A 72,089-nucleotide genomic window follows, 5' to 3' on the forward strand; every position below is an offset into this window, starting at 1 on the left:
AGCCATTCAAAAGCATGGTAAAATAGAATGCAATAAAAAACAAATAACAGAAAAAGAAATAAAATAAAAGCACAAGGGTGCATGAGCACAGTACATAAGCAAAAGAGAAAGTGCATAAAAATATCCCAAGCATCTAGTCTATCCTAATCAGAGTCTAAATCAGAATCGGAATTGCACGAGCAAAAGATGTGACTATTGCTGAGCTTGAGAGGAAATTGGAGGATAGCTCCAAAATTGTTTTTAAATTCACCGAGGGTAAACGCAATTTTGAAAAACTACTTTATGCCCAAAGAAATTCTCTAAGTAAATAGGGTTTAGGATTTAATGGCATTGAAAACATTTGACGACCTAATCTTTACTTGGGACATTTCACACATGAATCAAAATCTTAAGTCCCACCTAAAGATCCTAAGTGTAGAATGAAATATTTCAAATGCAAACAAATTGGCCATATTCAATTTGACTGTCTACTTCGGAATAAGCATGCAAAAATTAGAAAAGTGTGGGTAGTTAAGGGTGATCCAGTTACTAACTCCCAACAAAATTTGGGAACAAGCATCAGTTACTTAGTTTATCTTACAGGTATGTTTAAGATCGTCCTACAAGATAGACTAAGTAACTGATGCTAGTCCCCAAATTTTGTTGGGTCCACAGGGGTTAGTAACTTGATCACCCTTAACTACCCACACTTTTCTAATTTTTGCATGCTTATTCCTGAGTGGACAATCAAATTGATTACGGCCAATTTGTTTGCATTTAAAATATTTCATTCTACACTTAGGATCTTTAGGTGGGACTTGAGATTTTGATTCACGTGTGAAATGTCCCAAGTAAAGATTAGGTTGTCTAACATTTTCAATATCATTAAATCCTAAACCCTATTTACATTGAGAATTTCTTTGGGCACCAAGTAGTTTTTCAAAATTACGTTTGACCTCGGTGAATTTAAAAACAATTTTGGAGTTATCCTCCAATTTCCTCTCAAGCTCAGCAATAGTCACATCTTTTTCTTTCAAAATCGAAGCATGAGAGGTTTTTGAAATTCCAAACAATTTTGACCAATTTTCTCATTTCCTTTTCAAATCATCATTTTCTTTGGTCATTTTATTCAATAGTTTAGATACACGAATATATTCAAATTGTAATTCTCTAAACATAGGCATGCAATCAGAATCATAATCATCAAACAAATAATATGAAAATAAAGAATGTTGACCCTATGAGTCCAATATTATTTTAATAATGACAAATCACTTGGTATTTGATCTGTGCATTGAGATTGTGAACAAGAACAATATTTAGCATGCACGGAAGGCTAGAAAGTCATGGAAGTCATGGAGATTAAAGTATATACATCTTGGCACAATCCATGGAACTAAAAGAGTAGAAGAATGAAGATGCAAGTGGAAAGTTCAAGATTGTCATGGGAATAAGTATTTAGAACTGAATGTATTTGCATATTTCATATGATTTAATTCGAAGCTCAAAATATACTCTAGACTGATCTTAGGACTCATGCATCTTATGAAAATCTTTTAGGGGTTCTTCATTGATTAAGAGACTCTATTTAAAACCCCGAAAAATATTTTATGAAGAAGGAAAGTAAGAAAGCAAAAATGATTTTTGAAAATAAAATAAAATATACTGAAGTTAGACTACCCAGACGACTGAGGATTACCCTCAGATGTCTGAAGATGCAACTTCAGATGACTGAAGTTTTACTTCATATGTCTAAAGAATTTCCTCAGAAGACTGAAGAATTAGTTCAATAGTCTGAAGAATTAATTGATGAAACACAGAACAGGCAGAACACCTTCAGATGTCTGAACCTAAAGTTCAGTCGTCTGAAGCAGAGACTTTAGAAGTCTGAACCTCAACTTCAGACGTCTGACCCTGTATCCAGTTCAATTTTTTCGAAGCTTTAAGGAACATCAAATGTTTGAACCTTAGACCTCAATCAACTGAACCTGCAGGAAGTTTAAAAATTTAATCTTTAGAGAGAGAACACGCGGGTTATACACTTGATCAATTTGATCCAACAATTAGGACTTATACTAAGGCCAAGTTTACCTATGTAATCAACCTCTAAACCCTAGTGCCCTAACTTTTGGAATAATATTGAGAAACTTGAACTTATTGCCATACGATTGCCTATAGTCCACAGATATTCATCAAGTTTAGGCAAATCATCTCAGCTATTCAAAGCACTTCCATTTACACATCTCAAAAGCAAGCTTTGGTGATTGAGGTTTGGTAAACAAGGGATTGGTTTGTGTTTTCAATATATAGAAATCTTGAAGATCTTTTGTTAGCTTTACCATGATCCCAAGAGGGGGGGTGAATTGGTATTTTTAAAATTTAGCCCCTAGGTATTTCTCCTAGCAGCAATATGTTCACAACCCTATGGTCAATCTAATGCGAATAATATAAATATATCAGAAATTAAATGAAGCAATTTAATTAATCGCTCAAACACCAGAAAGCAGTAAATAAAGGGTGACACACAGATATGTTATCGAGGTTCGGCCAACTACCTACGTCCCCGCCTTGGCTAACGAGCACAAGGATTATCACACTAACTTGCTTACTTGAACGAGTGGAGCGGCACCTATACAACCCAGGTCAAATTATCACAGGGCTGACCTCAACCTTTATCAATCTTTACCAGGCTGGATTACCGCCCCCTCAGGCCATGCCTAGAATCTCTCAAATATACAATCGAAAGGTACAATGTATGGGTGCTTTCACGTAAAGCAAATTTGTACCACAAATGCACACAATATCACTTACACCATAGATGATTTAATAATGTAAGCTCAGTGTGGTATAGATAGTTTAACTCTCAAAGATGCTTTCTATCAGTGTAGTGAGTACGTGAGAGTATCAATAATAATCTCTGTATTTCAAAATATTCAATCAAATGCGTTCACACAAAATATCAAACAAGCCTAAAGAATATCAATCAATAGAATGTCTCAATCACATGAATATGTATATGCTTGGTGTTAGCTTTACCGTGATCCCAAGAGGGGGGGTGAATTGGTATTTTTAAAATTTATCTCCTAGGTTTTCCTCCTAACAGCAGTATGTTCACAAGCCTATGGTCAATCTAGTGCAAATAATGTAAATATACTAGAAATTAAATAAAGCAGTTTAAACAATCATACAAGCACCAGAAAGCAGTAAAGAAAGGATGAGACGCAAATATGTTATCGAGGTTCGGCCAACTGCCTACGTCCCCGCCTTGGCTAACCAGCACAAGGATTATCACAATAACTTGCCCACTTAAACAAGTGGAGCGGCACCTATACAGACCAGGTCAAATTACCACAGCGCTAACCTCAACCTTTACCAATCCTTACCGGGCTGGATTACCGCCCCCTTAGGCCACGCCTGGAATCTCTCAGATATACAATCAAAAGGTACAATACCAGAGTGCTTTCACGTAAAGCAAATTTGTACCACAAATGCGCACAAACACATACACCACAGGTGATTTAATAATGTAAGCTCAGTGTGGTCTAAGTAGTTCAACTCTCAAACAATTTTTCTATCAGTGTAGTACGCACATGAGAGTGTCAATAATAATCTGTGTATTTCAGAGTATTCAATCAAACGTGTTCACACAGAGTATCAAACAAGCCTCAATAATATCAATCAATAGAATTGTCAATCCTCTGAATATATATATGCTTGGATTGCAAGATATAAGTAATCTTTGTGTTTTAGCAAATGATATAGATTTGAATGGATATTGCTACAAATATTAATATAACACACACAAATATCTTTTCACAAGAATATCAATATGAATACTACAAGATATTTGAACATGTTTGAAAAATAGTTTTGCAAGCCAAATGCAAATACAAACTTCCTAAGTTATTGCAATGAGAATGCAACACTTGGAAGTTTTTAACAAGTCTTCTTAGGATTGGCTTATTAGAAAAGCCTCCTAAGAATACTTAGGTTATGCTCTCGTTACAAAAATCGATTCAAGGCACTTCAAACAATGAGAGCAAACCCTTCTAGAATACACACTCAAAGCACTTACAAATGATTTTGAACTTTTAGAAAGAAGGCTAGAGTATTTGTAAGGAGGTATGAGCACTAGGAATCAAAAGAGTGTATTTTTGCTCTAGAGAGAAAATTCTTAATCCTTTTTGCTAATCCGTACTTAATCCACCAAATGAAAGAGTATATACAGACATACTGAAAATTTTGACCGCTGGGGACCTATTAAGGATTGTTAGAAAAGATTAATGACATATAAATCAATTTAACCCTATTTAAAATATTTAACCGCGGCAAAAAAATAGGAACGACCGGAGAGGTCCGGTCGACCAGGACTTAAATGGTTCGGTCGACTAGGGAACTTTTGAACTGAAAGGCTCGGTCGACCGGAGAGGGAGATTTCCCAAACTTCCAAGGTTCGGTCGAACGGGCCTTTTTGAACTGTATGGTTCGGTCAACCAAACCGATGGGAATTCTCCCGAGGACCCTCCGATCGACCAGGTAGTTGGAGTACAAAAGTGGTCGGTCGACCAGGAGGTCAAAATGTTGGCTCCCAGGTGGTTTGGTCGACCAAGGTCAAATGAACTATAGGGTCGCGGTCAACTGGGACCTTGGTCAATGATTGACCCAGGTATGGTTCGATCGACCAGGCCAGAAACGAACTGATTTTTCTGGTCGACCGAAAGTGCACCAAGTGTGCATTTCGGTCTCGTATTGAAGCAAAAAAGCCCTATTCAAGTGCCTAACAAACATATGTTAAAGTATGAGTGTCCTAGGGGCACTTGGGGTCCAATTTGAAGACACCAAAAAAGGCTGGTGTCGAAAGGAAATCCCTAAGGTCTTTCTATGGTTATTTTTGGTTTGTATCTGGTTTGAGCTTACAAAATAAATCATACATGTGATGTGTGTGCTTATTACAAACCGAATACCCTAATTACTATTACAGACAAATTTCATTAAAAATATTACAATTAAGAGCATGAGTTTGTCTTCAAGCTTTGAGCTTTCACGTGCCATTGATGGTATACTAATATGAACCTGCACATGAACTAGATATTTATTAAATACAATCGTATTTGTCATTATCAAAACCAGGGCGTGACCTATAAGGTCAACACTTGGATTGCAAGATATATGTAATCTTTGTATTTCAGCAAATGATATAGACTTGAATGGATATTGTCACAAAGATTAATATAACACACACAAATATCTTTTCACAAATATATAAATATGAATACCACAAGATATTTGAGTACTTTTGAAAATATTTTTGCAAGCCAAAACAAATACAACCTTCCTAAGTAATTGCAATGAGAATGCAACACTCGAAAGTTTAACAAGTCTTCTTAGGTTATGCTTTCGTTAGAAAAATCGATTCAAAACACTTCAAACAATGAGAGCAAACCTCTAAACAATATCACTCAATGCACTTACAAATGATACTGAAGGATAGAGAAGGTAAGTTTGAGTGGATTCTCTAAGAGTATGAGAAGTATGATGTATTTAGCTTAAGAGAGAATTTTTATGTGTATTTTCTAATCGATGCTTAATTCTCCCAAATGAAAGAGTATATATAAACACACCAAAATATTTGACCGTTGGGGACCTATTAGGGATTGTTAGAAAAGATTAATGACATTTAAAGCATTTTAACCCTGTTTAAAAATATTTAACCCGCGGTAAAAATTATGGCAACCCGCAAGGTCCGGTCGACCAGATCAGTTTCGGTCAACCAAGTCTCATATGGTTCGGTCGACTAGGAGAATATTGAACTAAGGGCTCGGTTGACCCGGAGAGGGTGATTTTCCAATTTTCCGAGGTTCAGTCAACTAGGCTGACTCACTCGAAAATTGAGCAGCTCGGAAGCTATCCCAAGTATAGGAGTTCTGTCGTGTAATATTAAGCCCAAGGGCTAGATCGTCTCCTCAGGGAATGTGCTTTAATCTCATATTTAATGTTCTTCCAATCAAAATTAAATTGCACTGAACTTGGTTCAGATTCGAGATTTCAAGGGTGGTTAATTCTACTTTTAACAAATTAAATAACACGTAATTTAAAACTCTAAACTAACATGCACTAAATAAAATAAACAAGAATAGAAACCCTACGTCTACTTAAGGAAACATTGAAACACATGTAAATTAAAGATGGTAACTTTGGACACGGAACTAAAAACACACTATAGAAACTCAATTAAATTCAAACACACATGAAAACACAAACGAAATCCTAATAATCAGCGATAATGAACACAATAAAAATATGAACTTTGATAATTAAAAATGCAATGAAACTAAATTAATTTAACAATCCTCAAAACTCAATTCTTTTCAATAAACTCCTATAGTAAGAATCATTGTTTATGACTAAGGCAATAACATTAAAAATAAGAAAGGGAAAGCATAACCTTTAACAAAAAAAATAAAAAATAAAATATCCAATTGTAATTTAAAAATAAAGAGAAAGAAAAGAGAAGAAAAGAAAAGATAAAAGAAGAGAAAGCAAAGAGAGAGAAAGAGAGAGAGAGAGAGAGAGAGAGAGAGAGAGAGAGAGAGACAGAAACAGAGGAGTTGCAGGCTGAGTTGCAAGGTGGAAACAGCAAATAGAGTCCTCGGGTGTTCTGCTCAAATTTCTGTTGGTGAAGCTACTGTGTGGTTGCCTCGGGTCCAGCTGGTAGGAGTCTTGGCCATGGGTTCTGCTCTGTTGGAGAAGTTGTTGCAAGCTGTTGGTATTGCTACTGGTATGGAGAGGTCTGCTGCGGTTGTGCTGGTGTTCTGCTGTGCCGTGAAGCTGCTGCGGCTGTAATTGGAGCAGAGGGCGGAGGAGGCTGCTGGAGTTAACCGGAGAGAGTTGCAGAGGATCTGGAGTGATGGTGCCAGAGGCTGAAGTATTGGGAAGAGGAAGGGCAAAGATATAGTAGAGAGTAGGGAAGAAGAAAGACAAACAGAAAATAGAGAGAGAGGATGGAAATAAGATCAATGTAAAGAGAAGAGAGAAGGGGAAGAAGAAGAGAAGAGAAGATAAGAGAAGAGAAAACAAGAAAAGAAGAAAGGATTCAGGGAAAGGTGTTGGTGCGCAGGGCACACCCAGAACAGGGGAAAAAAGAAAGAATAAATAGAGGAGGAAGCTTGCCCTAAGATCCATGTGAGAGACTTGACCCAACCCGAATTGTTTTTTTTTTTTTTTTTTCATTCTCTATTCATCACAAATCTGACTCTTCTAGAGCCTGTTTCTCGCAAAACTCAAAACACAAAAGTTGTAGATAATCCTTTCCTCTTTCTCTAGAAATTTGAATTGTCTTGATCGGCTCGAATGAAAATGTTATACATGAAATACGAACAGGTGTCGGTTTTGGTTTCCGAGATTTTTCCTGCAACAAAAAATTACCAAAACTTCATAAATAGTGCAATAAAGTTCAAGAATGATGATTTTGGCACTTTATTAAAATATTGGACAATTTTGGACATTTAATTAAAAATATAAACCGTAAAGCCCGGGTTAAGATGCCTAATTACGCAGTTTTGACGCATAATCATAGGCCAATTTGAACTGCCTAGTTCGGTCAACCAGACCGCTAGGAATTCTCTCAAGGACCCTCCAATCGACCAGGTAGTTGGAGAAAAAAAGTTCTTGATTAACCGGGAGGTTAAAATGTTGACTCCCAGGTGGTTCGATCGACCGAGGTCAAATGAACTGTAAAGGCTCAGTCGACCGGACAGTGGTCAATCATGTTGACCCGGACTAGTTTCGGTAGACCAGGAGAAAATGACCTGGGTGGGTCGGTCGACCGAAAGTACAATACTTGTTCATTTCTGTCCTTTTTCAAGCATACAATTAACCAAGTTAAATATTCAAACATATGTATGCATAAGTGAGTGTCCTAGGGTCTCTTGGGGTCCAATTTCAAGACATCGAAAAAGTTCAGTGTTGGTCGTCCGAAGGGAAAACCCTAAGGTCATGCTAAGGTCATTTTGCATTATGATTTGGTTTAAGCTTACAAGATAAACCATGCATGTGTTGTGTGTGCTTATTACAAACCAAATGTCCTAATTACTATTACAGACCAAATAGACCACTAAATATATTACAATTGAAAATACGAACTAGTCTTCAAGCTTTAAGCTTTTCACATGCCATTAATGTGTCTGCTAATATAAACATGCACATGAGCTAGATACTCATTAGATACAAGAGTATTAGTCATTATCAAAACTGGGCGTGACCTATAAGGTCAACATCTTTCATATCTTATACTCATACATCTATTACTCTTATTGAAAAAGAAAAATCGTTGTGCTGTTACATATAAATTTATTTGTGAAAGGATTTTCTAAACATTGAATATTTGGTGATCTTCAAGTTTTTATTTTCATTCAAAGACTCAATATTTTGGTTATTGCAAAATCTACTTGATTGAAAAGTCTAAAGGTTCTTAATATATGTGTGTGTGTGTGTGTGTGTGTGTGTGTATGAAATATAGGTGTGACAAGTAGCATTTAAATCTTTGCAATACTCAAAGTATTTTATTTATTCAAAGATTCAACTTCACAAATTATTTGATAGCAAGAACTTAGATCTTCATAATATTCAAGACCAATTTTTTAATAAGATCACATTCGGTATTCATGCATCTAGTAAGTTGAACTAAAACCCTAAGTTCTACAAAGTATTTACTTATATAATTATTTTGGGAGATTTGATCAAAGGGAAATTTTGTGAAGCATATCATTCATATAACGATTACATCGTTACATACATACTAAGCTTCAAGTTTTATTATATGGATATGTGTTAGGATTTCCATTGTACTCACTATCTTTGTTAGAAGCAATATTGAGTTGTTTTGTAGATTTGAAATTCTATATTGTAATCACGGTTCAGGTTGTGAAGCAGGTGAGGAGGAAGTTGTGCCTCTTGTAAGCAACGGATGCAAGGGAAGCTCCATCCCGATTAAAGGAGCAAGGATTTAGTGGAATTCTTGAGTGGGTTGCTCAAGGCGAGGACGTAGGCCAGATTAGTTGAACCTCATAAAAATTGTGTTTTCCTTCTCTCTCCTTTTACTCCTTTTAATTTCTGCAACGCATTTCATTACCTATCTCGCATGTGTGTACGTTGAATAACCCCACACACATTTGATAATTAGTTAGGTAAAATAAATTTTATTGAGATAATAATTTGAATCAATTTCAAACCCTTGCAATTAATTTGTTAAATATAGAAAAAGGGATTAAGTGCTATATAATGTTAAAGATTTTTAAAATGCCCATTTCACCCCCCTCTCCTGGGATTACACCTAAATTAACAAAGAACAAGAGGACAATACCTCATCACCATGTGCCATCAAGCACAGATTAGCAACCTATGAGTCACTAGAGTCTGATTCTAAGTCACTGCTGCTTTATTTATCCCTTGAAGTACTTGCTTTCCTAGCTTTCTTCTTTTTCTTAGCCTCCTTTTTCAATAGTGGGTAGTCCGGCTTGATGTGCCCAACTTTGTTGCAATTGTAACACGTGGGAGCATTTGATTTTTCTCTTCCTTTATTAGACTCTCCCTCCTTAGATGCAGACTCTCTATATCTTTTGTATGGTTTTCTATTCTTCCTAAAGAATTTGCTGAATTTTCTAGTTAGAATGGTCGTATCATCCTCAAAGTCAAGTTCGTTGCATTCACTAGATGTATTAGTGGAGGTTTTCAATGCAATCATATTTTTTGCCCTATTATGTTCATTGAGTATCTCATTTATGGCTAATTCATAGGTAATCAGGAAACCTATCAATTCATCTAGAGTCATGGCATTAAGGTCTCTACCCTCAGAAATGGTCATAGCCTTAGCTTCCCAAACAGGAGGCAAGCCTCTAAGGTTCTTCCTAATCATCTCATATATAGGATAGGTCTTACCTAATGCATGTAGTGAATTTATAATGTGTGTGAATCTAGTGTACATGCTCTAAATGGACTCACCTACATTCATCTTAAAGGTCTCATATTCATTAGTCAGCATATCTATCCTACTATCTTTCACATCCCTAGTACCTTCATATGTGACTTCTAACTTATCCCAGATTTCTTTTGTAGTAGCACATGCCATTACTCTATTAAACTCATTCACATCAAGACAAAAATACAGAATATTCATAGCAGTGGCATTCAAACTAACAGCTTTCATATCATCATCATTATATTCTTCCTCAGTTTTAGGAACTCTAGTTGTACCCTCTGTTTTCATAGGAACATAATTTTCCCTTAAAGAAGATCCTCCACACCTTCCAATCTGTATTTTTAAGGTAGACGTGCACCCTCTGTTTCAATAAGGTGTAATTAACACCACTGAAAACTGGAGGTCGCGTGGAAGATGGTCCCTCAGGGAAAGGGGTCATGGAGCTGTGAGTCATCTAAAATCTTTTGCAAAAAAACTAGTAGTCTATGCTACATGGCTTACAGCACTTGACTAGCGACAAGGCAAAATTTGCGTCAATCATTCCAAAGGATAGAGGGTATGTGATGTTCGGCAACAATGCAATGGGACGCATCATCGGCGTAGGTAAGGTTGGTGAGGATCCTTCCCTGGTTATTGATAATGTTCTATTAGTTTATGGGTTGAAGCATAACTTATTGAGCATAAGTCAATTGTGTGATAAAGGATATAAGGTATCATTTGAAAATGATAAATGCATAGTTGAAAGTAAATTAGATCATAAAGTGCTTTTTACTGCAGATCACCATGAAAATGTGGAATTAGAATAGCTTTACAAAGAGGGGGGTGAACTGGATTATTTAAACATTTTAACATCTTTTTAACTTTTTACTTGTTTTAATGCAACAACAAGAAAGTAAATTAATTGGCTTATGATCACAACCAAATCACACCACAAAGTACTAAAAAATTAAAAACTCAATCCAACCAACCAAAGTATGAAAATCAAACAATCATTCAAGAAATTGATGCTTTTTGGTAGCAGCCCTGTAGTTGTTTGCAAACCCTGCTATGAATGAAATTTTTATTGCGCTTCTCTTAATCAATATTTTCGAAAATTAATCAACGTACTCCCTTGTGGGTTTCTACAAACGGTTAATTACAACGTACTTTCTAAAATCAAGAGTCTTCTTTGAATATGGATTTTAAGCCCTGCAACCTACACTTAGCATACACAAGAATAGATGGTGTAGAAAATAAAGAGAGTAAGGATGAGAAGAACACCGAGATTTACGAGGTTCAGCTTATCCCCAGCCTACGTCCTTGCCTTTGGTCAATTCCACCAAAGGATTCCACTAAGTATGTTCCTTTCCAGGCAGAGCAAGCCTTTTACAATATTCCCTCTTTTTCAGGAAAAGAAACCTCTCCAAGCAATCAATCCCCACTTGGTACAATGATCCAAATAAGCATTGAACCATCAATAATACAATGAGAAGGCTACTATGATCAGAGTACAAAGAAACTCTCAAAACAGAGTAGAGTTGTACAAGTTAGAGCACAGATTATACTTCAATCAAATAATAATAAATAAAGTATGAAGCTCAAGTATAAAGATCACCAAAGGTTCGTTGATTGAGAAAACTTAGTGTAAGAACCGTGGTTTGATGATTCAGCAGTGATTTTAGAACTTTTCTCCCAGATGGAGTGTGAGCAATAGAAAGCTTTGAGAAATTGTATGCTTTAAATGCAAGAGTGTTGAGTAATTTTTTGAGTGATTGAATTCTTGGGATTAAAAGAGTATTTATAGGCATTCTAGGATTAGTTTCCTTGTTCCCCAAGTGACTTGGAGTGTCCTCCAAGTTATTACAAGGTTCATATTTGAAAAACCAATTTTTGAAAATTTTCCATTGGAGTTTAAAAAATCAAAACCCGTGGAGTTAGTTGGCCAACCAGACGACTGGGTAGTGTATTTCCATGGGGTCAGTCGACTGGACAGGCGGCTAACACCCTTCTTTCTTCCAAAAATTAAATCAGGAAATAGTCAGTCGGTTGGTGTGACAATTTAAAATGGGTCAGTCAGTTGGGCACTATCAGTCGGCTGGGTGGTTTCAGTGTATTGAGTCAGTCGACTAGACAGTTACTTTTGTTGTTGTTTATCTGTCGATCAGCTGACTAAACCCAAAGTATTTCTGGTCAGTCAGCTAACCAATCCTTTTTTCGATTTTTCAATTTTGGTTTTCAAATTTAATTTTGCTCTCTTGTTTTAGTTTTTCATAAAACATCTTTCGGGACTTTAAAATAGGTCTCTAAGTCCATGTATTTCCCCCAAAGAGCTTCCTATTTTCTAAATTATATTTGATACGAAGTACTTACAAATAGCTTTTCTAAATATGGCATTTGAGTACTAAATCTTCAAGTCTCTTGATGATCCTCTTGACTTCAAGCCCCTTTTGGTCTTTAAGCTTTTTTGTTTGTCTTTAAATACTTAGTGAAGCTTTCTATTGATTTGTCATTGAGTTCCAGCTTGCTTCCATGACAAATGTAAGTTTTGAGTTATGTATACCTTAAATAAAGTCACTCAACAACACATGTTAAACCATTTTCATTTGTTATCATCAAAACAAGATTGAAAAGTCTAGTTAGGCCAACAATCTTCCCCTTTTTGATAATGACAAATGAGAAGCAAAGATGGCGATTAAACAAACTCCCCCTTACTATATGCATTCTTTAACATGTGCTCAAAGTCATAAATATTCCATACTCAAAGTTATAAATATACCATATTCCATAAGTGTGCTCAAATTCATAAATATATCACATTCCATACATGTGCGTAAAGTCATAAATATATCATACCATCTAATACATACTTCCATCTTTGCTTTTCACAACCTCTCCCCCTTTGGACATCAATCAAAAACAAGGGGAAATAAACAAGCAAAGTGACCAAGCTAAGTGTTTTATCATACTACATGCCAAAATACAAGAAAAAAGTTTAAAATGTCTAATTTTTAAGAAAAACATTAGTTTTCATCTTCAATTGCATTCCCTTTTTCTTCAGAACCATGCTCCTCTTCTGTGTCTTCCTCATCATCATCGTCATCATTTTTGGAATTCCTCTTCATCACTTCCATCTTTGCTAGTAGGAGTGGAACTAATATCCATAGGATTAGTGGGATGAGAGGAACTAGCTAAGTGTTTCTCGATACGACCCAAACGGTAATCAAGGGAGGAATAATTAGCTTGAAGAGCTGAGAAGTTGGTTTGAAGGGATTGGATTCCTGTTCGCATGTTTTGGCTAAAGCTTGTGAATTGTTGGTAAAATGGATTAAACCATGCAGGAGGACCGATAAGAGGAGGAGGTGGACATGCTTGACCTCCGCTACCCTTAAGAATCCATCCATCATCATATTTTTCATACCCCATTAATTTTAGAGTTGTGGAATTGAAAATAGCATAGTAGGTACGTTTTAAAAAGAGATCAGAGGATGAGGATATTTGAAGTTTCGCAAAAAGCATATTTAGGATGCCTTCATAAGGAAGGGTAACTCGTCGTGCCTCTACATGTGATAGCATCCATTTTAGCATAAGGCTTGGCAGGTCTAGTTTCTTGCCCTTGAGCAAGCACCATAGGACGAAGCAATCGGCATATGAGATATAAGCATGAGATCCAGCTTGAGGGAGGATATTGTATGTAATGATTTTTTGCAAAATTTGAGCCTGAAGATTCAAATGCTCATATAGTGGAGGATTTTCAAAAGAAACGGGCTCATGATGTAATATCAAAGGAAGAAATTCTTCAAGAGTGAAGTCTTGTTCGAGAATCCAAGACGGGCCAAAGGTAAGACATTAAAAATCGCCATTTGGAATTTTAAAAATTTTGGCAATGGATTCGGGAGTGAAAGGGATATATTTTCCCATTACGTTGGTTGAAAGCCTGTGTCCCTTTCTACCAAGATTGGCATAGAAAATTTTGGCAAGATTTGGGAAGTGACCCTTAGCTTGAGAGAGTACAAAATTTTTCCATCCTAGGGCTTCGAATAACAAAATAATATACAGGAAATTAGATGTGAAGAAGGAAGTGTCAAGAACTTTACCTAGAAGTGATCCTGTCATGCTTAGATGATTGCGATAGAAAGTTTTGGCATGTGGAGTTACAAGCCATTGCTCAATGGCCGGATCTTCAGTGTATTGAGACAAGGTGAAAGGTATCTTACTTCCAACTGATTTGATCGTAGGCATTTTGAAGTTTCTCAATAAAAATGAAGGTGGTAGTGATGGATTTTGGAAATGGAAGATGGGATTTTGTGATTTTTGGAGGAGAAGGGGCTGAGGAAAGGAAGAGGATGAAGGCAAGGAAGAGTAAAAACCTTAGGTTAGTTGGCTGACAACTCGAATGACTCGTGTTTTTACAAACGAATTTAGGGTTTTCCCGTTAGTCAGTCGGTAGACTACAGGGTTAGTCAGCTGATTGCTCTTTGTTTCAGAGACCACAGCTCAGTCAGTCAGCTGAGTCTTGGGTCAGGCGACTGACTGCAATTCTGCTCTTTATTTCTATGTTTAGCTAGTCAGTTGGGCTTGTAGTCAGTCAGCTGACTATGCAATCTTTCTTAATTTGAATTTTTACTCAATTTCTCTGTTGTGTAATAAGCCAAGCTCTCTTCTAATATTTATAAATCTATCTTCTGAGAGGGGTTTAGTGAAGATATCGGCCTATTGATCATTTGTATTAATAAATTCGAGAGTTATGTCTTTTTTTTAATATGATCTCTAAGAAAATGATTTCTTATGTCAATATGTTTGGTTCTTGAGTGTGAAATAGGATTTTTGGATATGTTTATCACACTTGTGTTGTCACAATTAATTGGTATTGTTTTATATTCTAGGTTGAAGTCTTTTAATTGTTGTTTTATGTATAGTATTTGGGAACAACAACTCCCGGCCACTGCATATTCAGTCTCGGCGGTTGATAAGGCCACAGAGTTTTGTTTCATTGAGAACCAAGATACTAAAGATTGACCTAAGAAGTGACATGTGCCACTTGTACACTTTCTATCAATTTTACATCTGGCATAATCAACATCTGAATAGCTTATCATTTCAAAATCAGTATCCTTTGGATACCACAAGCCTAGATCAAGTGTGCCTATCAAGTACCTAAGTATTCGTTTAACTACTATTTGATGTGATTCCTTAAGTGCTAATTGAAATCCAACACACATGCATACACTAAACATGATAGCGGGCCTACTGGCAGTTAAATATATTAAACTACCTATCATTCCTCGATAATGTTTAGTGTCTACTTATTTTCCCTTTTCATCTCTATCAAGGCTTGTTGAGGTACTCATAGGGGTTCCTATGGGTTTACTTTGTTCCATATCAAACTTTTTAAGTATATCTTTAATATATTTCTTTGCATACTAGTCTCTGTTTTTGATTTGCTAACCTAGAGATGACATCTAATAGGGAGATAGAAACCTAGGTCTTGTAGCCTTCTCAAGATGTGAAGACTGAACAACCCCTAGAAATAGACCTAGTTCATGGACCACTGTTCGAGCTTAATTCCCATTGGTGGTATGAAGATAATGAAAAAAGTGTTATGATTATCCTACAAAAAGATAGAAAATGAAGCATGAGCAGAAGAAATAATACGACAAATAGAAATGCACATGAAATGAAATGTTAATGCCTGCTCCGCACAAATACCATAAAAAGTCAAGGACGCGACACATGTTCTCCACATATGAAGATTCTTCAACCGTTTAATACCTCAAATGTATTCACACCAAGTTTGTGAATAGTTGATCTAGGGTGGTCTTAGTTGGATATGGCGAGTAGGTGAGAAGATGCTAGGGTGAAGGACCCGACACCTCATAGATAGGCTAGATCCTTTTCAGACTAGTCCACTCCATAAACTTAACATTTTTTCATTGCAATATATGGGATGTTTGATCACGACACTCCTACTCACATATGACGAGTGAAACCATTCTATTGAATCAGGTGTAATCCCAAGAGGGGGGTGAATTGCGTATTTAAAAAAATCTTTGACACTTATTTACCACTTAAACCCTTCTTATATATTTACCAATAAATTCTTGTTACTCAATTACATAAGTGTAAGACTATCCAACCTATGCATGCAATATACACAATTTAAATACAGTGCTGAAAATAAAGAGTAAAGGGAAGAGAGAAGACAAACACAGTTTTACGAGATTCAGCCGACTTGGCCTACATTCTCGCCTTGAGCAACCACTCAAGGATTCACTAAATCTTAGCTCCTTAAATTGGGATGGAGCTTCCCTTACAATCCGCTGCTTACAAGAGGCATAGCTCCCTCCTATTCCGCTGCTTACAAGAGATACAGCTCTCTCCTCACACACCGGTTCACACATCGAACCGTGTATACAATAGAATCTAAAAAAAAAAACTCAAAATAATGCTTCTAACAAAAGCTTGTGAGTAAAATTCAATTTCCTAATACATTAAAATATGATGTAACTTGAAGCTCATGAATGTATGAAAATGATACAATCGTTTTATGTATGATAAACTTCAACAACCAAATCCCTATTTAACCAAAACTCCCAATTAAAGATATATTAAATATGTTTTGGAGTTTACTAGGGTTCCTGATTCACTTTGCAAAAATGCACAAGTATATTTGAAGTGAACTTTTTAACAAAAACTTTGTCTTGAATATTCAATCAATCAAAATCACAAAATTTTATTTCAAGTATTCAATCACAAACCGAGTATATTATTTTTCATAAAATATCCCTCATAAAAATGTATAGTTATAAGTACCAAGAATATTTAATCAAGAGTTAATATAACTAAAATATAGTTCCTTTAGATAATGCACACTTGAATCAAACCTTTCAGTCAATCACACTATTTAAATTAAGTAATGATCTTGTTTAGAATAACTATGTATATGTATAGATACTTTCAAGATCAACCTTTTAATCAAAATAGGTTTTTCAATAATAAGCTCAATGAATGATATATATGTATATTTGTATACTCTTGAATCAAAAATCAATTAACCAAGTTAATTAAGCTCTCTCAAGTAATGATCTTTTCAAAAATCAACGTTTATACGATTATACCATCAAAACTTTTCTAATGATAATCAAGATCACGTAATGAGATGAGATGAGAATTTATTAAGAATAAAAACTTGAAAGATCAAACCTCAATACTAGATTGAAGTATAGTTGAGTAAACAAGTTCCCTTTGAGAATCTGAGTTGATTTTCCCAAGCTCGAAGATTAGATATTGAAGTGTAGGCAATCGTATAACAATAGGAGCAAATTTTCAATGTTCTTTCAACAAGGTGTGTTCTTCTCTTTCTTGTGTGTCTAACCTCTGTTCTAGGGTTTATATATTCAGTATAAATAGTGTCTTACCCTTAGGATTGATCTCAGCTGTTGGATCAATGAAATAGCTCACGAGTCCTTTTAATAAAATTCTGATTTTTAAACTTTCCCATGACTTCAGGCAACCAAAGTGGGGTTCAGGCTCCTGAAGTGGCAAGTTCAAGCGCCTGAGGTCCTCATTTCAGGAGACCGAAGTGCCTCTGCCAGGTTTTGCGTTTCCCATTAATTCTTTAGGCTACCGAACTTAATCTTCAGGCAACCGAAAAAATTCTTCAGGCCACTGAAGTTGAGTTCAGACTACTGAAGTGCCCTTTTTCTCATTTTTTCCTTTACTAACTTAAAAATCTTCTTTGCTTTCTTTCTTGGCTCTTTTATAAAAATTTTTTCCAAGATTTTAACAATATTTCTAAGTCCATGAATGTCCCCTATAGATATATAGATATATATATATATATATATATATATATATATATATATATATATGAAATGCATGAATCCTAAAATTTTTCTAAGTTATGTTGAGCCTCAAATTAAATCATATGACAATGTAGGTACATGAGTTCTAAATACCCATTTCCAAGATGTTCTTGAACTTTTCCGCTTGCATCTTGATTCTCATACTCTTTGAGTTCCATGGATCTTGCCAAGATTTGTTAACTTTACTTGAAGGCTTCCATGACTCGTTATCCTTTCGTGCATACTTAATATAGTTCCTATAGTTCCTGTTCACAAACTCCATGCATAGATCAAAAAACCAAGTGATTTGTCATTATCAAAAACAGATTGGACTCGTAGAGTCAACAATCTCCCCCTTTTTTATAATGACAAATGCACGAGAAAAAATGTATAATGGGTTACACCTAACAAGGCTCCCCCTCAATTAATGCATCAAATAATTAATGAATGACAATATGCTCATGTTCATACACAAAGTGTTTAGCCTAAATTCAAATGAATTATGAAATATGCTCATGATAAATATGCTCATGATGTTTCAACCATGACATCAACCAATTGTTTTTCCCCCTTTAGTTCCATTGCATTATTTTTGCCCTTTAGTTCCATTGTATTTATTTTTGCTTCCAAATTTTCTCCCCCTTTTGACATCAACAAAAAGGTGTAAACAAATAAAAAACATAAGTAGACGCACCCTTATGTTCTTCTCCGCTTAGAGATCTTAAGGTTTTGAATGTGTCCAATTGTTGATTAATGCAATACCAAGTGATTATATTGTAAATGATGTTGCTCCCTTTGAATTATATCATCTAACATGATTCTAAGCAACCTCTCGACTATGCATGAGACCTAATTCATGCCTAATTTGGATAAACTTATCCTCTACAAGTGGTTTCATGAATATATCTACCCATTGTTCATCCGTGCATACAAATTCTAGTGTTACATCCCCTTTTTGCACATGGTCACGAAGAAAGTGATGTCGTATTTCTATGTGCTTAGTTCGTGAATGTAATATGGGATTCTTTGATATATTTATTGCACTCGTATTATCACATCTTAGAGGGATTGTTTCATAACTTAATCCAAAATCCTTCAGTTGTTGCTTCATGTAAAGTGTTTGAGCACAACAACTACTTAACGCTATGTATTTAGCCTCAACTGTGGAAAGAGCAACTAAATTTTGTTTCTTGGAAAACAAAGAGACCAAGGAGTGTCCTAAGAAATGACAAGTACCACTAGTGCTCTTCCTATCCACTTTGCTACCCGCAAAATCAGCATCTGAATAACTAAGAATTTTAAATGATGTGTACTTAGGATACCATAACCCAATGTCTACGGTTCCTATCAGATATCTAAGTATTCGTTTAACAGCTAGCAAATGAGACTCTTTTGGAGTAGACTGAAATCTTGCGCACAAACATATGCTAAACATTATATCTGGTATACTAGCAGTCAGGTATAACAAGCTACCTATCATTCCACGATATAGCTTGACGTCTACAGGTATACCTAGTTCATCTTTGTCTAATTTCAATGAAGCGCTCATAGGTGTACCTAGTATCTTTCCGTCTTCCATATTAAAATTTTTGAGTAAGTCTCTAATATACTTTGATTGATTTATGAATATTCCATGATTTGCTTGTTTGATCTGAAGTCCTAGGAAGAAATTTAGTTCACCCATCATGCTCATCTCAAATTCATTTTGCATGGTATTGGCAAATTCATTACACAATTCTTTATCTGTAACACTAAATATGATGTCATCTACATATACTTGCACTAGGAGAATATCATCTTTCTTAGACTTTATGAATAGGGTTGTATCTATCTTTCCTCTTATAAATCCATTTTCTAATAGAAAACCGCTTAAACTTTCATACCAAGCTCTAGGAGCTTGCTTTAAAACATATAAGGATTTCGCTAGTCTATACACGTGATTTGGATTCTTATGGTTTTCAAAATTTGGGGGTTGTTCTACATACACTTCTTCATTTATATAGCTATTTAAAAATGTGCTTTTGACGTCCATTTGATATAGCTTGAAATCCTTAAAAGCTGCATATGCTAAAAGCATTCGTATGGCTTCCATCCTAGCTACAGGGGCAAATGTTTCTTCAAAATCTATACCTTTTTCTTGATTATATCCCTGAACTACTAATCTAGCCTTATTTCTCACAACTACTCCATGTTCATCTTTCTTATTCTTATATATCCATTTGGTCCCTATGATTGACTTATCCCTTGGTCTGGGAACTAAAGTCCATACTTTGTTTCTTTCAAATTGATTTAATTCTTCTTACATGGACAACACCGAAGATTCATCCTCTATAGCTTCACTCACATTCTTAGGTTCTTCTTGAGATAGAAATGCAAAATGACTAACCATGTTCCTAAGAGAGGAGCGAGTGGCTACTCCACATAATGGTTCACCTATTATTTGATCCATGGGATGATTCTTTATGTATTTCCATTCTCTAGGCTTTTCATTAACCTCATTTGTAGTTTTATCAATTTCAATGAATGGTTCTTTAAGTTCATTTTTCTTTTCTGAATCATTCTCAATTGACAGTTTTTCTATTTCCTTGTTTAATTCAATTTCATCTTCATCAGATCTTTTGGAGAAGGGATTTGACTCATCAAACACTACATGAATAGATTCTATGACAGTCAATGCCCATTTGTTATACACTCTACAAGCTTTACTATTTAAAGCATACCCTAGGAAGATACCTTCATCTGATTTCACATCAAACTTTCCTAGATGCTCATTGTCTTTACGTAAAAAACACTTACAACCAAAGACATGAAAATATGATATGTTTGGTCTATGGCCATTCCATAATTCGTAAGGAGTCTTAAAGTGATGGTCTAATCAGAAATCTATTTAGCACATAGCAGGCAGTATTCACTGCCTCGGTCCATAAGTATTTGGGTAATTTATGTTCGTTAAGCATAGTTCTGACCATTTCTTGTATAGATCTATTCTTCCTTTCAACTACATCATTCTGTTGTGGTGTTTTAGGAGCTGAAAAAATATGGGCAATTCCTAATGAATTACAATAGTCTTCCATGCCTTGATTTTTAACTTTTCTACCCCTATCACTTCGAATTTTAGTAATTGTGTATCCCTTTTCATTTTGTACTTTCTTGCATAGGTTTATAAATTTTTCACATGCTTCATCTTTATGACCTAAGAATAGTACCCATGTGTATCTTGAAAAATCATCAACTATGAAAAAAGTGTATGATTTTCCTCCTAAACTCTGAATTGGGTTTGGTCCAAATAAGTCTAAGTGTAGCATTTGAAGTGGCCTAGTAGTGGAGATATCTTTCTTCTTCTTAATTCTTGTCCTAGCTTGTTTTCCTAGTTGGCATGCATCACAGATTTTATCTTTCACAAATTTAGTCTTAGGCAGTCCCTTAACTAATTCTTTCTTAACTAGTTTTGAAAGTAAATCCATGTTTGCATGTCCTAGTCTCCTATGCCAAATCCAGCTTATTTCATTCATAGCAGATAAGCACGTTACACTCTGTGAAGTTAAGTTATCAAAGCTTGTGGTATATACGTTTTCATGATGCTTAGCAATGAACAGTATCTTATTATCATTTTTGTGTTCAACTATGCACTTGTCATGTTCAAATGATACTTTGTAGCCTTTATCACATAGTTGACTTATGCTCAATAGATTGTGTTTTAAACCTTCAACCAATAAAACATCATCAATAGTGAGTGAGGAATCATTATCAACTTTATCAACACCTGTGATCCTTCCCTTAGCATTATTTCCAAAAGTAACAAACCCTTCATCCTTGAGTATGATGGATGTGAATTTTGCTTTATCCTTGGTCATGTGGCGTGAGCATCCGCTATCCATATGCCATTTATCTTTTGAGGATGTTGATCTTAAGAAAATCTGCAAGACACAATTAAACAACTAGCTTTGGTACCCAGATTGTCTTGGGTCCAGGGGGATTAGTGCTAGATTCACCTTTGACCTTCCATACTTTCTTTATTTTTACATCTTTATTTTTGAAAGGACAGTCGAATTGTATATGACCCAACCTTCTACATTTAAAACATGTAGTATTTCTATAATGATTCTTAGTTGGAACATATGACTTTGATTCTTTTGTAAAATACCCCATGTAAAGATGTCTTTTCTTTATATTTTCCTTACCATTAAAACCGAGCTTTTCTTTTTCTAGGGAATTTCTTTGAGATTCTAGGAGCTCTTCAAAATTGTTTTGTCCTTCAATAAATTTACAAGTAATTTAGATTTATCTTTCAAGTCCTTTTCTAACTCCTTAATTTTCAAATCTTTATCTTTAATGAAAGATGCATGGGATTCATTTTGGTGTTCAACTAGATTTGAAAGTTCTTTGACTTTGCTCCTTAACTCAAAAATTTTCTTTGTTTTCTTCTCAAGTATTTTAATAGTGTATAGGTATTCTTGTTTCAGTTCATCATATGAAATCATATCATTTTCATTTTCAGATTCACTAGAATAGTATGAAGATGATGAAAAAGACGATTGTACCTGAAAGTCATCATGTGCCATTAGACACAGATTAGCAATCTCGTCATCGCTGGATTCAAATTCTGAACTTCTAGTGTTGTGTGTATCCCAACTGACTTTCAGCGTCTTCTTCTTTTTCTTTGAAGCTTTTATGAGCTTGGGGCACTCAGGCTTGATGTGTCCAACTTCTCGGCAGTTGTAGCATGTTGGTGGATCCTCCTTCTTTTTCTTCATGCTTTGCTCTCCTCTTTCTGATTTAGAGTTCTGGAATTTTCTGTTGAACTTTTTGTTCTTCTTCAAGAACTTGCTGAACTTCTTTGTTAGCAAGGCCATGTCATCATCTGTTTCAGAATCGCTTCCTTCACTTGAATAGCTTGATGATGCCTTAAGTGCAGTGACCTTCTTAGCTTTGCTTTGCTCATTTTTCCTCTCGTTTATTGCCAGCTCATAGGTGATGAGTGATCCAATGAGTTTGTCCACCGACATCTCCTTGATATTTCTCCTTTATGTTATTCCTGTAGCTTTCGCTTCCCACACTGGAGGTAATCCCCTGAGTATTTTCCTGATCAACTCATAAGTAGGGTAAGTTTTTCCAAGAGCATTTAAAGAGTTAATGATGTGTGTGAATCTAGTGTACATGGATTGTATGGATTCATTAACCATCATTTTAAATGCTTCATATTCACTAGTGAGCATGTCTATCCAACTATAATTCACTTCCTTGGTGCCTTCATATGTAACTTCTAATTTTTTCCAAATTTCTTTAGCTGAGTTACATGCCATTACCCTATTAAATTTATTGACATCTAATGCATAGAAAAGTAAGTTCATGGCAGTGGCATTGATTTGAACTGACTTCCAATCCTCTTCAGTATATTCATCTTCAGTTTTAGGTACATTAATCTTATCAATTACTTTCATGGGAATGTGATTTCCCTTAGTCACTATTTTCCAAACCTTCCAATCTACGTTCAGTAGATATATGCTCATCCTACGTTTCCAATAGGTGTAATGTTAACTTTACCGTGATCCCAAGAGGGGGGGTGAATTGGTAATTTTAAAATTTATCTCCTAGGTTTTCCTCCTAACAACAGTATGTTCACAAGCCTACGGTCAATCTAGTGCAAATAATGTAAATATACTAGAAATTAAATAAAGAAGTTTAGACAATCATACAAGCACCATAAAGAAGTAAAGAAAGGATGACATGCAGATATGTTATCGAGGTTTGGCCAACTACCTACGTCCCCGCCTTGGCTAACCAGCATAAGGATTATCACAATAACTTGCTCACTTAAACGGGTGGAGCAGCACCTATACAGACCAGGTCAAATTACCACAGGGCTGACCTCAACCTTTACCAATCCTTACCGGGCTGGATTACCGCCCCCTCAGGCCACGCCTGGAATCTCTCAGATATACAATCAAAAGGTACAATACAAGAGTGCTTTCACGTAAAGCAGATTTGTACCACAAATGCGCACAAACATATACACCACAGATGATTTAATAATGTAAGCTCAGTGTGGTCTAAGTAGTTCAACTCTCAAACAATTTTTCTATCAGTGTAGTACGCACGTGAGAGTGTCAATAATAATCTGTGTATTTCAGAGTATTCAATCAAACGTGTTCACACAGAGTATCAAACAAGCCTCAATAATATCAATCAATAGAATGTGTCAATCTTGTGAATATATATATATATATATGCTTGGATTGCAAGATATAAGTAATCTTTGTGTTTTAGCAAATGATATAGATTTGAATGGATATTGCTACAAAGATTAATATAACACACACAAATATCTTTTCACAAGAATATCAATATGAATACTACAAGATATTTGAATATGTTTGAAAAATAGTTTTGCAAGCCAAATGCAAATACAAACTTCCTAAGTTATTGCAATGAGAATGCAACACTTGGAATTTTTTAACAAGTCTTCTTAGGATCGGCTTATTAGAAAAGCCTCCTAAGAATACTTAGGTTATGCTCTCGTTACAAAAACCGATTTAAGGCACTTCAAACAATGAGAGCAAACCCTTTTAGAATACACACTCAAAGCACTTACAAATGATTTTGAACTTTTAGAAAGAAGGCTAGAGTGTTTGTAAGGAGTTATGAGCACTAGGAATCAGAAGAGTGTATTTTTGCTCTAAAGAGAAAATTCTTAATCCTTTTTGCTAATCCGTACTTAATCCACCAAATGAAAGAGTATATAGAGACATACTGAAAATTTTGACCGTTGGGGACCTATTAGGGATTGTTAGAAAAGATTAATGACATTTAAATCAATTTAACCCTATTTAAAATATTTAACCGCGGTAAAAAAATAGGAGCAACCCGAGAGGTCCGGTCGACCAAAAGTGTTTCGGTCAACCAGGACTCAAATGGTTCGGTCGACCAGGGGACTTTTGAATTGAAAGGCTCGGTAGATCGGAGAGGGAGATTTCCCAAATTTTTGAGGTTCGGTCAACCGGGCCTTTTTGAACTGTATGGTTCGATCAACCAGACTGATGGGAATTCCCCCAAGGACCCTCCGATCGACTAGGTAGTTGGAGTACAAAAGTGGTCGGTCGACCGAGAGGTCAAAATGTTGACTCCCAGGTGGTTCAGTCGATCAGGGTCAAATGAACTACAGGGTCGCGGTCGACCGAGACCTTGGTCAACAATTGACCCAGATATGGTTCGGTCAACCAGGCCAGAAATGAACTGATTTTGACGGTCGACCGAAAGTGCACCAGGTGTGCATTTCGGCCTCTTATTGAAGCAAACAAGCCCTATTCAAGTGCCTAACAAACATATGTTAAAGTGTGAGTGTCCTAGGGGCACTTGGGGCCCAATTTGAAGACACCAAAAAAGTCCGGTGTCGAAAGGAAATCCCTAAGGTCTTTCTATGGTTATTTTTGGTTTGTATCTGGTTTGAGCTTACAAAATAAACCATGCATATGATGTGTGTGCTTATTACAAACTGAATATCCTAATTACTACTACAGACAAATTTCACTAAAAATATTACAATTAAGAGCATGAGTTTGTCTTCAAGCTTTGAGCTTTCACGTGCCATTGATGATATACTAATATGAACCTGCACATGAACTAGATATTTGTTAAATACAATCATATTTGTCATTATCAAAACCAGGGCGTGACCTAAAACACGCATGTTAGGGTTCAAATTAGATGTAGGATTTCTGTTTCCCGTTATTAAATTCAGTGCATGTTAGGGTTCAGAGTTTAAATTGCATGTTTGTTTAATTTGTCAAAAGAAATCTCAAACAATCCTAAAAACCCCGAATCTGAACTGAGTTCAATGCCTTTTTGTTTCTTATTTTTTGATTGGAATTACGTAAAATTTGAAATTAAACTGCATTCCCTGAGGAGACGATATGGCCTTTAGGCTGAATATTACACGACAAAACTCCTATACTTGGGATAACTTCCGAGCTGCTCATTTTTCGAGTAAGTAAACTTTGTCAAAACTTGGGGAATACTGCAAGTAAACTTAGGGAATACGAAAGTTAAGTTTTTCTATCTATAAAAACATACTAAACCCAAGGATTACATACACCAACAAGTAGCTATTGATCTAATTCTCATACTTTCGAAGAGTTCTTGCTGAAAATCTTACTGAAAGCTATTGCTGAGTATTTGCTGAATTAAAAGCTTACGGTTCTTGTGCTCTAACTGAGTTCTACAATCTAAGAAAGAACCCGGTGATATTTACTTCGAGCTTCATCTTTCTATATTGATTTTTATTGAAGTATATTTGTTTTCAATTGTACTAATATGCTCTTGTTGAGAGTTCTTATTGTACACAATATTGTTTCTTGTTTTCTCTATTTATTTTTGACGATGCAAGGTTGTTAAATCGTTGCCTAGCGAGGGGATTCTCATTAGAGAGGGAACTCCACCTGGAGAGAGGTTGTAACTTAGCCTAATAAAAAGTTGGAATCCTCATAACGATTGCTTGGGCCAAGGACGTAGGCTGCAGGCCGAACCTTTTAAAAATCTGGTTTCAAGCTCTTCTTCCCTACTCTCTTTAAATTCTGCAAGGATATTAAATGTGTGTATGATCTTTATATCTTGCTAAACTTTTTGAGAGTGTTGGAATTCTAATTTTGAAGTATATTAAATTCAACATACATTAGCTAATTGTTTGGTTTGATAAAATCATCAAAGTTCTAATTTTTGAATATCAAAATAGCTGCAAAGTATATTAAACTAAAAGTTTTCAAAAATTGAATATATGAAAATTATATTTTATTGATTGAAGTAAAGGATAAAATTATGAGTTTTGAATTTAAAATTTGGGTAGTATTTCTAAACTATTCTAATCTAGTTTTTGAAATATAATCAGCTGAGTATCAACATCAAAGGTTTAAACTTGAGATTGAATATTGGTTAAACTTTATTAATAATCAATAGTATTGTGGTTATTGGTAAATTGTTGATAGTATATATTGCTAAGATTAAAATTCAACTAAGGAATCTTTAAATAAAAAGTAAGCAAAGAAATTTTAAGAAACCCAATTCACCCCCCCCCCCCCTTCCCTTCTTGGGAGTTCACCTTACTTTTCACTTACCATCTGTGCATGCTAAGTAATGATCCTATTCAAAAGCTCAATGCACAGGTAAGTTACTAAGTGATTTTTCATTATCAAAACGGGATTGGACTCATAAAGTCAACACTAAGTAATATTAAAATAATTTATTTCAAATTTTTCTGACCGTTGGGAGCTCAAATTTGCAAGAACCCAAGAGGTCCACTCGACTAGCCCGAGGTGAGGTTGACCGACCAAAGGCGATTTTCCAATTTCGCGCGCTTCGGTCTACCGAGGCTATAATTCGGTCTGTTGGATCATCTTTGCTTAAAGTCTAGTTGACTGAGCTATATGATCCGATTGACTAGCTTCTTTAAAAATATGAGTTTTGGCCAATTTATTCTAGTCGGTCTGCCAAGCCTAGGAGCCAGTCTGTCGGGCCCTTATAAATTTGCCCATTTCTACTATCCGATCGACTAGGCTTTAACAGCCGGTCGACCAACCCCTTTGAAAATATTAGATTTTGCCTTCTTTTAAGTTCAAACCCACTTCAAAACCTTTTGTGTAAGGTTTAACATTTTAAATGAAAAGGTTTTTCAAGTAACTTGGAGTTCCTAAGGTCAATCTAAGGTAATGGGTGAGCTTCAATTTAAATCATAAGAGCATGCATACACAATTAAACCTAATAACAATTACAACTGAAAAACAAATGTCTTTAAGCTTTTGCTCTTCTGAATTCCATGGAATACGCCAATTGATATGCGCATGTAGTTTCTTCATGGCTTCCATTTTGTATCTATCACTTGTGCTTTCTAAAAAATAAATATTTTCATACACTTAATTCACAAATGAAATGCTGTGATTTGTCATTATCAAAATAAGGATAGGACTTAAAAATTCAACAATCTCTTCTTAACTACCTTGTACTTTAGTTTCTTCTTTATTGCTTCTTCCCAATCCTTCCCTAAGCCATTAATTGGCCATGTTCAACTCAAAGACTTGAGCTCTTAGATTTCCCCCTTCATCTACTTCCTTCCTCAACATACGAACCAACTTCCTGTTCAAATCCTTGAATCTCACTACCTTTTCCTTCCACCCTTGATGATAGAATTGTTGCATTGGCCTAAACTCCCCATAGTGTCCTCTAGCTTATTAGACTAGGCATAGGTTTATCTAGTCCTTGAGCATGTTGGACCTTATAACCCTTTTCCTTACAAAATTGCCAAATGAAATATCCTAATGAAATATGGGTGGTGCTTCCTTCATTCTCCAAAATCTTTAGACTCAACCATGCCATCTTAGTATGCTCAATTATCAAATACCTAGGTTATCTCTGTATCAACACTAAAACTAATGTAGACCCAATGTCCTAGGTATATACTAGAAATGGCCCAAAGTATAAAGAGCTAATGAAAGTGCATAGCTATACATCCTCTAGCTCCAAGATGATGAATTATAAGAATCAATCTAAAGCCTTTTTTTTTGACTGAGCATATCTTGATTAATTGATTAAACTAATGGCTATAGCTCAAGAGATAAGATAGCATAACCAAGTTGATTCGCTTCTCATGGACAAAAGTGGTAACCTTAGTTGAATTGTTAAAAATAAGTTATAAACACTTAAGGTTAAAAATCTAGATCAAGGCAATGTTTTTCTTTGCACAAACTTGAAATTCAAAAGATTAAATTAAAAAAAAAAAAAACCTTAGTAATGTTACTCATAAAATCCTAAATTCATCTTGAGACCTTAATTATTGATCAAGCACTGAAAGAGGTTCAAAGTGAAAATATGTAATTCAGTAGGTTTAACATTGAATAAATCAATAGGATATTCATCTTAAAATCATCTCAAGGCACTGATAGGTCCTCAAGTGCAAGTGCAATGTAATTGTTTTTAAACACTTACAACATATGGTTGATTCAAGAAGAAAAGTGCATCTAAATAGTTTCTCCAAAACTATTAAGTTAGCTATTTGTAACCATTTAAAAGATTTCACTCAATGATTATATTAGAAGCTACCACTAAGAAATTCAGAGAATTTACAAATTCCAAATAGAAACTTCTTCTTTGCTCAATTTATGGAAAATTACTTAATCACAATTAAAACAAGAGTATTGAACAAAGTCAAAATGAGTCATAGCAATCTTGAAGATTAATTTCCAGGTTTATTGATGACATTAGTGTCAAAATCAAATGAATGTAAGAATGACATTGTTGGCCACAATCAAAGGATGGATTGTACAAGGCTTAACTTAGAAAGCATTGAATTCAAAGAATCATATGCATCAATAGTTAATATGGAAAGCAATATGAAATTTGGGCATTCATATGCAAAAGAACAATCTTAAATCAAAAAATAGAAAATCTAAAGTAAATTAGGTTTATTGCATAGTAGAGAGGTGATTTGAGAAGGAGAAGTTAAAGAGAATGAGTGGTTGGGTTAAATAATCAAGTAAGTCAAAAGTTCTGAAGGACAGGGGACTATCTACTTACCATCAGTCAACTAAACTTACACTAACTTTCAAATATCTCAGGTTCAAGCTCATCAGGCGACTGACTCTTCGAGTGCAGTTGACTGACTTGCTACTAACTTGTGAAATTTTAAGAAATACACAAGTCAAGCGACTCACAGTAATAGGTTTGTTGACTAACCTGCAAAGGTATATATTCTTTATGTTCGTAAAAACCCTAAATTTTCAAACATCAATCTACTGACTCTGTTTCTCCACTCACCCGAAGTCCTCTCCTTCATCTCCAAGTGATCTCCCATGAAGATTCCACCATTTAATCTTCAAAATACCTCTCCATCTTATATTCTACTCTTATTTTCAAGGATTTCACCGAATTCTCAAGAATCATGTCAAGAACCAAGAAAATGGTAAATCGAGGCTCCACCTCCAGAAAGGATGACACCCAAGATATAGAAAGGTGGTTGATGACTCCTCACACTAGACAAATTTATCGAAAACATATCCAATCTACCGAACCCATTCTCGGTAAGGTTTTAGATGTTGATTTCTTTAGAGATGATTATCCTAAAATTTTGCCTATGTTTAATACTTTGGGTTGGGAACAATTTATTGCTCATCAAGCTAAAGGCATTTATCCCAACTTAGTTTGATTATTCCACGCCAACATGACAAAGGGGGATACTTTGTACTCCACTTCGGTTATGAACAAATCATTTGCTATAACTCCTCAAACTCTAACTATTAGGCTTGGAATCCAAAAAGGAGAGTTTGAATGTCCACCACTTGGCACAATCTTGGATAATGGCTCAAGATTTCACTCCCAATGAGTTCTGACCCATGATTATGACTGAACCCCCCCCCCCTCGGGGTTTATTTTGGTCATCTTCCTTTGTACCGACAACTCAATCTGGAAGCCCAAATATTGCACAAACCCATCACATATAACATCTTGCCTAGGGTAGGGTCCTATGATCATATATCCTACCTAGATTGCTTTGTGATGTGGTGCTTGCTTAAGGGTAAGCATCTTGACTTTCCTAGCCTAATTTTGAAATGGATTAGTTCAAGAAAGGAAGCTAGAAGGGTAATTCTTCCTTATGGAGGAATTTTGACCCTCATCTTTGAACATCTAGGCATTACCACTCCACTCACCTTGTTTATAAAATGAACACATTATGATATCTTTTCCTCCACTACCATTAAAAAAATGGGTTGTGAAAGTATCAGCAACATAGATGGTTGCTAGGGCACATAGAGCTCCACAATAGGCTCTAGCACCGTAACAAGCTTCTGAACCCCAACAAGCTCCACCACCAGCAGACGATGCTTCCTCATGGTTTGTAACTTATTAATAGAATATGAATTCATAGCTGAGTGACTTCTATGGTGAAATGCGTACTGGTTTTAGTTCACTTAAGTCAAACTTCACTGGTTTTGATTAACGGCTTGGATGCATTGAAAGCTACATGGAAGGATCTTCTTCATCACGAGGGAAGGCTCCCATGGAGACAAGCTTAGGAGATGATGATGATGATGATGAGGCTGATGATGATGATGGCGATAAAGCTTAGCTTTGTTTCTTATCTCACTAAACAAATTTGGGTTGTAATATTTGTGTTTGATATAGCTCTTGACATTTTTTTTTATCTTTTGCTACTTTCTCTCAATGTTTATTCTCGATATTTTGTATTGCATGCTGATTTTGGATTATCTTGAATATCTTTTTCATGTTGAATGTTGGATATCTGGATTGGACATCTTGAAGGATATTTCTTGGGAAATGTATGCTAAATTTGGATCTTGTACTTGTGAACTGAATGCTGATTTATGGTCCTAAGTTGATCTGCATGTTATTTTTATTCGTTAGTCCTTTTTGTTGAAGTCAAAAGGGGGAGAAGTATTTGAAAAAATGAGAACATGACATGCATTTGCAAAATGAAAACATGAAAATGAGATTGTATAATGTTGAAATTGTATACAACATATATCACATACATCATATAGCACATACATGAGCTTAATGTTCTAAAATTTTTGAGATATAATGTATGAATGGATTTTTGACCTTATTGAATGTTGAACATTGAATATGTTTAGATAAATAGTTCATTCAGGGGGATTTATACTCAATAAAGCATGATATATGTTAACATTGCCAAAAGCTTGATATATATTCCGATATGAGTTTTGAAAATTCTAATATTCATACAATGACTTGTTAAGGATATGCTTATTGTAAAGGGTAGACTTATTAAGGCTTTCTCATTTTTGCTCCTTATTTGTCATCATCAAAAAGGGGATATTTTTTGCCTAACAAGGCTTAATCTCGTGTTGATGATAACAAATCAAGGTTACTTACATGTTTGTTTAAGTTAAGTTTTAGGGCTTAAGTGTTTTTATGAAATCAAGTGAGTATGCTTAAAGAGCTTGAATGAAGTTTACACTTAAAGCTATGAGTCATGATGGATATAAAGCTTCAAGTCATGATGAACATGAAGGTTATTGAACAATTGGTCAAAGCTTAAAAGGATACTGAAAGCTTTACAACATGAAGACTTAGGAACTTAGAGAGTTTTATCTCGCGAGAGTCTTATGTTAGTACTTCGATACTCAATATTGAAGATTGAAGCTCTTAGGATTTATTATAGACTTAGAGACCTATTTTTAGATCATGAAAAATATTTTCATAAAGTCTAAATTAAGTTTTAGAACCAAACTTTGAAAAAAAAAAAAACAAAGTGGCTTAATGGTCGGGTGACTGATGATATAGCATCAGACAACTGATATACTACTGACTTTTCTAATGAGCAAACAGAATAGGGTTAGGCGACTGAACCATCATGACTAGTCGACTAACCCAGTACTAACTTTCCAAATGCGCTATTTTTAAAGAGCTCAGGCGACTGGCCCTATGGACCAGTTGACTAATTTCTATGTTTTAAACTATTAAGAGTGCGGAACATGTTTCTAAATTTGGATGATTTGGTTTCCAAACATAAAGAAAACTTGGGGAAAACGGTCTAAAATCTTTATACTCTATATAAAGGTATTATTTTCTAAAATTAGGTTAACTCACGGCACACATACAATTCAAAAATTGAGTTATATTGCTAAAATTCTTTCTGAAAGGTTGTTGTGTGTTCTTACTGAAACATTGAGAAATTCTAATTTGATCTTTTGAAATCCACACTCTATAATCAGATTACTGGTGATATAATCACAAGCTTCATCTCTTTATTAATTTTATTAAAGTATATTGTGATTCTAACATTTACAAATCTACTCTTTTGAGGAGTATCTCTATTGTACAAACAATCTTGTTTTGTTTGTTTTGTTATTTGCAGGTCGGGGTTTTGAATCGTTGCCTAGCGAGAGGATTTTTCTCATTAGAAAGGCATCTCCACCTTGAATAGAGAGAGAGGTACTTCACCTAGTAACGAAGTGGAAAGGAAAATCCTTAAAGCGGGTTGCTTGAGGTAAGGACGTAGGCTGCTGGGCAAACCTTATAAAAATCTTGGTGTTCAATCTTCTTCTCCCTATCTCTTTTAATTTCTACAAGTTATAATCTACGTGTATGTTTTATATTCATTGAGAATTTTCTTAATATTGGAAATTTGCTGAATAATGAAAACTTGCTAACTATTGAGAACTTGTTGAATATTTGGAATTGTGATTGAATCAAGATTATCATATTGGCTGTAAGTTTGTATTGATTGGATTAAACAATTCAAGCAAGCATTAATCTCTGAACTCTTGGATGAAATAGCTAAGGTAAAGGTTTGTGATTGATTATTTAATTGAAGCTTAAGTGCTAAGATAATCTAACTTTCACTACTAAATTTATATCCTAAAAATATCATTGAGTATTGCTAAAAATCATATTTTGATAAATTGCTCAACTGAATTAATTGAAGTATTGAATTTGGATTATATTTTCAGATTTCATATTCATATCTAGGATTCTCGATTGGTATGGTATGGTCGTTGTTTAGATATTGTGATTGTGTGGTTGTTAAAGTTTAAATTAAAAAGGGTTAAGGTAATCTAAAATTCCACTAATAAATTTTTAATTACCCAATTCACCCCTCACCCCCCCCCCCTCTTAGGAATACATCTTTAATTTCACAATCAATGATATGACAAGAATCTTAGTTTTAGGTCAGGTAATACATTTTATAAAATCACAAATGGTTAGTAAATACCAAATAAAATTTTTTACAAAATCAAATATATTGACTTATCAACAAGTCTAGTTTCCAAAAAAAAAAATCATATGAATTGGAGTGGTCGTTGAAGAGATAAAATTCAAAGACTACAGATATATTGAGCTGCTTTTATGACAGAGATCAAAATCTATTGGTTGATTGTATAATTCATAACAAATAGAATATTTATTCAAATTAAGTGTGCCATATTATTCTAGAATCCCCATAATATCTACGTTCATATAAAAAAAAGAAATATTTTTAAAGATTTTACAGTACATATGTCTAATTTACTGCAACATACTTATTTCTAATTCTGACTTTATGACAGTGTAGAATGACCTATTGTTTGAATTATTAATCCTACATTATAACTCCAAAACGTCTACATAAAATATTTCTAGAGAAAATGATGAGTCTAGTTTTATATGAAATAATATTATAATTTTTAGACTCATGTGGAATAAAATGTAGAATTAGATTCACAAATAGTACAAAGTTATAATCTGACTTTTTTCTTAAGACATAGGGTGCACTTTTACAAAAACACTCATTTTAGCTCTAGATAGATAAGAGTCAAATTGAATGTTTTTGAAAAAAAAAAATGATGAGTTAATTTTTGAAAATAAAGGATCTTGACACATTTGGAGGTTCCAATAAAAATATAGTCATTTTACTATATGATACTCAAGTCGGTACATTTACTTTCTAGCTACCTATTAACATGCTTAGCCCTAAATACCAAAAATTATTTTCATATATAAACATAAAAGAAAATAACTATCATATAATAATTCATGGAACACAAATACATATAATACACACACTAATTCTTATTTGTTTTGTCATTATCAAAAACAACATGAAACCTAATGGGCTAACAAAACTAACTTGTCTTCAAAGGTTTTAAGAACTCGAACTGACTTGTCCTCAACGGTTTGGTGACCTTGAAATAGGAAAGATAAAAAAAATAGGTCTCCAAGATTAGATGACATAGAACTGCCCTATCCTTAAACAAGAATGATGATGGCTTCATAAGGAAGCTAAAGGATCCAGATTCCAAACTATAATGAAAAGATCCTACTTGGCCTCAACTGTTTATGGGATTTGGCATTTTGGAAACATAAGAAAATTTGAAGGGAAGGATACACTGATTGATGCTATGATCAAACAAATTCATATGCATGTTCATAGAACTGTTTATGAGAAATTCCCATATCTTCAGGAGCTGAGGAGTTGAGTTGGATGGTCTACCCTTTTGTTATAGATCTATTATCCTTGAATGTAATATGATTGTCTAAATGGCTGGTTTGCCCCTAGGTATACCCAGGTTAGGTTGTCTCTAGTTCTTTGCCTTTTATGTATGATTTTGTCATATGTGAATCCTAGGGATGCCCAATGTAATTGTACATAATATTTTGAGGAATATATTTACCTTTATGGATCAAAAAAAAAATGATGATGGACTTTAGAGATTTTAGAGGTTTGAAAGTCTCTAAACTGATCTTCACAAAAAATAAAATAAGATAATCAGGTGCAATACCTTGCACTAGGGATTGCGTTGAAATTTTGGTAAGAACACGCAATGGAAGATGAATGATTCTTGTAAGAAACTGTAGCCTTTCTTCGGAAACTCTATAACCTACTTTTCTCCTCTCCTAATGAATGTGCAAATATTTAATCACTTTCCCTCTCAAGCCCTTTCAATCTCTTCTCAAAAATGTGTGCGCTCACACACCCAACGTCTCTTGTGTCTTGTCCCCGCCTCTAGCCTTTTATTTATAGGCAAAGGCTAGGGATAAGACTATATTTCCCATATTTCCCCTAGGAGCAAGGAGGAATTACCTCCTTTTCGTGTAGGGTGTTCAAGCATGCAAGGAAGCCTAAAACAACCTCAAAAACATTTACCCCACTTTGGATAAAACCTTAGAGATGCAATTAAGGCTCCCAAAATGAAATTAAGCATCAAATACATTCAAACAAGATAAAAAGGAGTCTATTCTAGGACACTAAAATATAGGAAGAATGAACTTAGACAAAATAGGCATCGACATAGCCAAAAAAAAAAATAAACAAGGGTCAAACACGAGCTCAAATCTCAATCATAGTCATCACTCTACTGCCCAAAAACATGTTGAGCTCCCACTACTTAAATCTATATCAAGAAATTTTTTGCAACACTCGGTTTTTGCAGCTCTCAAAGAGAGCTTTGTAGGTAGCAAATAAGTAGTTAGCCAAATGATTTTTGTTGGAATTGGTGTGATCCCAAAAGGTGGGGTGAATTAGGTGGTTTTAAAATATTTTTCACTAATTTAAACACTTACGCCAATTCACCACAGTTCATATCTCATTCAATATTGAAAATGTATACGTACAACGATTAAATTATCAATGTGTGCATACATACACGTGTGCTACAAATCTCATTTAAATTAGTTCTATGTGCATACAAAATGGTTATAAACAAACATATACAAGCATACACATACTTAAATTTAAGTGCAGGAATTTAAATAAGATAGAGAGAGAATGACACACACATTTATTAAAGAGGTTCGGCCAATACTGCCTACGTCCCTGCCTTGGGCATACCCCCCAAGGATTCCACTAAACCTACTCACTTAATCTGGTGGAGCAGGATCCGTTTACATCCTCTCCTTACGAGGCGAGGAAAACCCCAGCTCAATTACTAGGCTGAGCCAAACTAGTCTCACTCAAGGGGCTGAGACTCCCTAGTTCAATTTTCGGGCTGAATCAAAATGGTCTCACCTACAGGGCTGAGACTCCCCAGTTCAATTAACTGGTTGAACCCAACCAGTACAATAAAAGCATTTTTGTACACATGAAAAAGCTTCAAAATACAAGTATGGATGTACACATTAAGCCCATAAAAAATGTATACACTCTCTTATGATATGATTTGAGCTCAGTAGAGTAAAAGGTGCTTATCTAAATAATTAATGCATAAATAAAACATATGAACATATAAAATGATTATTATTTTCTCCAAAAAAATATTTGCAAATAAAAGTATTTGGAGAATCTAGAGTTTAAGTTCAAAAGGATTTGTGCAATAAATAATTTCTCCCAAAAAAAATGTTCATCTAGAAAAATAACTGGAAGAAATATTAAAGTTACTCTCAAAAAAATGATTTTAATAAATGAAGTTGCAAATGAGAGTAAATGTAAATGAGTGTAAAATAAATGCCTAAAGTAAAATATTCTCTTCAAAAAGATTTTCAAAATAATGATTGGAAGATATTGGAGAGTATAAATTGTAACCCCAAAAAGATTTTACAATGAAAATATGAGTGGGGGAACTTTGATTAAGAAAATGATTTTAGAGGTTTTAAAGTTAATCAAAGTTGCTAATCTGGAGTAATGAGGGGGTATTTATAGAGTTTGTGAAAATTATGACCGTTGGGGACACAGAAGTCATTTTAGAAAAAGATTAATGATGTTTGATTTAAAAAATAACCTCATTTTATCGCGGTAAAAAATTCACCAACCCAAGAGGCTCGGTCAACTGGACTTGAGGTTCAGTTGACAGTGGAACCAAGTTCGGTCAACCAGAGAAATTTTAAACTATAGGTTTGGTCGATCATACTTGCATGGTTCAAGGGCGATTTTCCAAATCTGCGCTGTTCAGTCAACTGGGTCAACTTGAACTACGAAGTTTGGTCAATCGGGAGGTTGACATTTCCCATGTGGGGGGTCGGTTGACTAGGGCGTTGCCCGTGGACAGTCGACTGGGAGGTCAACTTGTTGACTCCATTTGGGGGGGTAGGTCAACTAGGGTGTTGCCTGTATAAATCTGGACAGTCGACTGGGAGGTCAACTTGTTGACTGGAGGAGATTTAGTTGACTAGATCTGCCTATATATATCTAGTCGGTCGACCGAGAGGTCAACCTATTGACCCGGTGGGAGTTCGGTCAACCAAGGAACTCAGTGTAACTGAGTTTGGTAGACCGAACATGTCATCCTGGGGCATTTCAGTCCTATTCCACTTATAATGTTGTCCTTATACTATGATGATTAATTTTAAGTCAATAGGGAACATTTTTATGCATATTAGTGTCCTATGGCCAGTCTAAGGTCTTTGAGAGCCGACCGAAAAAATCCAATGTCGGTCGACTGAAATTTTTTTAAACTTTGTTTAGCCTTGAATCATGAACCTGTTCAAAAATACTAAATGCACACATGAGATACTTGTGCTTTGCTAGCATCAAAAAAGGGATCAGACTCAAAAAGTCAACAATCTCTCCCTTTTTGATAATGACAAGTGCACCAAAGCAAAATGGGTACAGCCTGAAAAGGCTCCCTTTAAGAATATGCATAATTGATAATATACATAATAAAGTTCAAGCATATTAAGACAGAAGACTATACAAATGATCATGCATTTAATTTTAGCATTAAAGCACACGCTCAGACAATTTTCCCTAAGTTTTTTCCCCTCAAGATAATTGCCCCTACGGTTATAACATTTTGCTCAAAAATATTCTCCCCCTTTTGGCATCAACAAAAATTGCTAAACTGAGTAGAAAATAATTTTATCATTTAAAACAGACTCGGCAAAGAGAACTCCCCCCCTTTTTAAAATAATTTTTAAAGAAAACTCTCCCTCTTTTTAGTATAGATTATGGGTATAAGAATTTAAACTGTTTTAAAGATATAGTCATTAAGCATGCAAAACAGTTTAACTGGTCATTTAAAAAGTTAAAATGACATGTAAAACATGGCTAGACCAGAAATATACACAAACCATTTTAGTTTAAGCACAATGTAAGTCCCCACAAAGATTGGAATTTAATAACATGCGGCATATAAAAAGTAGGTTTGAGCATAAATATGATCTAACTAGTTCACATGCATTTCATGTAAGTCAATGAACCAGTTATGTAACACCCTTTTAAATATAAAATTTCATGACACAAGATTTTAACACAGAAAAGTCATGAAAGCATTTAAGCACACAAGCAAGGAACAAGATGTATTTTATATAGGTTCAATTCTTGCTTTTGAAAATGTATATATAAATAAATATATGTGTGTGTATGTGTGTGTGTGTAAAAGTATATATATATCCCCTTATGATTTTTAATAACCGCGGGGTGCTTATGCTTGCTAAAAAAGAAACTTTAATTTAAAACTCAAGCAAGCATTATTTTTCTGATTTATCATTTAAGCACAAATCACAGAGTACCAAAAAAATACAACCATATAGATCCAAGGATATTAAATAAATTTAAGAATGGGGATCACATGGAAAAACCTAAGACATCTTTGGCTAAGTAGTATATTTTAAATTAAAATTTTCAATAAGATTATTTCGTTTAAGCACACGCCACAATGAATTCAAAACCTGGATCTAAGCTAGAAATGTTGAGAGCACAACAAGATAGAAAAATAATGTTTAGGTGCTCCCCCTATAAATTTGAATACGTGCTTAGATTCATTTCAACTACTTATACTGATATAATTTGTCAAAATTTGTTAAAAGTCCAAACAGTATAAGTATTAATTCACATTACTGGGTATGTGTTGGACGAATAAACTTCACCAGTAAAATGTCCCTAAACACACATGCGCTAAAAGTCAAACAATAAGTCAAGCATGGTGTTCATATGTACCTAGAACAATCCATATCAAAGATATTCAGTCAAGACAGAATATAATGTTCAAGGTATTTAGAAAGGCTTCGAACTCAAAAAGTAAAAACAATAGAAATAATGTGAGTCCATAGGTCAAGTGATTCTAATCCTTTTTCAAGGATGGGAATTAACCTCCCCGGTATAGTCTCAAGCATACAAAAGTGCATTACTGTTCAAGGATGGATTTCATTTAAGTAACACCCAACACATGTTCATCCTTCTAAATATTACTTAGCATACAGGAGATTATAGGCATTAAGTTCATTTTTATTAGACGTGAGGCTTAAACTCTCCCTGTATATTTGCATGCATACATACTTACATTAAGTTCAGGATGATAATCATTTAAGAGCATTCCTAAAAAATTCATCATTTCAAAAGATTTTCAGCATGCAGCAAATATAGGCATTTAGCACATACTAGCATGACATATTGCACTTCGTTTTAATACACAATAGTCAATCAAGGCTATACTCCAAAGGTAATGTGATAGGGGATTAAAAAGGAATGACACAACTCAAAATGCTTAATGAGTGTGTGCAGAATGAATGCTCTTCCCTGAGTAATGCAAAATTCCTAGTCACATGGACTTTGAATATTATAACGTGATGATTGACCATTTGGGTCCTTCATGGCATTCATACCCCAAGGTTAGGACCAAATGGTGTCCATGAACTAGTTCATCCTAAGACACAAAAAATATGTGTACATGTTTTTTGGTTTATATATAGCATTTAGGATTTTACATGTACTGACCTATTTTGTTTTCTAGCATCCTAGGAAATAAACACTAAGACTATGCATGTTCTTCAGTTTAGCATATAACGTTTGAAACATTCAATATGCACCAATAGATAGTTCAGCATGCACCTATGACTAAGGATGAAAAATAAAATTCCTTTATGATTCACTCAACCTTTCAAAAATATTTTAGCATGTGTTGAATTATCTATCCTAATACATGGTTTCATTTATGGAGAAAATTCTACCAAAATTTTGGCAGCATTTTGTCTCTAAATTTAGCATTTTCCCAATTTTTATGTACCAAAAAACTAATAGATTCACACAGACAATTCATAATAATCCAGTTTAAGCATGTCAGAACCTATATCCACTATGATTCACTCAACCTTTCAAAAATATTTTAGCATGCGTTGAATTATCTATCCTAATACATGGTTTCATTTATGGGGAAAATTCTACCAAAATTTTGGCAGCATTTTGTCTCTAAATTTAGCATTTTCCCAATTTTTATGTACCAAAAAACTAATAGATTCACACAGACAATTCATAATAATCTAGTTTAAGCATGTCAGAACCTATATCCACTATGATTCACTCAACCTTTCAAAAATATTTTAGCATGCGTTGAATTATCTATCCAAATACATGCTTTCATTTATGGGGAAAATTCTACCAAAATTTTGGTAGCATTTTGTCTGTAAATTTAGCATTTTCCCAATTTTTATGTACCAAAAAACTAATAGATTCACACAAACAATTCATAATAATCCAGTTTAAGCATGTCAGAACCTATATCCACTATCAGCATGTAATTCTTATCAACTGCATCTGCCATGCAGGATGTATTCTAAACTAAGCATGAAATAAGGTAGTTCAATCAATATATCAAATAAAATATAAACTATCCATCAGAAATATCATTACGCAAGTAATGGATAGTGGCATTCAGCTCAAAAACATATTAAAGGGGAAATTATCCATTCATCATAGGATATAACCATTTAGCACAAATGAATATTTGCCTTCAGCTCATACAAAGCATCCAATGTATATGAAGTGATAAGCACAATACAACAAAATGCATCTTGGATGAATTTTCAAAACATGTTGCTCCCCCTCAATTATGCAATCAAAGAATTTTATATTCAATAACAATATTTGGCATAACAAAATTTTCAAATATGGGGATGAGCTTTCAGTTCCATTGTGAATTTAAGGCTATATATATATAATATTAATTCCCTAGACATAAAATTTGTGTGATGGACAAGTCACGCTATATTCAAGATTTTGAAATTTAGGCATATATAGCATCAAAAATCTTATAGCAATTAAAAAATTTTATCCCTTTGAATGGGATTTATTTAAACATGCTTATGAGGTTTAATTCAAAAACTAATGAAGATATAAGCATGCACTAGCCAAAATTATCATGTATTAACCAATCATAGTTAGATGTATATATATTAAGCTTAGATTGGATAAGATCATTAAAACTCATATGTTGGCTAGATTTCTTAGGGTTCTTAGTATAACAACAGTGTATATTAAGGTTTAGAATTTTAATCAATATACACTATTTAAGCATTCAAAGCATAACAACCCCTTTGTATATTTTGTCCTAAAAACTTATGAGTATATAAAAATTTCTTTGAGATGTACCTCATAAGACGTCATGCTATTATCATAAAAGATTTATCATGATCCATACAAAGATTTAACACAAGATATATCATACAAATCATGACATGAAATTAACACAAATATCATATGATTCACAATAACTAACAAATCAAACACAAGATATATCATGTGAATAATACTATGAATTATTCAATATATTAGAAGGAGAATAGATATACCTTTAAGTTTTACTCCTTCTTAATCATTTAAGCTTGGAGTGGTGTTATTTTCTCTTTCAATTTTTCAATACCTCTAATGGTTCCCAAAAGCCTTAGCACTGAGAAACAACATAACTTTGCAAGAATGTCAGTAGCTAAGGCTTAAGATAAAGATATCCATGGCACTCAAATGATATGTATTAAAACAACGTCATGCGAATTCAAAATTATTTTCAGGTTTGGGAAAACTCTGCATTTTTGAAAAACATTTTGGATGGAATATGATAATTTTGACAAATATATTCCAAATCCTCTAATCAATTGATTTTATAAAAATTAGTTTCAAAATTTCATACCATAAAATCTACACATTAAAACCAGGGGAGAATTTGCAAGACTTGACCCTCAAAACAAGGATACACCGAAATATGAGTCGTTACAATCTTTAAGCAAATAGCGGTTAAACTTATTGCAACTAGGCTCTAATACCAATTTTTGGAATTGGTGTGATCCCAAGAGGGGGGTGAATTGGGTATTAAAATATTTTTCGCTAATTTAAACAATTACGTCAATTCACCACAGTTCATAGCCCATTCAATATTGAAAACGTGTACGTACAACAATTAAATAATTCATGTGTGCATACATACACGTGTGCTGCAAATCTCATTTAAATTAGTTATGTGTGCATGCAAGATGGTTATAAAAAAACATGTACGAGCATACACATACTTAAATTTAAGTGCAAGAATTTAAATAAGACTGCCTACGTCCCTGCCTTGGGCATACCCCCCAAGGATTCCCCTAAACCTGCTCACTTAATCGAGTAGAGCAGGAGCCATTTACATCCTCTCCTTACGGGGTGAGGAAAATCCCAACTCAATTATTAGGCTGAGCCAAACTAGTCTCACTTAAGGGGCTGAGACTCCCTAGTTCAATTTTCGGGCTGAATCGAACCGGTCTCACTTACAGGGTTGAGATTCCCTAGTTCAATTAACAGGCTAAACCCAACCAGTACAATAAAAGCATTTTTGTACACATGAAAAAACTTCTAAATACAAGTATGGATGTACACATTAAGCCCATAAAAATGTATGCACTCTCTTATGATATGATTTGACCTTAGTAGAGTAAAGGGTGCTTATTTAAATAATTAAGGCACAAATAAAGCATATGAACATAAAAAATGATTATTATGTTCTCCAACAAAATATTTTCAAATAAAAGTATTTGGAGAATCTAGAGTTTAAGTTCAAAAGGATTTGTGCAATAAATAATTTCTCCCAAAAAAAAACTGTTCATCTAGAAAAATAATCGAAAGAAATATTAAAGTTACTCTCAAATAAATGATTTTAATAAATGAAGTTGCAAATGAGAATAAATGTAAATGAGTGTAAAATAAATGCCCAAAGTAAAATATTCTCTTCAAAAAGATTTTCAAAATAATGGGTGGGGGAACTTTGATTAAGAAAATGATTTTAGAGGTTTTAAAGTTAATCAAAGTTGCTAATATGGAGAATGAGGGGGTATTTATAGAGTTTCCAAAATTATTCTTGTATACAATCACCCGTTGCCTTTAATTCTAATGACCCTTTTTGTTGTTGCCAAAAGGGGGAGATGGAAAGAGGGGGGGGGGAAATAATAATAATGGGTTTATTTAAACATACATTAGATGCATATTGTGAGGGGGAGCCTTCTTGGGCTTAACCCTATATTTTTGCCAATCATATTTTTCATCATCAAAAAGGGGGAGAATATTGACCTTATAGGTCACGCCCTGGTTTTGGTAATGACAAATATTCTTGTATTTAATGAATATCTAGTTCATGTGCAGGTCTATATTAGCAGACACATTGATGACACGTGAAAGCTTGAAGTGATTTATGATCTTAATTGAAATACCTAGTAGTGAAAATTGTCTGTAATACTAATTAGGACATTTGGTTTGTAATAAGCACACACAACACATGCATAGTTTATTTTGTAAGCTCAAACCAAATACAAACTAAATGAAAAAGACCGTAGAAAGACCTTAGGGTTTTCCCTTCGATCGACCGACACCGGATTCTTTTGGTGTCTCTATTTTGGACATAAATGACCCTAGTACGACACATTTGCACTTGCATATATGAGGCACTTGAATAGGGTTTGTATGTTTCAAAACGGGACCAAAATGCACACTTGGTGCACTTTCGGTTGACCGGCCAAACACAGTTCATTTTGGCCTGGTCGATCGACCCAGTTTTGTACTCAAACTACCTGGTCGACTGAGGGTCCTCGATAAAATTCCCAACGATCTGATCGACCGAACCAGCTAGTTCAAAATGGCCCGGTCGATGGAAGCTCAGTAAAAATGGAAAATCGCCTTTGGAAAGGCACTTTCGGTCGACCGACCATTCAGTTCAAAATTCTCCTGGTCGACCGAACCATTTGAGTCCTGGTCAACCAAAACTGTTCTGGTCGACCAGACCTCTCGCGTTGCCCTAATTTTTTACCACAGTTAACATTTTAAAACGGGGTTAAAATGTTTTAAATATCATTAAACTTTTCTAACAATCCCTAATAGGTCCTTAACGGTCAAAAATTCTGGTATGTCTATATATACCCTTTTATTTGGGAGAATTAAGCATCGATTAGCAAAAATAAAAATCAAAATTTCTCTTTCAAGCCAAATATTTCCCATTGCTCATACTCTTTCCAAATCCACTCAAACTTACTTTCTTCATCTCTCTATATCATTTATAAGTGTATTAAGCGTTATTGCTTAGAGGTTTCCTCTCTCATTTTTTGAGTATTTGAATCGATTTTTCTTTGAGAGCATAACCTAAGTATTCTTAGGAGGCTTTTCTAATAAGCCTACCCTAAGAAGACTTGTGTTGAACTTCCGAGTGTTGCATTCTCATTGCAATATCTTAGGAAGTTTGTATTTGTTTTTGGCTTGCAAAAATATTTTCAAACCTACTCAAATATCTTGTGATATTCATATTGACATATTTGTGAAAAGATATTTGTGTGTGTTATATTAATCTTTGTGGCAATATCTATTCAAGTTCATATCACTTGCTGAATAAAAAATTGCTTAGCTTTTGCAAACCGAGCATATACACTAGTTGAAGTGATTGACACATACTACTATTTCAAATATTTGAGACTTGCATGATATCTTTGTTTTGAGCATCTTGATTGAGAACATATTAAAATACAAAGATTGCTTGCTGACACTTTCACGTACGCATTACACTGAAAGAAAACATATTTGAGAGTTGAAATATTTAGACTACATTGAGCTTACAATTTAAATCATCTGTGGTGTCTGTGATTGAATGCATTTGGGTACAAATCTTCTTTACATGAAAGCACTTTCATATTGTACCATTTGATTGTATATCTGAGTGATTCCAAGCGTGGCCTAAGGGGGCAGTAATCTAGTCCGGTAAGGATTGGTGTAAAGGATAAGGTCAACCCTGTGCTAATTGACCTGGTTTGTATAGGTGTCACTCCACCCGTTTAAGTGAGCAAGTTATTTTCAATCCTTGTGCTGGTTAGCCAAGGCATGGACATAGGCAGTTGGCCGAACCTCGATAACATATCTACGTGTTACCCTCTCTTTACTGCTTTCTGGTGCATGTGTTGCTAATTAATCTGCTTTATTTTGTTTCTAATATATTTATATTGCTTGCACTAGATTGACCATAGGATTGTGAACATATTGCTGTTAGGAGGAATACCTAGGGGACAAATTTTAAAATACCAATTCACCCCCCTTCTTGGGATCACGGTAAAGCTAACACTATACATATGATGATTAATTTTAAGTCAATAGGGAACATTTTCATGCATAATAGTGTCCTATTGCCAGTCTAATGTCTTTGAGAGCTGATCGAAAAAATCTGCCGTCGATCGACCAAAATTTTTTTAAACTTCGTTTAGCCTCGATTTTGACCCTAAAGCTATTCCTAAAACTTTGTATGATTTAGTCTATTTACAAAAAGTTTTTTGGTGAGATGTGCTGGACCCTAGGGTCTATCTACGGTTGTTTTGAGCATTTAAAACATATCATGCAAATGCATGCATTATTACAAACCAAAGATAAAAATTAAATACATATACAAATTAAAATGAACGTTTTCGTATTTTGCTCTTCAGTCTTCATGGAATATGCCAAAAAATATGATCTTTATGTTCCTCCATGGTTCTATGTCCTTTACCTCATGTGTGTACTGAATCATGAAGTTGTTAAAAAACATTAAATGCACACATGAGATACTTGTGCTTTGTCAGCATCAAAATAGGGATCAGACTCAAAAAGTCAATAATCTTCATAATCCTCAAACTGGAAATAAGCCTCAATAGTATATTTGGCTCCAATCCTAAGCTCCTCATTTTCCCTCATCCTCTTTTTAGCACTCTGGGCTAGAAAAAGCTCCTTCTATAGTTACTCCACCCTATTAGAATTGAAAAACAAGTCCTTCTTCAACTTCTCTAAATGGTTGCGCAACTCCTCGAACTTAGAGGCATAATTATAGACTTGGCCTTATGAGAGTTGGGTCTTTTTCCTACTCCAATCGAAGAGCCTCCCAAGCAAACTCTAGCTTCCCTGCAGCAGTCATCCAGGTTTTGAACAATGGCCTACATTCTCTCTTCAAGAAGATGGGAGAGCGCTAATGACTAAGAGAAAGGAAGGAGAGATGTTGTTGGAATTCGTGTATTCCCAAGAAAGGGGTGAATTGGGTATTTTAAAATTTCTTGCCTAGGTTAGGTTCAAATCCACATATAGTATAACACAACCTAGGATCTGTCTAAGCAATTGCAAAATCCAACACAATTTAACTAAGCAGATATTAAAGGCAGATATAGTAAGCTTAGTATTTCCTAATCATACATAATATTTGAAACATGCACACATTCAAAATAAATTTAAGTATAAGCATACATGTGCAAGAATTTAAGTGCAGAAATTAAATAGTGCAAGGAAAGAGAAAAGGACACAATATGATATCGATGTTTGGTCAATACTGCCTACGTCCCTGCCTCAAGCTCACAAGTAAGAGGATTCACTAAATTGCTCACTTGCAGGTGGAATGACACCAATTACAATACCCCCTCCTTACTGGGCAATGGAATACCTCAGGTCAGATTCACAGGGCTGACCCCAACCTTTACAACACCTTACAGGATGGAGCAGCTAGTTCTCTTAACTGGGTCTGAACTAGTCTGGTGCCCTCCTAATCAATTCTGAGCAATTCGATACTTTTCACAGGGCAAGTCTTCCTCTTCTGACCACCCATTGGGAATACAACATATATTTACTAAGATATTTTGTACAACCAGATTGCTTCTAAAAAGCTTGTGTACAACAATAAAGCACAAATGCTCTCACGTGTGACATGAATTAAAGCTCAATGTGAGTATGTGTATTTTTCAAATGAAATCTTTGAATAAAATATGTATATGATAAGGACTCAAAGATTTGACTCTGATAAAACTTTTCTCCAAAATATTTTTCAATGAAAGGTGTAGGAGAAATAATTTTTGCAAGATAAAGATTTTTCTATGAAAGCACAAATGCAAATAGACTTTTCCAAGCACAAAGATAAATGAATGAAAAGTATGTGCTCAAGTCTTTCAAAGATAACCAATAGAAATTTTCTCCTAATAATATTTATCAACAAAAAATATATGGGAGAACTAAGAAGCTTACTCTCAAAAAGAATGATATTCAAAGTATGAATATTGAAAGTAAAATGCTTTGAATAAGAATGCCCTAAATAAAACCTCTCTTTCAAAATAGATTTTTCAAATGATTAATTAAAAAAGAGTTAAATGATTTTTTCTTTGAAGTCAAAATCCTCAAGATATATGCTTTCTTTTAAGATTTTTCACAAGAATAATGAATATGGGAGTATATATGAATGAAGAACAAAAATTATTTTTGAGAGGATTTTCTCAACTATTCAGAATGCTTACGAAAGAGTAATGAGGGGATACATATAGGCCTTGGAAGATTTTGATCGTTAGGGACATATTAGGTATTTTTGAAAATATTTAATTAAAATTTAACCCTGATTACCGTGGTAAAAATTATGGAAACTCGAGAGGTTCAGTCAACCTAGGCACGGGTCGGTTGACCGAACTAAAGGCAACACAAGACCCTCGTAGGTTCGGTCGACCAAGGCAAAAATGTCGATCGGCCACTCATAAGGTTTGATCGACCATGGTCATTTTGAACTACATGTTCGGTCGGTTGAGGAAGGTAAAGCGGAGTTTGGTTGACCATGGACGCTCAGTTCAAAGTCAAGTCGGTCGATTGAGTTATGGTCAACATTTTGACTCCGAGAAAACAATGGTTCGATCGATCATTGGATTTCAACAAAGGAATGGTCAGTCGACCGAGGGCATTAAAATTTACGATTTTTCCCTTAATTTGACCTAAAAAATTCAACATCATTCGACCTTTCTTTCATTCATTTTTGCCCTAATATTTGACCCTAACCAATTAGTTATTAAAAAAATTTGTGAAAAATGCTTGTCTCTAGGGTCTGTCTATGGTCATCCTGAGCTTGGAATTCACATCATGCATGCTATGCATTATTACGGACCAATATAGAAAACAAAAATGCATTACAAAATAAATCAATAAATGTCTTCTTCTTTTGCTCTTTGATCTTCCATGGAACACGCCAGATGATGTGATCTTTATGTTCCGCCTAGCTTCCATCTCTTCCTTATGTGTTCTTTAAAATGTTAAGTCTATTCAAGCATTGAATACACACATAATTAATGATGGGAATCAACAGCCCTTACCCTTGTCCTTTGCCGATATGGTAACACGTGGACGGCCACCCGATATCCACATTGGTTTATAATTCTTGCTGGTATACATGGAGTATCTTGAAGATTTTCAACATGAGAAGACCCGAGTTGACATGTTGTTGCAAGTTCAAGTTCGAGACCCATGCGGACTAATGTCCTCATATGTCATACTTGGTTTTGATAATGACAAATACTCAAGTATTTGATGGCTATCTAGTTTGTGTGCCGGTTTATGTTAGCATATCAATTGATGGCACATGAAATAAAGTCTAAAGACCCTGAAGATACTCTTTTTTTGTAATTTATATTACTCCTCAATTTGGGTCTGTAATAGTAAATATAGGAAAAGGTCTATAATAATCTCTACATGTCATGCATGTAGGTGATTGTAAGCTCAAGACCTTAGGGATCACCCTTCGGTTAACTGACGCCGGATTTTTGGGACTTTTTCAAAAAGACCCTAGAAAGACCTTTGGTTCTAGAACAGGCACATAATATGTTCCCAAAATCACTTATAATATCATGGGAATTAATTGAAGGGAAAAATGGACGTAAAGGGCAAAAATGTGAGGTTTCGAGCGATTGAACCCCAAGTGTTCAACACACCTCGGGTGCCCAAATCATGGACCAGTCAATATGTTGACCTAAGTTCAGCAAACCAAACTAAAATACATGTACCATCCACGGTCGACCGAACCGCTGATCTGACCTTTCCCCACCAACTCGAAAGCCCGAACTTCATGGTCAAAATAGCCTCAGGCAACTGAACACATGAGTTCAATTGACCATACTCTAGACAGGCAACCGAATCACAGACCTTTTGGAAATCACCTCAGTTCAACCATTCTCTATATATAGGGGCTCATTTGCTTAGATTAGCAAGGATTAGCAAAAATATTAGGCAAAAACTCTAAAAAATTCTAAGCCCTATTTTGCTACAAAAACCTCATACACTCATACTATACTACTTCCTTTGAGAAATCCATCATTGTTATTGTTTTATTTATCATTCTAGATTGCTAGAAAACCTCTCTTGTTATTGTGATTGTGATTTTTATTTGAAGGTTAAGCAAAGGATTTTTTCCCCTCATTTTATTTGATAAATCTTTGTGTGGGAAAAATCTTATAGCTAAGTGAGTCTTTGCATTGTTATTGCAAGACTCATTTGGGATTGTATTTTTGATTGTGCAAAAATATTTTTACAAGCTCTAATTTGAATATCTCTTTATGCTTTGATATTGAGAAAACTATTTTTAGATATTATAAATTGCTATTGGTTTGAATCTTTGAAACCCTAAACTGAGATTAATATTTTATCACTACTTAGTTTTAAATACTAGCTAGTAGAAACACTCTTGTGCTTGACTTGAGAAAATCACTATACTGAGTGTTGATTGCACATAAACACCATTGAGCTTATAATTCCTACATGATTGGTCTGCATTGATTAGTGCTTGTGCTGAATTGGTACATAGTTTGCTTAGTTAAGAAGCATTTATTTGTACACCAAATTTTTATATATGTTGTATTCCTGGCGTGGGCTTGAAGAGGGAGACTAGCCCTGTTGAATAGTCTTGGATTGGCTTAGACTCAATTAGAAAAGCTAAGTGCACCATCTTGGTAAGGTGTGGTTAGGTTGATGTCAACCCCATTAATTTACCTGGTTGTAACCGGTGCCGCTCCACCCGTCAAATGAGCCATAGTGGAATCCTTGTGTGGGTGAGCCAAGGCGGGACGTAGGCACAGTTGGCCAATCCCCGATAACATATCGTGTGTGCACTGTTTATATTTCTACAATTTATATTTCCACACGTGTATGTTATATTATAAATGTTGCGTATGATTTAATTTCTGCACATTATATTTATCTGCGCATTTGGAACTACATAGACAGACCCTAGGTTTGTGTAATACTACTGTTAGTGGATTGACCTAGTGTAATACCGCACATTACACCTTTTTGTTGATGTCAAAAGGGGGAGAAGGTAATAAGCAAAAATGTCTTTTTATTTTGTCCACAAAGGGGGAAGTAAGCAAAATATTTTCAAAATAAGACACTGTGCATGAACTTCATTGTATGCAAATTATATTATTATAGTGCTGGATTCTAAATTATGCATTATCTTAGGGGGAGCCTTGTTAGGCATAACCCATTTTTGATCGTATATTTGTCATCATCAAAAGGGGGGAGATTGTTGACTCTATGAGTCCAATCCTATTTTGATAATGACAAATCACTTGGTATTTGATATGTACATTAAAACTGTGAAAAGGAACATTATTTAGCATGCACGAAGGTTGAAGAAGTCATGGAAGCCATGAGGATTAAAGAATATACAACCAGGCACAATCCATGAAAGTAAAAGAGTAGAAGAATGGAGATGCAAGCATCAAGTTCAAGATAGCCATGGGAATGGGTATTTAGATTTCATTGTATTTACATAATTTATATGATATAGCTAGAAGCTCAAAATCATACCCTAGACTGACTTTATGACACATGCATATCATGAAATCCTTATTAACAATGTCCTAAGTTTTAAAAAATTTAGAGGAAAATTTTTAAAGGCCTCGTCGACAAACACTATGGCCTCATCGAAGAACTCATGAAGGTCACTTGGTGATGAACACTTCATTCTCGTCGACGAGAAAATACCGAGAGCACAAAAATTTCAAACAGGTTTTAATCTTCATGATGTAACGGTCGGGATTGAATTTGAGGCCGAGAACACTTATAAATTGGGTCTTAAACCCTAGTGCCTTACTTTTGGCATGAGATTGAGTGTCTTGAATGATTAGCACAACTTGGGAGAGCATTGAACACACTATGAACTCTTGCTTGGGATTTCAAAGCATATACGTCAAATCTGAGTTAAGGCTACATTGATTTTCAAAAGGCATTTTAGCAATTGTCGTGCATTCAACTTGGTATTGAAGTTTGGTAAATCGATTTATTTGTTATTATTTAATCTCAAAGAGTTTTTCATCTCACAAAAATTTCATTGTATATTATTTGAGAGACGGATCTTGAGTGTCCTTATATATATATATTGTTTGAAAAGATCACTTCTTGAGAAAATTTCTGTCAAAGGTTGAATATTTTTTATTCAAGTGTTTATTCATTTAAAGACTCGATATTTTCGATATTACAAAACCACTTGATTAAATATCCTAAGAGCTCATAAATATATATATATATATATATATATATATATATATATATATATATACACATATATATATTATTGAGGGATATTTTCTGAAAAATATTATATTAGGTTTTTTATTATTGGAACACATATTATATAACACATATTATATATATATATATATATAATATGTGTTCCAAAGATCAAAAACCTAATATAATATTTTTCATATACAAAGATCATATTGTGTTTTGGATATTTGGAACAAAACTGATCGATCTAGATTTTTGGAGCAAAACTAAATTACATATTTGTATTAAGATCATTTAGTTGGATTTAATATTTGAAGCATAATATTTTTTTTTTAACCAAGGATTATTCATAGATTTTACTGACCACTTTATATACACTCATTGAGCTTCAAATTTTATCATATGAATATGTGTTAGGAAATTCTATTATACTCATCAGCATGTGTAGAAGTGTTATTGAGTTTTTGTAGAGTTGTTATATTGTAATTATGGTTTGGGCTGTGAACCGGGTTTAAGCAGAGAGTTGTATCTCTTGTAAGCAGTGGATTAGGAGGAAGTTGTACCTCTTGTAAGAAACTGATTGTAAGGGAAGCTCCGTCCCGGTTAAAGGAGTAAGGTTTTTAGTGGAATCCTTGAGTGGGTTGCTCAAGGCAAGGACGTAGGCCGGGTTGGCTAAACCTCGTAAAAATTATGTTTGCCTTCTCTCTTCCCTTACTCCTTTTAATTTCCGCATCACATTTCATTATCTATCTTACATGTGTGTATGTTGAATGATCTTACAAACACTTGGAAATTAATTGGGTATAATTGAATATAAAGATATTGGATTGAATTCATTTCAAGCTCTAGTGATTGTTTATGTTAAATTTTAAAATAGGGACTGACTGTTGAAGTAAAATTAAATATTTTCAAAATACCCAATTCACCCCTCTTGGGATTACACCTGAATTTACATTTGGTATCAATGCGGGTTTACATAGACTCAATCGTTATTTTTGTAAAACGATCACATGGCACAAATCGGTGTAACTTCATTCAGTGAGGGACACTCGTCCACTAGACCACCTATTTTCTTTGGTGTAAACTACACTTACTGGAAACGTAGAATGAGTATATACCTGTTCAATGTAGTTTGGAAAGTATGGAGAATAGTTTCTAAGGGAAACCATGTTCCCATGAAAGTAGTTGATAAGGTAAATGTTCCTAAGGCTAAAGATGAATATACAGAGGAAGACTAGAAATTTGTGCAAATGAATGTCACTGCAATGAACTTGCTATTATGTGCACTAGATGTAAATGAGTTTAATAGGGTGATGGCCTGTAACACTACTAAAGAGATTTGGGAAAAATTAGAAGTCAAATATGAAGGTACTAAGTAAAAGAGATTAGGATAGACATGCTTACTAGTGAATATGAGGCATTTAAAATGACTGCTGATAAATCTATTCAATCCACGTACACTAGATTCTCACACATCACGAATTCTTTAAATGCTCTTGGTAAATCTTACCTTACTTATGAGTTGATCAAGAAAATACTCAGGGGACTACCGCCAGTTTGGGAAGCTAAGGCCACTGCAATAGCAGAAGGAAGGAATCTGAAGGAGATTTCAGTTGATGAATTGATCGATTCGCTTATTACTTACGAACTAGTAATAAATGAAAGGATGAATAAGAAAAACAAAACTAAGAAATCTATAGCGCTTAAGGCATCATCCAAGAGCTCTAGTGAGGGAAGTGGTTTAGAATGGGATGATAACATGGAGCTTATCACTAAATAATTCAGAGAGTTCATGAGAAAGAACAAGAAATACACCAGGAAATTCAAGGGCTCAAAAACATAAAAGGAAGAGTCAAGCAGAAGGAAGCAAAATGATGATCTTCCCATGTGCTATAACTGTAGAGAAGCTGGACATATCAAGTCAAATTGTCCCCAGTTGAAGAAAGTGTCTAAGAAGAAGAATAAGTAGAAGAAGGCACTGAAGGATACTTAAATTACTAGTAGTTCAGAATCTGAATCCAGTGACGATGAGATTGTAAATCTATGTCTGATGGCTCACGAAGACCAAGAGGTACAATATTTTTGTTCTGCTTCTTATTATTATTCCAGTGATTTAGAAAATGAAAATAGCATCCTTTCTTATAATGAACTGTATCAGGAATATTTGTATACCCTTAAAACTCTTGAGAAAATGAATAAGAAAAATTCTGGGTTGAAAGTAGAAAGTCAAAATAAATCTCATGCATCTCTTATGAAAGACAAGGATTTGAAAATTGAAGAGTTAGAAAGAGATTTAAAAGACAAATCTAAAATTATCTGTAAATTTACAAAAGGACAAACTAATTATGAAAAACTCATTGAAATTCAAAAAACACTCCCTAAAAAATGAAGGCCTTGGTTATAATGGAAAGGATAACCTAAAGTAAAGACATCTTTACATGGGATATTTTGTAAGAGAGTCAAAATTTTATGTTCCAACTAAATACTATTATAAAAATATTACATGTTTTAAATGTAAGAAGTTGGGTCACATAAAATTCGACTGTCCTTTTAAAAATAAAGATGTCAAAATTAAGAAAATATGGAAATTCAAGGGAAAATCTAGTACTAACCCCTATGGACCCAAGAAAATTTGGGTACCAAAAGTAGTTATCTGATTATGTCTTGCAGATGTGCTTGAGATTGTCCTCCTCCTAGTACAAGTGGTATATGGATAGCGGATGCTCGCGACATATGATAGGAGAAAAAGCTAAATTCACATCCATCATATCCAAAGAAGGAGGATTCGTTACATTTGGGGATAACTCGAAAGGTAAAATCATTGGAGATGGTAAGGTTGGTAAGGAACCTTCACTTGTCATTGATAACGTGTTATTAGTTAATGGATTGAAACATAATTTATTGAATATAAGAAAATTATGTGATAAGGTTATAAAGTCTCATTTGAACATGACAAATGCATTGTAGAGAACAAATCTGAAAACAAAGTACTGTTTATTGCAGATCGTAATGAAAATGTCTACACCACTAGCTTGGACAATCTTGCTTCTCAACATGTTACCCTTTTTTTTTTTTTTTTTTTTTTTTTTGCTATAAATGAAATTTGTTGGATTTGGCATAGGAGACTAGGACACTCCAACATGGACTTAATATCAAAACTAGTTAAGGGAGATTTAGTTAAGGGATTGCCTAAGGCCAAATTCGTGAAAGATACAATCTATGATGCATGTCAACTAGGAAAACAATCAAGATCTAGCTTTAAGAAGAAGAAAGTTATCTCTACTACTAGGCCACTTCAAATGCTACACTTACTTATTTGGTCCAAACCCAAGTCAGAGTTTAGCAGGAAAATCATACGCATTCATCATAGTTGATAATTATTCAAGATATACATGGGTACTATTTTTAGGTCACAAATATGAAGTGTGCGAACAATTCATAAATCTATACAAGAAAATTCAAAATGAAAATGGATATACTATTACTAAAATCCGAAGTGATAGGGGTAGAGAATTTAAAAATCAAGGCATGGAAGACTATTGCAATTCATTAGGAATAGCTCATAACTTTTCTGCTCCTAGAACACCACAACAGAATGGTGTAGTTGAAAGAAAGAATAGGTATATACAAGAAATGGCCAAACTATGCTTAACGAACATAGAGTACCCAAGTACTTCTGAGCTAAGGCAGTAAATGTCACCTGCTATGTTCTAAATAGAGTTTTGATTAGACCATCTCTAAATAAAACTCCTTACGAATTGTGGAATGGTCATAGACCAAACATATCGTATTTTCATGTCTTTGGTTGTAAACGTTTTGTGCTTAGAGACAATGAACACTTAGGAAAATTTGATGTGAAATCAGATGAAGCTATCTTTCTAGAGTATGCCTTAGATAGTAAAGCCTATAGGCTATACAATAAATGAACATTAGAATCTATCCATGTAGTATTCGATGAGTCAAACCCTTTCTCCAAAAAGATCGATGAGGATGAAATTGAAATAAATAAGGAATTTGAAAAAAATGTCTATTGAAAATGATTTAGATAAGAGAAATGAACCTAAGGAACCATCTGTTGAAAATAATCAAACTAAAAATGAGGTTAATGAACTATGTTGATTTAGGTGTAATCCCAAGAGGGAGGTGAATTGGGTATTTTAAAATTCTTTGAAACTATTTACCAATTAATCCCTATTTCTATAATTAACTAATTAATGGCAGGGATTTGAAGCTGATTTAAATTACTATATCAATGACTTCCTTTTTACCCAATTAAGTATGTGTGGAGTTATTCAACATACACAAGCAAACTAGATATTGAAATGCAATGTGGAAATTAAAAAGATAAGGGAAGAAAGAATGCAAATGCAGTTTTTACGAGGTTTAGCCAACCCAGCCTACGTCCTCGCCTTGAGCAACCCACTCAAGGATTCCACTATAATCCCTGCTCCTTAAATTGGGATGGAACTTCCCTTACAATCCACTGCTTACAAGAGGTACAGCTTCCTCCTACTCTGCTACTTACAAGAGATACAGCTCTCTCCTCAAACCCGGTTCACAACCCAAACTGTGAATACAATGAAATATGTAAAACACTCAAATTTGCTTCCAACAAAAGTTAGTGAGTACATTTCAAATTCCTAATACATAATCATATGATGAAACTTGAAGCTCAGAATGAATGTAACGATATAATCGTTATATGCAAAAATATGATTCACTAACTAACCCTTTTATCAAATCTCCCAAAAATAAAGATATATTGTAAACACTTTGGAGAAAATTTGGGTTCGAGTTCACTTTACGAAAATGCATGAATATATCTAATGTGAACTTATTCAAAAAACTTTCTCTTGAATAATCGATCAATCAAAATCAACAACTTTCTTTCAAATATTCAATCACACAATGATCTTTGTAATATGCCAATACACACACACACACACACACACACACACACACATATATATATATATATAATGTGATTTCCAAAAATCAAAAACTGAATATAATGTTTTCCAAAAGATATCCTTCAATAAAATAAACAATTTTGAACACTAAGGATATTCAATCAAGTATTTTAATATATCTAAAAAATAAATCCTTTAACTGAACACACACTTGAATCAAAATTGGTTAACCTATGGCAAAAACCTTTCTTGAGTAGTGATCTTATCTAAAATAACCTATAAATAAATACACTCAAGATCAATCACTCAGCTTATATTCAATAACTGATTTAAAGATGAAATGTTCTTTGAAATATATATATATATATATATATATATATATATATATATATATATAAGCAAATCAGTATATATGAAAAACTCTTATGAGAATAAACATGAACGTGCAAATTCATATACCAAACCTTAATACCAAAAAGGAGTGCACAATGATTTCTAGATTGTCTTTTGAAAAACGAGGTAGCCTAAGCTCAAATTCGATGTGAGAACTTGAAATCCCAGCCTAAAGTTTCAGCAGTGTGTTCAAGTTGAACTAAACGTGCAATCTCTTCAAGCGAAGGCCAAAGGTTTGTTCTCCTCTATTATCAATGATCTTTGCTTCCATACTAGAGTTTAGATGTTCAATATATAGGTGTCTTACCCTTAGAATCAATCTTGACCGTTGGATCAAAAAATATCTCGTGATTTCTCTTATTAAAAATTAAATTTTTAAGTTTTCCTGCAAGTTCAGACGACTAAAGTCAAAGGCCTAGACCACTGAACTTCCTTAAATTTTCGAAAAATCAACCTAGACACAGGGTCAAACAACTGAAGTTTGGGGTTCAGACGACTGAAGTGTCGGGTTCAGACGACTGAAGTCTGAGTTCAGTCTTCTGAAGTGCTTCTGCCAGGTTTTGTGTTTCACCATTAATTCTTCAGGCGACTAAACTTAATCTTCAGTCTTCTAAATAAATTCTTCAGACGACTAAGGTTATCTTCAGTCTTCTGAAGTGGCAACTTCAGGCAACTGACCGCTGAGTTCGGTTGGTCGTTGAAGTTCCTAAATAATGAAATTTTTCTTTAAACTTTGAAAAACTGTTTTCCTCTCTTTCTTGGTTCTTTTATAAAAATATATTCTGGCGTTTTAAAAATATTTCTAAGTCCATGAATGTCCCCTAATGATGTTCATGAAATGCATGAGTCCTAAGGTCATTCTAGTTTATGATTTGAGCCTCAAATTAAATCATATGAAAATGTAAATACATGAGTTCTAAGTACCCATTCCCATGATGCTTTTGAACTTGTTGGTTGCATCTTCATTCTTGTACTCTTTAAGTTCCATGGATCTTGCCCAAATATGTATGCGTTGTTCTTTATGGATTCCATGACTTGTTATCCTTCCGTGCATGCTTAATATAGGCTATGTTCACAATCTTAATGCATAGATCAAATACCAAGTGATTTGTCATTATCAAAACAAGATTGGACTCATAGAGTCAACAAACTACCTAGGGAATGGAAGTACATAAAGAATCACCCCATTGATCAAATTATAGGTGAACCATCACGTGGAGTAGCCACACGATCCTCACCTAGAAATATGATTAATCATTGTGCATTTCTATCTCAAAAAGAACCTTGGAATGTGAGTGAAGCAATTGAGGATGAATCTTAGGTGATGTCCATGCAAGAAGAGTTAAACCAGTTTAATAGAAATAAAGTATGGACACTAGTTTCTAGACCTGAGGATAAGATAGTTATTAGAACAAAATGGATATATAAGAACAAGAAAGATGAACATGGGATAGTTGTTAGAAATAAGGCAAGATTAGTAGCTTAGGGATATAACCAAGAAAAAGGAATAGACTTTGAGGAAACCTTTGCACTTGTAGCTCGAATGGAAGCCTTACGAATGCTTTTAGCCTTTGCTGCTTTTAAGGATTTCAAGCTGTATTAAATGGATGTCAAAAGGGCATTTTTAAATGGCTACATAAGTGAAGAAGTTTATATAGAACAACCCCCAGGTTTTGAAAACCATAAGTATCCAAATCATGTTTATAGACTAACAAAAGCCTTGTACAGTTTAAAGCAAGCTCCTAAAGCTTGGTAAGAAAGACTAAGCGGTTTTCTACTGGATAATGGATTAATCAGAGGGAAAATAGACACAACACTTTTCATAAAGTCTAAGAATAATAACATGCTCCTAGTTCAAGTATACGTAGATGATATCATATTTGGAGCAATAAATGAAGAGTTGTGCAATGAGTTTGCAAGTACTATGCAAAATGAATTTGAGATGAGCATGATGGGTGAACTAAATTTCTTCCTAGAACTTGACATCAAACAAGCAAAACATGGAATTTTTATAAATCAATCGAAGTACATTAGAGATATGCTCAAAAAGTTTAATATGGAAGATGGAAAAATATTAAGGGCACCTATGAGCTCTTTATTGAAATTAGAAAAAGACGAACAAGGTATACCAGTGGATGTCAAGCTCTATCGTGGGATGATTGGTAGCTTACCATATCTGACTATTAGCAGGCCTGATATAATGTTTAGTGTATTCTTATGTGCAAAATTTCAAGTTACACCTAAAGAGTCTCATCTATTAGCTGTTAAAAGGATACTTAGATACCTGATAGGAACCATTAAACTTGGATTCTGGTATCCTAAGTATACATCCTTTGAGATTGTAAGTTTTTCAGATGCTGATTTTGTTGGAAGTAAAGCAGATAGAAAAAGCACGAGCGGCACATGTCATTTCTTAGGAAATTCTTTAGTATCTTGGTTCTCAAAGAAGCAAAATTTAGTTGCACGATCCATAGCTAAGGCTAAATACATAGCGGATGGAAGTTGTTGTGTTCAAACGTTATACATAAAGCAACAACTTATGAATTTTGGTTTAAACTACGACACAGTTCCTATAAAATGCGACAATACGAGTGCAATAAATATCTCAAAGAATCCTATATCACATTCACGAACTAAACACAAAGAAATTAGACATCATTTTCTTCGTGATCTTGTGCAAAAAGGATATGTGACACTTGATTTTGTATGCACAAATGAACAATGGGTAGACATATTCACAAAACCACTAGCGAAGGATAGGTTTATCCAAATCATACGTGAATTCGTCTTGATGCATAGTCGAGAAGTTGCTTAGAATTATATTAGATTGCATACCTCAAGGGGAGCAACATCAATGAATATTTATATTTAGTTAAAATTTTCAAATTTGATTAATTTTTTTACATTTGGTATTAAACTCAAAGCATGGTTATTACATGTTAAATTTGTTATGGATAAATGACACATGTTGATGCTCACATAAACATTTGGACTTTAATGGTTGATTTACTTATCTATGTCTATGTCCATTGCAACACTATGTATGCTCACATTGTAATTTGATTCAATAACACAGATATATTAGGAAGGGAGAGAAGTAAATTGAATAACATATAGGGAGAATAAAATTTTGAAACCTAAAAGTTGAAAAGTTTTTTTTAAGTTGAGAACTATCACAATTTTTTTACACCCTTTTGTTGATGTCAAAAGGGGGAGAAGGTAGTAAGCAAAAATGTCTTTTTATTTTGTCCACAAAGGCGGGGGAAGTAAGAAAAAATATTTTCAAAATAAGACACTGTGCATGAACTTCATTGTGTGCAAACTATATTATTACATTGATGGATTCTAAATTATACATTATCTTAGGGGGAGCCTTGTTAGGCGTAACTCATTTTTGATCGTGTATTTGTCATCATCAAAAAGGGGGAGATTGTTGACTCCATGAATCCAATCCTATTTTGATAATGACAAATCATTTGGTATTTGATGTGTGCATTGAGAGCATGAACAGGAACATTATTTAGTATGCACGGAAGTTGAGGAAGTCATGGAAGCCATGAGGATTAAAGAATATACAACCAAGCACAATCCTTGGAACTAAAAGAGTAGAAGAATGGAGATGCAAGCGTCAAGTTCATGATAGTCATGGGAATGGGTATTTAGATTTTATTGTATTTACATAATTTATATGATATAGCTAGAAGCTCAAAATCATACCCTAGACTGACTTAATGACACATGCATATCATGAAAACTTTATTTACAATGTACTAAGTTTTAAAAATTTTAGAGGCAAATTTTTAGAGGCCTCATCGACAAACTTATGAAGGTCAATCGGCCACGAACACTTCGTTCTCATCAACGATAAAATACCGAGAGCACAAAATTTTCATAAAGGTATCTCATCGATGAAGGTGTCCTCTCTTCGACGAATGTCTGGCGCTGAACTTAAGTGTCAGTGAGAATACGGACAAATTAGGTTTTAATCTTCATGATCTAATGGCCAGGATTGAATATGAGGCCGAAAACACTTATAAATTGGGTCTGAAACCCTAGTGCCTTACTTTTGGCATGAGATTGAGTGTCTTGAACATTTAGCACAACTTGGGAGAGAATTGAACACAATGCTGAACTCTTGCTTGGTATTTCATAGCATATACGTCAAATCTGAGTTAAGCCTACATTGATTTTCAAAAGGCATTTTAGCGAGTGTTATGCATTCAACTTGGTATTGAGGTTTGGTAAATCTATCTATTTGTTATTATTTATTCTCAAAGAGTTTTTCAACTCAAAAAAATTTATCATTGAGTATTATTTGAGAGATCGATTTTGAGTGTGCTTATATATATGTATTGTTTGAAAGATCACTACTTGAGAAAAGTTCTGCCAAAGGTTGAATATTTTTTATTCAAGTGTTTATTCATTTAAAGACTCGATATTTTTTATATTACAAAACCACTTGATTAAATATCCTAGGAGCTCATAAATAAATAAATAAATATATATATATTATTATTAAGGGATATTTTTTGAAAAATATTATATTAGGTTTTTGATCTTTGGAACACATATTTTAAATATATATATATATATATATATATATATCCTAGGAGCTCATAAATAAATATATATATATATATATATATATATATATATATATATATAATGCATATTCATATACAAAGATCATATTGTGTTTTGGATATTTGGAACAAAACTAATCAACCTAGATTTTTGGAGCAAAACTAAATTACATATTTGTATTAAGATCATTTAGTTGGATTCAATATTTGAAGTGGAATAATTTTTTTTAACCAAAGATTATTCAGAGATTTTATTGACCACATTACATACACTCATTGAGCTTCAAGTTTTATCATATGAATATGTGTTAGGAATTTCTATTATACTCACCAACTTGTGTAGAAGCGTTATTTGAGTTTTTACAGAGTTGTTATATTATAATCACGGTTCAGGCTGTGAACCGGATTTGAGGAGAGAGTTGTATCTCTTGTAAGTAGTGGATTAGGAGGAAGTTGTACCTCTTGTGAGCAGCAGATTGTAAGGGAAGTTCCGTCCCAGTTAAAGAAGCAGGGTTTTTAGTGGAATCCTTGAGTGGGTTGCTCAAGGCGAGGACGTAGGCTGGGTTGGCCAAATCTCGTAAAAATTGTGTTTGTCTTCTCTCTTCCCTTCTTTTAATTTTTGCATCTCGCATTTCATTATCTATTTGTTAGAATTGGTGTATTCCCAAGAGAGGGGGTGAATTGGAATTTAAAACTTTTTCTCCTAAGTTAATCTATCCTACAACAGTATATGCACAACCTAGGGCTTGTCTATGCAATTTCCAAGTGCGTAGATAAATATTATGTAGCAATTAAGTCATACGCATCATTCACCCATAACATACATGTGCTATAAATATAAAGTGCGGAAATGTAACTAAACACAAGATATGTTATCGGGGTTCGGCCAACTATGCCTACGTCCCCGCCTCAAGCTCGCAAGCTTGAGGATTCCACTAATAGCTCACTTAAGGGTGGAGCGGCACCGTTTACAACCAGGTCAAATTAACACAGGGCTAACCTCAACCTTAACCAGGTCAATTAGCGGGGCTGACCTCAACCTACACGCCTTAACAGGACGACGCACCTAGCTTTCCTAACCGGGTCTAAGCCAATCTGGGACTATTCCAGGGATAGTCTCCCTCTTCAGGCCCGTGCCTGGAAATACAACAGTATTTGAAATACAATCAAATGGTACAATGGATAAGCTTTCAAGTAAAGCAGATGTGTACCCAGATACGCGTAATATCACATACACCACAATATGATTCAATATGTAAGCTCAATGTGGTCTAAGATGTCATCTCTCAAATAGATTTACTATCGTTGTAATGAGTGCGTGAGAGTGCAAACCTAAATGATCTTTGTATTACAGGATATTCAATCTAAGTGCTCAAACAAAGATATTATCCAAACTTCATATATTTCAATCAATAAGTTTTCTCAATACATATATGTATATGAAGCTCTAGCAACGTATAAGTTTGGTTTGCAGAAGGATATTCAATCTTTGTATTCAGCAAGGGATATATGAGTTAACGAATATTGCAACAAAGATTTTATCACACAAGCAAATATCTCATCAAATATTTTCAAGACAAAAACACAGTAGATATTTGAAAATGTTTTTGCAACCAAAATACAAATACAATCTTCTTAAGATATTGCAATGAAAGTGCAAATCTTAGAAGATCTATCAAAGTCTTCTTAGGATAGACTTATTAATAAAGTCTCCTAAGAATACTTAGGTTTAGCTCTCAATGAAAATAAATCAATCAAATATGAATGGGAGAGCAAACCTACTAAATAAAAACACTCAATCGACTTACAAAGGATTTAAGAGATCGAAGAAGGTAAGCATGAGTGAATGGGGATTGGATATGAGTATTATAGGATTTGGGATTTTTAGAGAATTTCTTTTAATCAATATTTTTAATCCCATGCTAATTATCCCAAATGAGGGGGTATTTATAGACAACCCTTGAAATATAGTCGTTGAGGACCTATTGGGAATAATTAGGAAAGTTTAATGACCTTTCAAATATTTTAACCCTGTTTAAAACTTTTAATCGTGGTAAAAAAATAGGAGCAACCCGAGAGGTCCGGTCGACCAGAATTGGTTCGGTCGACCAGGGGTATTTTGAACTTAGTGGTCGGTCGACCGAAGCAAGGCGATTTTCCAAATTCCTGAGGTTCGGTTGACCAGGCCTTTTTGAACTGAAGGGCTCGGTCGACCAGACCACTGGGAATTCTCCCAAGACCCTTCGGTCGACCAGGTAGTTGGAGTACAAAAAGTGGTCGGTCGACCGGGAGGTCAAAATGTTGACTCCCAGGTGGTTCGGTCGATCGGCAAGAAATGAACTATGAAGTTCGGTCAACCGGGCCTTGGTCAAACCGTTGACCCAGGGATGGTTCGGTCGACCAGGCCAAGAATGAACTGTTTTGGCCGGTCGATTGAAAGTGCACCAAGTGTGCATTTCGGTCCCGTATTGACCCAGGCAAGTCCTATTCAAGTGCCTAACAAACATATGTGTATATGTGTATGTCCTAAGGTCACTTGGGGTCCAATTTGAAGACACCAAAAAAGTCCGGTGTCGGTCGACCGAAGGTGCACCCTAAGGTCTTTCTAAGGTCCTGTCTCATTCATGGTTTGGTTTGAGCTTACGTAATAAATCATACATGTGATGTGAGTGAGCTTATTACAAACCAAATACCCTAATTACTATTACAGACCAATATAAATATATTACAATGAATATGATTTGGTCTTCAAGCTTCTCTTGCTTTGTGCACATCTTGATCTTATCATTCTTGATTCCTGCACAAAAACTCAAACACTCATTAGATACAATGAGTATTTGTCAAAATCAAAACCGGGCGTGACCAATAAGGTCAACACTATCTTACATGTGTGTGTTGAATGATTTTACAAACACTTGGTAATTAATTGGGTATAATTGAATATAAAATCATTGGATTGAATTCATTTCAAGCTCTGGTGATTAGTTGTGTTAAATCTTAAAATAGGGACTAACTGTTGAAGTAAAATTAAATATTTTTAAAATACCTAATTCACCCCCCCCCCCCACCCTCTTGGGATTACACCTGAATTTATGCTTGTTATGAAAAGAAGTAAAATATGATATTTTTTTAGGATATTTTCTATCCAACTACTGTAAAACAATTAAATAAAAGCACGTAAACTAACACTACTGGAAAGCAACTAAAACCTATGTTACCCTGCTCCTACAAAGCAGTTTTGATGGCTGAATCAGACACTGGATGCCATGCCTCTGACTACACTCCTTCAGGCTTTGATAGAAGTACCAACCCAAGAATATCATACCAAAGCGGGAGAAAGACATACGAGAGCACAGGGTAGCAAGGGTGCACCAACCATTTGGAGCACAGTTGGGAACCGTAGTATACCCTATCCCAATGATCACAAACACCTCCAGGGAATTTGTGGCCAACTATTTCCCTCCAACGAAGACATAGTAGCACTTATACTAATGTGCAACCTTTCATCACACACACAACAATAAATTGAAAGCAAGTAAAGAAAGTTGTAAAGTGAAAGCAAGTAAAGGAGAAAGCATGTAAAAAGATCATCCCTTTGCATTCATCATGTCTATCACTCACGCCAAGAAGTACGAAAGAAGATCATGTAATATACACAAAAGCACAAGAACTTCACCAGTTGTCACAGGCCGTCGGACACTTCATGCATAAACCGAAATAGGAATTGAAATCTACTCTACTCCTAATCTAAAGTGGTTCTCAATGACATCTTAATTCTCTCACTAACCTAAGAGAGGCCAAAGAGGAACCTAGAGCTCATGTTCATAGAAAATACTTATAGGCTCTAGGGTTTACAAGGTGTTTTTTTTTTTCAAGTTAGAAAATTTTGCAGCAAATCTCACGCAGAAGATCGTCGCTATCGACCAAGTCGCCACTATGTCATTTTTGTGCATGCCTTGATCGAGACTCGCAGGAAATTAGGAATTCGAATCTTTGATGTCTTCAACTGCGTCACGCATCAAGGTCTTTCTAGTCAAGTTGATGGTTGATACTTGCAGGATCTCGATCTTCATGAAATCTCAGGAACTTGACATAGTCACCCCTTAAGGTCTCTTAGTCAAACACTTCGTCGAGACTCTCGGTAATTCTACTCTTAGTTCTAGCTTAATATCTCAACAAGATCACCCTGGAAAGTCACTTGGTCGAGGACTTGGTCAAACCTTGCAGCATTTTGATCTTAGTCTAAACCTTGGAGTATGCAAATAAAGACTTGTCACCCCTTATGCTACTAGTCACACCATATAGTCGAGCATCGTCTTTTTGTCCCTTGATGATCTAAAGCTTTAGGAGCTTGGCTGAGCATCTAATTTGAGCTTTGAGTCCTCCAAATCCACCTTGGCTTCTCTTAATACCTAACTCCATGGTTTTAATCTGTTTTTCCTAAAAAGACAAACAAACCTTGCATAACTATGAACAATAATAACTCTGGGTAATATACATAGTAAAATGAGGATAAACAAAGATAAATAAGGGTCTAAAATCAAGCATTTTAGGGACTCATCACAATCCCTAACTTACACTTTGCTAGTCCTTGAGCAAAGTAAAATCTAAGAAAACTACTAAATCCTACCTACATCCTCTTTTTCGAGAAACATGGATGCATTTATTATATACAACAAGGCTTTAAACCCCTAAGTTGATCCTGGTGGACAAGTTCTAGTCTCATGAGGGTTTCTAGGGCAATACCTACAAACACCAGTTCAGTGAATCATGAAATAAATTCGTATGCAACAAAATTTATACCAATTTACATACAAGAATATACCCTAATTACATCCAGGCCTTTTCATACATGATTCCATTGTACACACTCCACAACAGTTTAATCATGCAAATCTCAACAATATACAGTCATCTTAAGACACAACTCATAGAGGCTCAACCCATGATTATAATTTAGAGTTAATATTAGCATGTAAATCCTGGTATGCATAGACCACTTCACAAGGCATGTGTAAGGTGTATGATTTGTCCCACTTAGAGTGCTCTGGGATGCCTACAAAACAGTCATCTTGACTCAATCTCACTAGTTTATTCCCTCAAAATTCACTTAAGAAAATGGGTTCACTCTCATATGTGAGGAAGAGTGTCATGATCAAACATTCCATATATTTGAAGAACTAGCGTTAGAAATGTGGAGTAGACTAGTCTTATAGGAAAGGAATCCGGCCCCTACTGAGGTGTCGGGTTCTTCACCCTAACATCTTCTCACTTACTCGCCACATTTAATCAAGAACACCCTCGATGAACTTATTCCCAGACTAAGCATGAATTCAGCAAGTGCATTGGTTAGAGAAGATCCTTCATACGTGCAGAATTGTAGTGTCGTGTCCTTAGTTTGACCTCTTTATATTTGTTCAGAGCAGGTGTATATTTTTTTTTTTTTTTCATTTTTTTCTACTCAAGTTTTTCTTCCTTTTTCAATTTCTTTCTTTCCACGGTCAGTTAAGACAATCATCACATTCTTAAATTGTCTTCATATTTCCAATGGGAATGTAGCTTGAACAGGAGTCCGTGGAAAAAGTCTGTCTCTAGGGGTGGCTTAACCTTCATGTCTTGAGTGAGTTACAAGACCTAGATTTATATCTCCCCACTTGATGTCACCTCTAGGCTAGAAAATGCAAAAACAAATACTAGTTTCCAAAGGACATCCAGCAAAAGAAGGTTCAGTTTTATAAACTCAGAGTTTGACGTCAACAACTCGAGAAATGAACAAACGGCTCAACGGTACCTCACAAGGTGTCATAGTCGCCACTAGTGTTCTCTTAGTGCTCTCAAGAACCCTAAGTTCTAAAAATCACATGTAAATGTGTTTTTAGCCCCATGAAGTACCATGTAAATACAAGAGTTTACACAACCGTATTAACCCAAACAAACCACTAGTCAAACTTTCTGGAGTAATACCAATATATCGGCCGTGTTATGTGAATTTTACATAACTAATTCACCGCATTGTTAGTGAGCATTAAAAAAAATCATGTAACTGAGAAGCTTATGCATGTTACACTAGGTTAAATAGGTGTATGTAAAGGGTATAATATATTTATATAGCAATGGCGAGACAAATGGAGTTCACTGAAAATTGTTCAAAAATTGAAAATTTTTCATTTTTGTGCATGAAATGTGTCATGCAGTGTGCCACCCCCTACCCCAACTTAGAACTTCAATGTCCTCACTGAAGTGTAGAAAAAAAGACAGAACCTGGGCATAGGAGAGGACAGTGCATGGTGCCAGTAATTACAAATAGTGTAGCTGCATATTATAGAATCTAGAAATAGCATGCATACAAGAATACATTGTAGCACACAAGACATGTAGTAGCCGAAAGCACCATGTATATTCATTCATAGTAAAAGGCATTACAACATATAGAAAGAGTTACAAGCACTGGGACTACTGCAGAAGCATGATGAGCAAAAACCAGAAGGAAAAGAAAATAAAAATAAAAAATGTGCCACAGAGGCATAATACAAGACCCAATAGTGAATGACACAGCTAAGTTGATTTTAGTCGGAGTCAGAATCAAAATCCATGTAAGAAGAAAATGCCAGTGGTTCAACCAACGCTGCATCACGGGTTGGTGCCATTTCCCACAGGTACTGAAGCCATCGAGGAGAAAGTGGAGATCAAGACTGACATGGCTCGAGAACCTAGAGTGGCATCGGCTAGTCAGACATGGTACCCAGTTATAGAGACTAGTGTGATTAGAATGCATAAGGTAATGGTTGTACACCAAGCATGGTCTCCCGGTGCCTTGTGGTGGGGTCATCAATGACTCTAGAGGGCAAAAAATATGGCATGGTGGGTTGGAATGTTTGGAATGGAAGTGGATAGGGAAACCGGACCTTATAAAATCCAGTGGAGAGGTGTGAGGGCTGTTCCACGGATGAAAGTGTTGTAGAGTGTGGCAGACACATCTGCAAACCTTCATTGGGTTCCCATGACATCCTTAGGGTTTGTGCTGAACTTCCTAGTCACGGAGCCAAACACCATCATGATATCTACCGTAGCCATCTGCGTGGTACCCTCACCACTTATGTAGTTTCACCCTGCACTTCTGAAATCGGCCAACACATTGACAAGGAACCCCGTTGTGGCAGAACTCAAAGTCATCTCCACTTGGTAGCAGGTGGAGATGATGCTTGGGATGATTCCGGAGATGAATTAGAAGGAGACGACATATTCAAGGGAGTGTAATGAAGTAACGACTTGCTCTAGTGGTGAGGATAAATAGGAGGTGACTATGCTCAAGCAGGTGGTAATATGAAAGTAGGAGGTGAAGAGATGGGGACAAAACATGTTTTAAATGACTTTTTGGTGTTCTCGACCAGGGCGCACCTAGCATGGTGCTACTCACAGACATGGTCGACCCTCTTAGTATTTTCATATAGCAAAGTTCAGGGACTAGACCTAGTCGCCCGCATATATGATGGTCGCCCTCTTAGTTGTAACCCCAACTTATCCTACAGCTACTCTAAAGACGTTAAATCCTTACTTAATCTACCCTAAACAACCTATGGACTCAAAAAGAAAAGAAAAATTATCGAGTTGCCTCCTGAAAGCGCTAAGTTTACCGTCTTCAGCCAAACACATTTAAGCTCATTTTGAACTCATCCTGGTACGATGGTGATGTTGGACTTCCCCTCTTTCTTGTCACACTTGATGTTGCATACCCCAACTTATTATTAGGATGGAAGACCAAATCATGACTTGCATAAGTTTGATCATCGAAGTCTTCTAGTTCAGTCATGAAGGGGTATTCAAGCTAAAGTGCTTTATCCAAAGGGGCCATCCATAGAAGTGGGGGAGCCTCTTCCCTGGCAACTGTATCAATTAGGTCCTCGTCCATAGCTTGTACAGTTTTAAGTGCGTGTTGGGGGGAATTAAATGTGTTCAGCCTAAGTCACCTATGGCCCCATGAAATGTCCATACTCCCTGTCCTACATTGAATGCAAGCATTGGTTGTGGCTAGGAATGGCCATCCTAGAAGGATATTGGTGGAATACTCCATATCTAAAATGATGAAATCGATAGGATAATGGAAATCTCCCACCTTTATCACCACATCTTCTAACATACCCTAGGGTTTCTTAAGAGATCGATTAGCAAGACTCACTCTTATCAGGGTGGGCTTCATCATCCCAAGGTCAAGTTGTTGATAGGCTGAGGATGAAAGGATTTTCACGCTCGCCCCTAAATCTATAAGAGCCCAATCAACGGTGTAACCACCAATTACACACAAAATAGTGGGGGAGCTGGGGTCTTTCAGTTTAGGAACAAGGTGCCTTAGTATTATGGAGCTTCTACGCTTGGCTTGCTTAACTATACCATCCATATGCACCCTTAACTCTTGCTCCTACATTAATAAGTCCTTAAGGAACTTTGTGAACGCGGACAATTACTTAATGCCTTCTAGGAGAGGCTTGTCAATTCTCACTTGTTTAAATATATCCCAGATGGAATCAGTTTAGGCCTCTTTCTTGAATAGAAGGTGTAAGAGTAGCTGCAGGATATACCATTAAGGGGCCATGAAAAGCTCTATGGGGGGGCAAAGTGAGGGTTGGTCCTTCCAGTTGCAGGTGTGGGAATCAAGGGTTTGTGTACCCAACTAGAGGAGGATAGGGCGCACGAATCAGCGTTGGGCACTACCCTCTTTTCATGCTCATTCTCTTCCTTGCTCAGTTGCTCTTTTCCTTGTTTATCTATCATCCTGCTACTTTGAAAGGTGGTCACCGCCTAGGCTTGCTCAGGGTATGATGAGGGACTAGCTTCTGGTTCATATTCCACCCTATATTGTCCTTTAGGATTCACTATGGGCTAACTTGGCAACGTGCCCTCGTCTCTCCGACTCAAGGTAGCAGATAGTTGCCCCAAGGTGGGTTCTAGGTTTGTGATGGATTGAGAGTGAGAGTGAAGGAGTTGACAATCCACTTGGCGATCAGCCTCAATGTTCTTAAGGGTTCTTAGCACCGTCTCTTTAAATGTGTCATATTTAGGCGGAGGTGGAGATGATTGTTGAATGGTTGAAGAACTGGGGGCTGAATCAAGATGATTTTATAAATTTTGGTATGAGTGTGGAGGCAAAGCATTAGGGGCTTGTGAAGATCTTTAGGATTGAAGTCCCGGAGCTTGCAGCCTCCAAGAGAAGTTGGGATTTTGTTTCCACCCAGGGTTGTAGGTATTCGAATAAGGGTTGTTGAATGGCTTATCATACCAATTGTGGGTGGCTTTCACTTCCTCTTGCACAAGCTCAAGTTGGGAATGCACATGAGGACAATTATAACATGTATGGGAAGGGTCACAGCAAATTGCACAAACCTCTGCACACACCATTGCATGCAGTCCTAAGGACAAACACTAGTCTAATTTTTTGGATATAGCATGCAAGGTAGGGGCTAAGTCTTGGCTTGTGACCAACTTATAAACTCCATTAGGTTTAAAGGTTGATGGATTTAGTAGTCTACAAGTGGTAGCCATATGTTATTGAGAATTTTCAACCAAATTTTCAAAGAGAATCCAGGACTCGTTCTTGTGCTTTGTGAGGAAAGTGCCTCTGCACGATGCATCAACCATGGACCTATCTCTCTCAGCTAACCCTTCATAAAAATTTTGAACTAATTACCACTTGGGGACCTGATGATGTGGTCATTTAAGAAGTAGGTCCCTAAAACGCTCCCAAGGTATCAAAGAGAAGTTCCCTATCCGTTTGTGTGAAACTTGTGATTGCCCTTCACAACTAATTAGTCTTCCCAATTGGGTAGTACTTTTTCAAAAATTCATGTTGCATGGTGGCCCAGTTGGTCACTGAATTCAGCTGTCAGGACGTCAACCAATATTTGGCCCTATCCTTTAGAGAGAATGGAAAAAGCCTAAGACGAAGAGCGTCATCACTAAAATTAGGTATATAGATGGTGGATCAAATCTCCAAGAACCTATCCAGACGCTGATAAGGATTTTCAATGGGGTACCCATGAAAGTTGGGCAGCATCGAGATGATTAAAGTCTTAATCTTGAATTGTGTCACCTAGACATTCGAGAACTGAATGTGAGACAGCGAGGCATATGCATTAGGTGCAAAGTAGTTCCTAAGAGGCTGAAGGGGTTACTCTCCTACCACAGGTAGGTAGAGAGCTTGGGTTTCCAGGATTTGTTCAGCAAGAACCAGTGGGTTATTTTCGGCCATGGCTTTCAGTTCCGATGACTCAGCATTCTCTGTATTAGAGATAGGTTTCCTAAGAGACCTATGAGATTTTTCAATCTCAGGATCTATGGGAATTATCTCAAGTTCCAAAGAACGCAGACCAAACATACACACTTTTAAGCACAAAGATTCAAACTTCAAAAATAGTAAACAAAAATAAAAAATAAAAATAATAAATAAAGTGAAAATAA

Source organism: Malania oleifera, chromosome 3 (genome assembly GCF_029873635.1).
Source record: "Malania oleifera isolate guangnan ecotype guangnan chromosome 3, ASM2987363v1, whole genome shotgun sequence".
NCBI classification, from domain to species: Eukaryota; Viridiplantae; Streptophyta; class Magnoliopsida; order Santalales; family Ximeniaceae; genus Malania; species Malania oleifera.